This window comes from Sciurus vulgaris (assembly GCF_902686455.1).
Source record: "Sciurus vulgaris genome assembly, chromosome: 6".
NCBI lineage: Eukaryota > Metazoa > Chordata > Mammalia > Rodentia > Sciuridae > Sciurus > Sciurus vulgaris.
In genome coordinates this window covers 170,368,466-170,440,554 of record NC_136466.1, presented here as the reverse complement: position 1 = coordinate 170,440,554, position 72,089 = coordinate 170,368,466, and positions in this window count along the sequence as shown.

Below are 72,089 nucleotides of genomic sequence, written 5' to 3'. Positions count from 1 at the left end.
CTTTCCCTCCCTTCACTCCCCTCTACCTAATCTAAAGTAACTCTATTCTTCCCTAAAGGCCCCCCCCCCATCCATTGTGAATTAGCATCCGCATATCAGAGAAAACATTCGGCCTTTGGTTTTTTGGGATTGGCTTATTTCTCTTAGCCTGATATTCTCCAACTCCATCCATTTACCTGCAAATGCCATAATTTCATTCTTCTTTAAAGCTGAGCAATGTTCCATCATATATATGTATATATATGATGTATATATCATATTTTCTTTATCCATTCATCTGTGCAAGATACCTAGGTAGTTTCCATAGTTTTGCTATTGTGAGTTGATCTGCTATAAACATGGATGTGGCTACGTCACTGCAGTATGTTGCTTTTAAGTCCTTTGGGTATAAACTGGGGAGTGGGATAGCTGGATCAAATGGTGATTGCATTTCAAATTTTCTGAGGAATCTCCATACTGTTTTCCATAATGGTTGCACTGATTTTCAGTGCCACCAGCAACATATGAGTGTACCTTTGTCCCCACATCCTCACCAACATTGATTGTTGCTTGTATTCTTAGTCATTGCCATTCTGATTGGAGTGAGATGAAATCTTAGAGTAGTTTTGATTTACATTTCTCTAATTGATAGAGATGTTGTACATTTTTCATATATTTGTTGATTAATTGTATACCTTCAAAAGAGAATTAACACTGATATTCCTCAAATTATTCCATGAAATAGAAAAGGAGAGAACCCTTCCAAATTCATTCTATGAGGCTAATATTACCATGATACCAAGCAGACAAGACACATCAAGGAAAGAAAACTTCAGACCAATATCCCTTATGAAATAAATGCAAAATTGCTCAATAAAATTATGGCAAATCACATACAAAAACACAGTAAAAAGACAGTATACCATGATCAAGTGGGGTTCACATGACATGTTATTATGTGAGAGCCATCAGTCATTTTTTAAAATTTGTCAGCAACTTGTTATAAAGGTGATATTGAATAAAAATAATTTTATAATAGCATTATATATCCCCAAAATAGTTAAAATTTGTTTAATTCTTCCTTCCCCAAATTGTAAAGCATTACTTTATAGAAAAAATTTTAAAATACCTAGGCAAATCAAAAGGCAAGCGTGTTTATTGGCCAGAGGACTCAATAGTACAATTATGTCAGTTATGTTCAAATTGATCAAACTGAGAGCACACTCCTAATAAAAATGTCAGCATATTTTTTGTGTAATTTGGCAAGTTTGAATGATTCATTCATATTCACAAGTTAAATTACAGTGGTTTATGAATATACAAATATAAGTCAAAACAAGAATTATCTAAGAGATGATATAGAAGTAAGAATTCATGAATTTAGGGTACATAAAGACTTTTTAGACAGGAAAATCTATAAAAGAGAAGACTGATAAAAATTACAGTACACTGAAAATTTTTAGTTCATCCAAAGAAAGTGTTCAGTAATTAAAAAAAAGAAGAAGAAGAAGAAGCCAGAGAGAGAAAGCATGAGACAGAAGAGACCGAGGGAAAGTGGCAGCAGAAACATCTTCCGAAGTCCTGTACGCAGAATGTGCACATAAAACTCTACCAATTAAATAGGAAGGGGCGAACAAATAGCCAGCGAGGACAGAGGCAAAAGACACCGGACAAAGACAACTGTAAAATGGCCCATAAAGCGTTTAAAAAGACACTTCATCTTATTTGTCATCTGGAGATTGAGACATAAAACCGCGAGTTAACAGAACGCCTATCCACGGCTCAGATTTGAAAAACCCGACAGCCTGAAGGACGTGGAGGATGTGGCGTAACTGAGTACGTCCGAGCTGCTGGCAGGACGTCGGGGCCAGCAGGGCTGAGCAGGCCTGCTGGTGACCACGGGCTCCCTCCAGGTCTGCAGGGAGCGCAGTGGAAGTGCGCACCGCCAGAGGAGTGTGCAAGAGCATTCATCACAGGGTTCACGACGAGCAAACCTGAAAGCCACCCACGTCACCCAGCAATGCCCATAACTAACTAAGGACCCAAGACAATCACTAATGAGGAGAAAAATCCACCTGCCTCCTGTTTTGGAGTTTCCAGTCTAAGAAGAAGTGGCCCTGTGGCTCTGGGCCTCTGGAAAGTGGCACATCCTGCCAAGAGAATGCAGCCGGCCAAAACTGCCCACCTGTAAACAGGAAGCAGAGGAAAGAGAACAAGACTGGGGTCCCACAGATCCTCAGCCACATAAACACCCCCTGCTAGGGCCCAACTCCTACAAACTCCGCCTGCTCCCCAGAGTGCCACCTTGGGGACCAAGCCTTTGACACATGACCTTTGAGAACAAGCCCAAATGCACCCAAGCAATGGACTTGATGAGTAGCGGTATGCTCAGCTACAGAGTAAGGGCACAAGGTGGACCACCTGCTGCTGGGCACAATGTGGACGAATCTCCGACACGTCTCATCACACGGGAAGCCAGACCAGAGCATGTGCCCCCTGGTTCCAGGGGCAGCACGTCCCGTCTCCTAGAATGGACAACAAGTCTCGTCCTCAGTGGCTGCATCGTATCTCTGTGCCCTTCCAGCTCTGCCCACCTGACACCAGCTGCTTCTGCTCCTGGAGCTGGCAGAAGGGCCTGGGAGAAGGTCTGCACCCTCTCCTGCAGCCCTCCCACCCCAGGGGTCTGCCACAGCCTCCTCCCGACCTCCACCTGGTCTTCCTTTCCCGGTGCCTCTCTTCCCTGCCTACGTGCTGGGCGTAGGCGTACCTGTGTCCTCATCTCTGACCATAGAATACACCCCCGTGCGGGCAGGGTCGTGTCTGTTCAAGATACTATTGCATTTTCAGACTCTGGAAGGGCACATGAAAATACCTGGTGCTCAATACATGCCTGCCAAGTCCACAGATGGACACTCTCATGCAGGAGTCTCTCTGCTGGCCAGGACTTGGAGCACTTGCTTTCCTCTTGTGGGGTGGCCTGCTCAGGTCTGTCCCTCTTGGTGTCTCGCTTCTCCTCTCAGCTCCGTGAACGTCCCCCTGCACCCGGAGCACATCCCGAGACACACAGACCCTTCTCATCAGCATACTTGCTTTGTCCTGCCCAGCAGGGAGGGGTCTCCCTTGCAGTCCTTGCAGCTCCTGTTCTGGTGGACACGGCGAAGGTGGTGTGATTTCAGGCTTATCACTCGCCCAGACGTATCCATGCACTAAAGCTAGACTGTGTCTCCGACTGCCTCGATCTGTCCCGGAAGATCTGGCGTGCGTGCTGAGGGCATGAGGCCTGCATCCAGCCTGTTGGGTCAGAGGCGGGAGGTGCCGCAGACCCGTCTCAGGGCGGGCGTCACCTGATTTCTCCTTCTGTTCAGCAGCCACAGGTGACAGCAAAGCCTTTCAGGGTTGGGTGCGAGGTGTCCGCCAAAGCCCCTGAATGCAAGAGAGTTCTGAGGCCAGGGACTGGGCAACGAGCGCTGTCACCGCATCAGTCCATCCGAGCTGAGTGGACTAGGGTGGTGACTGTGGACAGCAGGCTGGGCTGTGGCTGAAGGAGGCCGGCTACGGCAGGCATCTCCCGACCTCCACCTGGTCTTCCTTTTCCCCGGCAGGCATCTCCCGTTAGTGTACTTCCGCCCTGGGGCCTGGTCCCTGTTGCTTCTCTCTGGTTCCGTACCCTGCAGTGAGCCGAGCATGCCCCCCCGTGCTGTGCTGCCTCACTGGGACCCAGAGCAATGGCAGTGGCCATCTGCAGACTGAGACCTCTGAAACCAGGAACCCCAGGAAACTAACCTTCTCCGACTTGTTCCTGTCAGGTGTTTTGGTGACAGTGGCAAAAACACTGATGAGAACAGGCCCCTAGCAGAGGGCTGTTGATGACTTATTCCGGGGAGTTAGTCAATTTGGCTCACATACGCATTGGACCATGTTTTTGCACGTTTCATGAATAATTAAAAATGAAAGTCTAAACATTTCACATGGCAGGTTCCGTTGATTCCTATGATGGAGACAGGCTCCTCTGGGTCAGTCTGGAACCTGACCCACCACACAGGGTGGCCCGGCAACAGCTCATCATGGCCTCAACTACACATGCAATATTCAAACTCCCCTTTGAGAAAACTAATTTATGGGAGAGAAGTTCTCAAGGATGGTGGAGAAAGGTGAGTTTTCACAAAAAGGCAAAGATTACTTGCACATACTAAAACTGAAGATGTCATGTAGCCTCCACTGAGCTCACAGCACATTCTAGTGAATATTCTGTTTTCCATGCCCAATGCTCCCCACGTCCATCTGTCAATACTAACATGTTTCTACGTAGAGACGCTCCACATTTTAAGGCAAGGACCTCACCTCTCTGTCAGGAAACAGTGGGAGCAAAGTCCATGGCTTCACTGAGACGTCCCGCCCTGAGGAGTCTGGCCCGGGCTCCTAGGACCTTGCACAGAGTGGATCTATGCTGCAGTCCCTCTGGGCACAGGCCTGCTCAGGACCTTGGGACCTCTGCAGAGGACCTAGATGCTTCTGGCAATAGTCCCTGGTTCTCTTCCTTTCTCAGAAAACCCAGCTGTCACTCCCTGACCACCCTCTGCTCCAATCGGGGTCACCTTCGCAGGGCAGGCACCTCACCTCCCAGTCAGAGAGGAGAACACCCATCGCCTGCCCCTGGTCCCTCTGCTCCTGATGCTGGCACTGCCTTCTGTGGAATGACCACAGGGACCCATACCAGGAGACAGTTAGCCCACTGACCACTGCCCTCCCCAGCACTAATGCGGAACTGCACAGGGTGCTCCACATACCTCTGTGCAATGTCATAGGGTTTTTGTGGCCCCCATGCTGCAGACGAGGTCGCCCTCTGGCCATCCTCTTCCCACACTATCCAGGCCATCCGAGGCCCTGGGGGTGTGGGGACATGCCCTCCATGCAGAGGCAGCGCCCCTGGCACCCCTGCTGTTGAGCTTCCCTGAGAAGCTTGCAGAGATGGAAGTGGACATTTCCCTTGGGGGTGCCCTTCCCTGCTCTCCCCCCGAGGACCTCTCTCCAGGACAGGGGCTGACCCATGGCTGACCCACAGCGAGGGTCTCAGATGTCTGAGTTGATACTGGAAACCACTGGCAGTGAAAGAAAGGGGAGAAAGAAGGGAGGGAGGGAGGGACCAGGAGCAGGCAGGAGGGAAGCTGAAAGAAAGCAAGGAGAGGGAAGAAGGGAAGGGAGAGGCTGTTCCAACGGGGATTCAATATGTTTCTTTCTTCCTGTTCTAATAGTAAACAGAGCAAAGATCCATGACAGTTGTTCCTTTTCAAATGAAATTATCAGGGTGTGAATTGCAAAGGCTGGAGAGCAAATAAAGCAAACAAACAAAAGATTATTTCCATTTCCTTGCTGGAAGGTCTGTCTGAACCGATGACTCCATTTGGTGGCAGGACCTGTAAGGCAGCCGACTGCGGAGCAGGACGCGAGGCCATCCTGTGTGTGTACAGAAGACTGAACGCCAGAGTGGAAGCGGGTCCATCTTCATGGAAGAGCGTAACCGCAACCCGGGGGCACAAGGGAGGTGCCTTTGTGGTCACATGAGGACAGGAGGACCAGCGGCCCCCAGGGTCTCTGCAGCAACCCGGGGCGTCAGCAGCACAGCACTGGGCTCCAGCCCGACGCCTGCAGGCCAGACCTCTCCTCTCCCGCTCCTCCATGTCACTGTGGTTCCCTTTCCCTGGTTGCCCCAGGCCCCTCCTTCCCTCTGGGGACCGCTGCTCCAGCCAGGCTGGAATGTGCTTGTTCTCAGTGTTTGCTCCGTAATCATCTCTGTCTCCCACAAAGGCCGCAGAGTGAATGAGATGTGACACGGCTGCAGCGAGGCAGCCTTCAGATCCAAGTCTCCTTGGAAGGGCAGCGCACGGCGGGCCTTTGATGCAGCAGCCCTGGCTAGGGCTGGCCAATGGGAGCCATCGTCCCCTGCACCCAGCCCCTGGGTACCTCTGGGAGCCAGGAGGGAGCAGAGGTCAGTACACGCGAGTCCAACAGGGGTGCAAGGGGGCCGTGCTCCAAGGAGCTGGCCTTTGCTGTTGCTTATCTCTGCCTAGGAGGCCCGGGCGGCCTGCCCAATATCCAACGTGATTTAAAAGACATTCATACGCAGCAGGCACATGACAATAATTTTTTTGCTAGGAAAACAGACACATCAACAATAACCATGAATGAAATGAACAAATCAATTACACCAGTAAAAAATTTTGTGATGACACCAATTGCTCTACAATGGAGGAGCACCAGCAGGACGGAACCGCACACGCAGGAGCGCGTGACCCACGAGGAACTGCTAGCGCCCCGCTACTTACTTTAAAACTGGCAGAAGATTTCTTGTAATAAATAACTGTTCATAACTCTAAGAATAGAGTAGCTTGAAGTTGATATACTTTTGTACGTAGAAAACCTAAAGATTCCATGCAAATATCTGTCAGAACTAATGAACGTATTCTGTCAAGTTGCAGGAGTCAAAGTCAACACAGAAAAAATGCTCTGGTTTTGTGCAGTAGCTATGAATCATCTGAAAAGAAAATAGTTTCTTGTGCAATATCTTCACAAAGAATAAAAATGCTTAGTGATAAACCTAACCAAGATACAGATACTGTTGAAACAAACTTTAAAAAATACAAACAAACGGAGAGACATCCTATGCTCATGGACCAGAAAACTTATGTTAACACATCTTGAAAGTGGTCTCAGATTCAAAACAATCTTTATCAAAATACTAACAAGGACTTTTGCAGATATATAAAAATTCATCCTAAAAATTTTTATGAAATCTCAAGGGACCATAAAGATCCAAAACAGTCTTGAAAAGGTGAATGAATTTGAAGGTCTCACACTTCCTGATTTCAAAATTCACTACAACGCTTCAGGGCTTAAATGCTGTGAGATGCTGTCTCCTAAAGACATATACAAATCAGAGAAATAGAACAGAGATCCCACAAATGAATCCTCATATGTCCAGTCAAACAATTTTTTGGAAAGGAGGTTAACGCTATTCAACTGGGAATAGAGAATCTTTTCCACAAAGTGCATTAGGGGACTGGATATCCGCTTGGAAAAAGAAGTAAACAAATAAAATTGGTCCTTCAACTTACACCATATGCAAAAGCAACTCAAGATGAATCAAAGACTAAGCATTTGAATAAAAACTGTAAAACTCTTGGAGAAACAGGTGGAAAGTTTCCTGGTGTTTTAGACAGCTGTTTCACTGCTGTGACCAAAAGCCCTGGCAAGAACTATGTACAGGAGGAAAAGTTTACTTGTGGCTCAGGGTTTCAGAGGTCTCAGTCCACAGATGATGAGTTATATTGCTCTGGGCTCACGGTGAGGCAGAATATCACGAAAGAAGAAAGCAGCTCAGAACACGGCCAAGAGGAAGCAGGGAGACAAAATGTAAACCCTAAAGGCTCACCCCTTGGGACCCACCTCTTCCTGCCCCACCCACCTGCCCACAGTTACTACCCAGTTAATCCATTTAAATGAATTGATGCATTGATTAGGTTAAAGCTCTCATAATCCACTCATTTCACCTCTTAACTTCCTTGCATTATCTCACACATAGCTTTTGGGGGACAACTCATATCTAAACCATAATACTGACATTGAATTTAGTGGTAATTTCTTGGCTATGATACTCAAAATCATGTGTAACAAAAGAAAGAAAATTAAACTTCAGGAACTTGGCCAACAAAATTAAACACAGTCATGCATCAAAGGTCACAACATATAGGGTGAAAGGGAGACCCATGGAATTGAAAAAAATATTATTTGAGAATCCTATGTTAATAAGGGGTTAATATCTTTAATATATAAAGTGTATCTACAATTCAATAACAAAAAATTCAAAAATGGACAAAGAATTTGGAGAGGTATTTCTCCAAATAAGTTATACAAATGACCAATAACTGCATGAAAAATTGACCCATGTCACTAATCATTATGGAAACACAAGTGAAACCACAATGGGATACTACTTAATACGCTGGGGGACAGTCATTTGAGAGAGTGTTGAGGAGGAACCTCATGCAATGTGCTGGTAATGTAAAGTTGTGCAGCTACTCTGGGTATCATTTAGTGGTTCCTCAAAACAGCAAAACAGGGCCAGCATGTGATCCAGAGATTGCACTGCTGGGTATGTACCCAAAAGAAAGAACCAGGAGAGAATGCAGAGGTGTGTACGCTGTGTGCAGGATCCGTCGCCTGTGCAGCCTACAGCTGGCCATTTCTCCAGACATTGTCTCACAACTGGCTAGAATATTGGTCTATTTTTCATAGAAATGAATGAGTTTGAATAAGTTGAATTACCTGTGTGTGTGTGTGTATAATTTTACTATTTTAAAAGTAGAGCTTAAAACAAAGCAACTCCTGTCCTGCAGCTGCTAACTGCAGTGACATCAAACAAGCAGTAGGCCAAGGCACTGGTTTTCAGCCCTGCCGCTCCTGCCTGTTGCTGCCTTAATTGCCAAGAAAAAAGGAAAAGAGGCTAGTTACAGCAACCTCCACATTTCGCTGGGGTGCTTTAAATGTGAAATGAGATGATGAACATGCAAACACTTTAAAGTTTAAAGTGATGCACAATGGGTTATTAATTTTATTACTAAATAACATAACAGGTCCTGGAGGCTAGCTGCCCAGGTGTTCTACTATCTCCTGAATTCAACCTACAATAAAAGGAAAGAAACATAAAGCTGTTGGGGGTAAGGTGGACACTGTTCCTTGAGACCACTGCTATTCCACACCATGCCATAGCCTGTGAACTGACTTCTGCAGCCCTGTGCACGGCTGGGTGGGGTAGATAGAAATGTGGGGGACGTGGTGGACATATTTGCCACCCGTGATATTCTTGTTTGGAGGCCCCTGTGCATCCTGCCCTGTGACCGAGGCTGCGCTCGACATGATGTTAGTGACCCAGAGGACCTTCTCCTATCCCTGTCTGGCTCAGCTCCCCTGAGTCATGCTGCCCATGAGGGCTGTTAGCAGGAGTCAGGGCTTCGCCCTGCAACTGAACTCTGCCCCACCCACCAGCAGCTTCCCTGCAAGGGAAGAGGGTAGGAGCTGAGGCTGCCCCACCTGGCCTCCCACACAATCCCAGCCTTTTGCTCTTGTATCCACTGGGCTTCTAATTAAGGCATTTTAAAGTGGGCTACATTGCCTCCTGGGGAAAAAACGTGGAAAGAGAGACTCAGATGTAGTTGCTCTACTAATATCAATTGTTTACTTCGGTGGTCACTAGAAAAGTCATCTTATGAGCAACAGACTGTGAAAAAAGATAATTAAGTCCATGAAATAAATCTAACAGAAGCTGAGATTCCCCTTATGTGCTACCAGGCTGCTCCCTTTATACCTAGCACTCATTTAAATAAATCAAATTTGAACTTGTTTCAAGTAACTTTTCTTTTCTGATTTACTAAAACATGAGGTTTCCTTGTTTTGGCTTCTTAGGACCTGGGGAGAGAAATATTATCTTTCCAAGAAGATGATTATTTCCATTTCTAGGAAAATTCATCACCTATTTGCAAATCATTTCAAATATGCATAATATCCCATTTTTTAATTTTTCCAAATGTTTTGCCAATTATTGCAACCATTTGTGGATGTTCGGTATAAAATCCATGTTATCCGAGAAACATGACTTAGGGAGGCCAGGAATGCCAGTTCACGCTGGACTGAGGAAATTTGGGGGACACAGGACAGTCATTGCTTAAACTGGACAGTTCCAAACAACCCAGGACCACTGGTCACCTATGTGCTTGGGCCTTCAGTTCATCCTAAATGCTGCAGTAGGATGTTGGTCATTCATTCCTAAGAACTCAGTGAGGGCCTCTTGAGGACCGAGTGGGCCCCAGGGTGGCCATGATATGGCTTTTGCCTGTGGAACGTACTATCTAGAATAGCTGCAAAGCTGGTGGAGATCCCTGCAGGGCCTACGGTCCACAGACCTGGGAGTTCTGCAGGAAGTAACTACTACCAAGCAGTAGCAGTAGCCGGGCAGGGGCATTTGTCCAAACTGGAGCAGTTGCAGGCAGGCAGGGAGCAGGCGTCCCCACAGAGGACGCGGAAGATGCAGGGCACCGAGGAAGCCCTGAGTTTTCACCCTCTGCCATATTCCAGCCTCCACACATGCTCCAGCACCAGTCTTGGAGGGAGTCCAGGCGCCCAGGCGCACTCCCCATGGGAATCCAGGGCTGTCAGAGGGCTCTCTAGGCAGGCACGTGCGACTTCCTTGATGGTGAATGCTGCTCGTTTTGAACGAGGCTGGGGGGACACAGTAGTAGAGACATGAAATCAAGTCTGTCCCTCCTGGAACTCATGATGTGGTGAATCCAAACCAGAAATAAACACTGAAGAAAATGTAGGAATGAGCAAATGTGGTCTCATCTGAGCTTTGAAGGCAAGCAAGACAGTGAGGGGTGGACAGGGCCACTTGAGAGGGAGAAGAAAGAACAGTTTTCTCTGGGGAGAGGATATGTGAAGGGAGTCCTGAGAAGAGAAGGCTCTAAAGACAAGTTAAAGGGAAGGGCGTCCAGCAAAGGCACCTGCAGGGCCAAGGCCCCAGTGTGGACATGGGCAAGAGTGTTGGCCATGAGGGCGGCTTCCGTGGATCAAGGTCAGGCATGACCCACGCAGAGGTCCAGGGGCCAGGGCGGAGCCAGGGCAGGACCAGGCAGGAAGTTTTGATTCTAGCCTATGCTCAGGAGGGTTTGAGCAGAGCAGTGACGTCATGTGACTGCCTTATTCAGATGACGGGCCCAAGGATGGCAGGAGGGAGTGGGAGAGGGAGGGTCAGCTGCACCAGCCCGAGTGTCCAGGTGTGAATGGGCTGCCATCTGGACAAAGGGGCAGGGACTCAGTGGGCAGCAAAGACAGGGTTGGAAGGACTGGCAGTGGTCAGAGAGGAGGAAAGAGGGGCAAATGGAGGCCATGTCCACAGCTTCTGAGGGAAGCACTGTGTTGACAGACAGGGATCTTCGGAGGAGCAGGATCCAGGGAGAAGCAGGATGGGAAGAGAAAGGGGTCAAGGGCTGTTCTTGAGTCATTCCATCAGAGACGCTGAGGGGCAGGCTGCTGTGTGTCTGGAGCTCAGCATGACCCTGACAGTGAGCTCATGGCTCTGTGAGGTCCGGAGGCCGACGGCTGCCAAGCAAGAGCCTGGTACTGAGCTCCAGACCAGGCCTGGGGAGACAGAGGTGGGCACAAAACAACCAGGAGAGAACAGCCGGTGCCATGGTGCGGGCCAGGAGGGGTTGTGTTGAGAAACCCAGGAGCGCAGACCCCGGCTCCTGGGGACACGGTTGTGTGATCTCCAGAGAGATCTATCGGGCTCGGTTACTCGCATGTTCCTGCTTTAACAACTCGTGGGGAGTGAGGGCGAGAAGCCCAGTGCACGTCTCCCTGGGAGCCCCAGGACAGGGGCAGGTGAACGGAAGATGGAGTCCAGGGCCTTGCCCTCCTGCTTGCAGAGGACACCTCCTTCCTTGACCTGTGGCCTCCCCTGACTTGTAAGTAGCAGTGGCCAGCTGAGTCCTGCTCCAGTGGCACTGCTCTGAACTGCCTCCCTTGTCATACCTCTTACTGAATTTCTTCTGTCTCCTCCCACTTTTAAGGACCCTGGCGATTGCACTGGGCCTCTCAGGTGATCCAATCACCTCCCCCTTTCCAGCTCAGCTGAGCAGCAACTCTGGCCCATCTGTAGCCTTTGCCGCACATACCCAGGCACTGAGCACACTCAGCGATGCTGCTTCAGATGCCAGCGCCGTCTGGCGGGCCATCCCTCCACCTGCCATCATTGTGGAATTGTGTACAAATGGAGTAGTAAGAGGATCCAAAGGTCTTCTTCAAGGTGCGGGGTGGGACCAATATCTTCTCTTACACTCTCAAGGTGCTAGCAAAAGTCAGCGCCAATCTTTGAGCAATCACCGAAGGACACCTATCCACAGCGAAGCAAGGTGGGCATCTTGTAATCGGTCCTGCTCTTGAGCTATAGACTCATCCTCCATCAAGCATCAGTCCCCAAACAGCTCCCCCTCCCCACCCGGGGCATCTGGTAAGGTTCTGTCTCTCCCCAGGGCCAGGCTGTCTTGCCATGGTATGGCTCCTCATGTCATTTTCTTTGGCACATTTTTGTAATTGCTAAGATTAAAATTATGAATAAGTAAATAACCCAGTTCACACTGGGCCCAACCTTGCTGTGAAGCAAGAAAGAAGTCAGATGACAAGCAACCCTTTCTCCCTGTTTCTGCATAGATCGCCTTTGTACATGCTTGTCCCTGGCTCCTGTGAACACCAGACTTATTCATAAGATGCCTGACGCTTATCTTTAGACTGCCGAAGGGTGTAATTGAGAGTGGAAGGTGCTAATTTCGACAATTCTCTGGGTAAATATTTGCGCTGGTCAGAGACAATAGAATCCTGTTGCTCACCCAGTGGCTCTCCTCATGTTCTTCCTCCTATCAGCATCTTATCTAGGCAGAGATAAAAATGATTCAGATAAAAGTTGAGCAGGAAGAATGCCTGGGTTAGAGGCTATTGTATTTTCTAAATCAGGCGACTTGTGCGCTGTTCAATGGAGAGGAATACATGACGGCCGTGGCTTCACACTGGGCCAATGCAGAGGACCCCCCCAGGGCCAGACCCCTCTCCTTGTGAGAAGCAAATGTGGATACCCGCAGAAATGCAGGAAGGAGCAGGGCTGAGGAAGACTGTGTAAAGCACTCCCAGGTCTGCCACTGTGTAAAGTCCAGCAATGGCTCTTCCCAGGAGACACCCAACCTCGCCTGCTGCTCCACCATGTGAGATTTGATCCACGACCTCCTGTCTGTGTACCGACAAACCCACAAGGGTCGGAGGCACACGATCCACTTTCAATTGAAAGAGAAGTAAGTGAGAAACTGTCCCTATCTAGGACCTGTGCTCGCAGGGGCCTCGGATCTTATCATCTCATTCATGACACAGAGCCTAACACCGCTCTTGATGTATACAGATAATTCGCTCTGAAGGAAGAAGAAGGAAAAAAGGCAATTCCTCTCGAGCCCCAGAACACAAATACATGGACTCTGATAGAAATCTCCAAATTTGCAATTGGGGAGATTAGGCGTCTATTGATCACCGTGTTCCAAAAGTGTGTAGCGGACGAAGGGCCGGCCGTTCAGAGTTTTACGATGGAAGTTAACGTGCTTGAGATAATCAGCCTCCACTGTGTGCGGGCTTCGTAATTCTGCTGCTGTCACCAAAGGAGCCTCGTGGGGTGGATGGCAGCCCGCGCCCATAATGAAGCACTCGGTGCCCGACCAGCTGTCGCCTCACCTGTTTCCAGCCCATCCGAAGGCCAGAGAAATTCTCCAATTTAGCAAGCAAACTTAAGTCATTATTAGAAATGACAGGGAAACCTGATGAAATTGTACTTTCAATTGGAAAACAAAATTGCAATCAGACCAACACGATTTCCTCATGGCCTGACCATGCTAATGCCAGTCGAGACACGGGCAAATGTATTTAAAAGTCATAATGGAGCATTACCATGCGATCTCCTTTCACTGGCCCTTATTAATATAAAACTTCAATTTGCATGTAAATGCGGTCAACTTTCATATCATCAAAATACATGAGGCCTGGGAAAGTAATGAATTGAAGTTGGATGCAGCAATTACTGACGTTTATAAAGAATTTTAAAGAGGTCAGTCCAGTCTTGGCTGAGAAAATGAGGAAATCAACAGGGAATATTGTCAATATAGCAGTCGGGGGAGTTGGAGTCAGTCCCAGGTGCTGGGCGCGAGATGATGATTAATAGAGAGGGAGCAGGTCGCCTCTCACCCACCAGGGCTGGCCAGGCCCAGGCCCAGCAGTGGCTCGGCATGAAAGGTCCCCGCCGGTCCTCTGCAGAGCAGCCTGGCGGTGCGTTCCAGGGGGACAGCAGCAGCAAGTGTTCAAGAGCGAGGGCAGAGCTGCAGGTTTAATTGGGCTGCACGTCCTCTCAGCTCCCCTCAGTAGTTGATATGCAGTTTAACCTTTTTTCCCAACTCAGACACACCAGAGCCACTGGGATTCTAATAAGGCGCACGCCTGATGGCTTGGCTAAACATTGACTTAGTTGCTAAATCGAGTTAAACCACCTTATTGTGCTGTAATGGCAATTTATACGTTGCCTGATTTTTTTTAAACAGGAAATATTTATCTGGGCTGTGTGTTTCATAAATCCTCAACCACATGGAATGATTTGGGGGATTTTCTTTGACTATTTGGACAAACAAGTTAGCAGGCAACATAATTTTAAACATACCTGGAAAAATCAATGCAGAGGGAGAGATCCTGTCCTAATTCAGGAGCATTTAATTGCAGGTGAACAGGGTCAGACAGCCTGCTCAGGACTAGCCAGCCACATCTTCTCAGTGCCGCGGGAGGTAGTGGCCCTCGAGCACAGGGTTTCACGGGGCAGGAGAGCTGCCAGATTTGCAGAGGGGACCCAGCCGAGGTGCACCCAGGCCTGCTGCTCCTGCTGTCCTCTCTTCTTTAGGGGCCACTTCACACCCCACCTGCCCTTTGTGATCCCCTTTAGGCATCCAGTGCGAATGGATGCGAAGGCAGAGGCCGCTTCAGAATGGCACAGACCTTTTGAAACAAATGTGTGTTTCGTCTGCTTCTGTTGATTGTGTGATTCAAGGGAAGCCTCTCCACTTGGGTGGGACGTCGCCCCGCTGGCCAGGCACCACGGTCTCGCACAACCAGAGTCCTGGACCAACACGAGGTTCCCTCCATATCCGTTTCCCATTGGGGCCTTTTATTGTTTTTCTTTACTGGTCCGCATGCCCGCATGTGGGCGCTCAGCCACCCTGCAGCTCTACGCAGGACATTTGCATATGATTTGCGACCTTCCAACCCCCAATTCTAACCCCTGGTTCTAGATTCTAACACAGGTCATAAGTGCCTCCAGTGGGGAGCTGGGGACTTGGGGTTTCAAGTAAAGAGTGCCTTTGGTGGCAGCCCATCTAACACCATTTGCACCCGTTAACTGACACTAGTACTTTCAATACTTTATAGAAAGATCTTTTACTCCTGTTCATAAGCAAACAGAGGAGCACAGGCAGCTCTCCTAGTGCCCTCAGACAGCAGGACCAGAGCCAGGGCGGAGCCACAGACTCCAGGCTGACCCAAAGGTGGCCTCCCAGAAGTCCAGGAGCTGTAGCAAAGGGATGAGGCAAGAGATACTTACTGAGCAGGGCGGAGATTAGGCAGGTCCTGTGTACCTCCTTCCAAGCCTGGATTTGAACACATGTGTCTGTGAGAGTCAGCATTTTCCCAGGGCTGTAGAATTTAGCATGCTTTTCAGTATGTCATCTCCTCATGAGCATCACCCGAATGCATTTGATCTAGAGCTTTACAAGTAAATGGGTGACTTGAGAGGGCATTTGCCCTGGAAAGACTCTGTTCCAGGGGACGTGCAGGTCACAGGCTGCGTGTGCTAGGACAGGGTGCTCAGCACTGATCTGCGGGCAGTGCAGGACTGGCTCAAGGCCTGGCAGCACCTGCTTGCTGGGTTGCACCGTTGGAGTGAGAGGCAGCCTCAGGACCGGTCTCGAGCACAGCAGAGGCACAGGCAGCTCTGCTTGTGCCCTCAGACAGCAGGCACAGAGCCCCGGTGGAGCCACAGACTCCAGGCTGACCCAAGGGTGGCCTCCCAGAGGTCCAGCACAGGATCCAGCCTCTCCTGGAAAGAGTGAGCACACCCATTCTGTCAATCTGTCAGTCCACAAGAAGCAAACTTGGCCTAGTTCTTTTTTGTGCGTGGACAGGGAGAGGTTCTATTTTAGGTCTAACAAGATACCTGAGATACCTACCGGGCAACTTATAAAGAATAAAGGCGATTTAGCTACATTCTGGAGGCCTGCATTCTGAGAACAGGGCCCTGCTCAGCCTCTGGCAAGGAACTCAGGCTACAGCACATGGTGAGAGAGTAAGCACGCCAGCTCAGCCTCTGCCTCCCTATGGAGGCCACTAACAGCACTAAGGGTCTCCACCTTGGGATTCCTTCTAATCCTGAACATCTCCCCAAGGTCTCGCCCCCAAATGCCATTGACGTGTGGTGAGAGGATTTAGTTTCAGTACATCGACTTCACAGGACCCACTCAGACCACAGCGAGGTGGGTGACCACTCAGGTCACAGCCTGAGGGCAACCCTCCACGCTGTCCCACGGTGGCATCCCTGGGCAGCCTGAGTGCTCGCTGTCCCTGCGCCTCCTTCCTATTGTCGTCAGTGTGTGTCGTGCTGCTACCTCTGCCTCTTGTAGCAGGGGTGTCTCTTCCCGCATTCAGACACTGGCCCAGCTGTTCACACCCGCTGCCTGATCCTGCCACCTTCTGCTCCCATTTCTGTTTTGTCCCTGGTGACAAAGCAAGTCACCAATAGACAGGCCTGCATACAGTTGGTGCTCAGTGAGGACCAATTACATGCCTCCCTGTTCCTGCAAACCCCCGTTCTTGCCCATCACAGCCGCTACCATGGCTTGTCCCTGCTCAGGAATCCCACCCTTGCGGGTGAACTTACTCTGCAGTTAATGATGCTTTTCACAAGCAACAAAGTATCGCAGTTGGCTACTTCGAGTCCCTGCCTGCTGGAGGGAGGCTCTGCTGCCTCCACCTGCTGATGTTGTTGCTAGCTTGCTTTTTCTAACTCATGCTCACAACCGTCCTGATTACCTGGGACTCTTAAAATCACTTCTGTTACACAGAAGGATCCATGACTGATGTTCAAGATCAAATAAAGGAATACTGCAGGAAATCAAATCATCAGGAGAATAAGATCAATTTGGAAGATCATTGGATTTCTGTAATTCTTTGTATTTTGTTCTCTTTAAAAAAAAAAAAAAAAAAAAAAAAGAACCTAATCATTAGTACCATTAACTCAAATAAATCACTCAATAGGTTGTACTGTTTTAAGGAATTAAAAAGACATTCATCCTGCTTTAAAATTTTTCTTTACACTTTTAAATTATATACAGTTACAAATTTTAAAACACTGGCCACACTTGCAATGCCGACTATAGCTCCTATTCCTCAGTATATCTCCAGTGCACCAATACGTCTACACTATCTAAATCACCGGGGTTCTACATGCAAAAAATGATAGCCTTGAAACTTGGTGGATAGAGTGCAGCAGGAATCAACAGCCACAACTGGGCCTTCTCTGCTGCTTCTATTAGGTCCACGGCACTGAGTGCACTGTTTAAAACAGTGGCTTCTGCCCACTGCTCCCCAGCAACCAGCTGGCCTGCCCTCTGGGGACAGGAAGACCCACATCATGTTCACCTCCCTTCCACCTGACTCTGCACCTCAAGAAACTAACCCCAACTATGCTGCTCACTAGAAAGCACAGTGCACATCCAACTCTTATTTTTTCTAAATGTCATTTTTTTGATTCATTGTACAAGTGAATGAGTGAACTATCAACCTTTATCCAAAGCCAAATTGAACTTTGGCACAGCAATCCGAGCATTAAAATCTTAAAGTAAGATAACATAAATTACTTGTTAGTTCAGCATTCCTTAATCAATGTTCCTATAAATATACAATTAAAGAAGTTTGTTTCCTCTAAAATGGTTCTAAAGATAGTATTTTAATCATGCGCTAGGACTTAGTATGGGTGTATTTGTGTAACTGGTGCTCATTCTGATCATTATCTTACATATCTGGTTTCTGGCTTCTCCGACCTCCTTTCCCACAGATCTCCCTTAGTTCCTACCGGGCAGAAGAGTTGGCATGCCTGCCCTGGTGTTTCACTGTCTCGGAACCACCTCTGCTCACAGTTGGAATAGAAGCTGGGTCATTACCTGCATGAGAGCAGGGAGAGGCGCCATGCTCCCGGCACTGAGCAGGTTGTTACCTGGAAGGTGTGGGATTCAGGATGGGGATGGGCAGGAGGCGTGGAAGTGGGTCCTCAAGGGCGTGTCCAGTTCCTGGGTGGTGGCTCTTCTATCCTCTGATTTTCTGAAGCTCCCACAATGGGGCAAAGGAATAGCGGGCTGATCGCAGGGTTCCGGGGGGGTCTGGCAGGAATCAGCAGTGCTCTGTTCTGGGACCATAGCCCCTCTGCTTGCTGTGCCCTCCTGGGGTGCTGGCACTGTTTCCTGGGGTGCTGATGCTTTGTCTGTATGCCAGGATCTCCTCGTAGGTGGCAACCAGCTCTGAGGGAGACACTCCCAGGGATTGCTGGATCTTCTCCAGTGCCCTGATGCTTCCCTAGAGCTGCTATTCCATTAGAAATGGTCTGATTTTCATTTTACATACCAATGAACATGGTTTTACCTCGTTTGTCATTTAATCATTTGTTGTGTTATCAGATGGAGCAACAGGTTTACCGAAGTACTCATCAGATTATAACCACTGCAGTGTTAGAACGAGAGGGATTTTGCTAATCCAGGCAAAGCATGGAGTGGATACCAATGATTTAGCTGACCCACAAGTTGGCCAACATGAAATTAAAGATTGTACTCTTCTCCCTCCTTCTTGGCTGAAGAACTTAAGCTGGTTTTGAATCATGGCGTAACTGGTGACTGGTTAGTGAGATGAGCCAAAGTGAAAGACAACGTGTTTATATCCACTGAGAGCCCTGCAGGTCCTGTGGGGAGTCACTGTTTCCAGCCTGACACTAGTTATACACACAGGGCCACCTTCGGCTCTGGAGACTGCTGGAGGAGACTTAATCCACTGAGGGGTCAGAGTCCTGCACTTGAGATGATCTGTTAGGGCCACAGAAAATGTCCAAGAATCCTTTAAATTGCTTGTGCTAGCAGCTGCTTGAGAGTCGAATGGGTAGCAATTATCCCTGGGAACATCAAATTCTCAGCAGGATGTTTAAAGCAGGAGGAAGCATGTTCGCTGAGGACAGTAGGGAATGCAAGTGAGCCCCTGGGGTGGGAAACTGTGGCAGAAGCAGAAACAGCAGAGCTCTGCTGGGGATCAGCCCCCAAGGCCTCGAGGAAGCGGGAACATTGGAGTGACTTGGGCCTCTTCATCAGTACCCTGTCTCTGCTATACAACCTGACTACAATGTCAGTGGCTTAAAACAACACTTCTGGAATCTCTCTGAGCTAAACTGAGCAGTGGGTGGGCTGCATTCCTTCCTGGGGCTCCAGAGGAGAACCCTCCCTGCCTTTTTGCAGCTTGGAGAAGACACCCTGGCTCCACTCAAGGGCACCTCCTGGCCTTCACAGCAGCCGTGGCTCCAACCTCTGCTGCTGGCATCCCATCAACTTCTCTGACCTGGCTCCTCCTGCTCTTCTTTCATTTTTTCAGGACCCCTGTGAAGCTATTGGGCCCACTGGGCAAACTATCCCATGTTTGGGTGACAAGCAACTCAAACTCCAAATGCTGCCTCAGCTCCCCTTGCCATGAGACGCCATGTATTCCCAGGTTCTGGGAATTAGGACACAGAGGGGCCTGCTTGAAAGCCACCTTTCTGTCTGCCACATTCACGGAGCTGGGTGCATCTTCCTGATCTGCTCATCTGCTTCCTGAGCAATCAGAGAGATGGAATCAGGTGAACATTCTTGCAAGGAGAGATGAGCTCTTTGGGACCATTAAATTCTTCTTTTATAGGGTCCTAGATGTTCACAAAGATTTGGTCAAGTAGGCAAAGGAACACTTGAAAATGAAGTCGTGACACTGATCAGTACCCTAACTGCAACTTGGTTTCGAAACCTGCGCTTTACCCTTGGTTTAGGTGCCCACCTCCATGACTAGGGTGAAGCCCTGGCACGGGCAGTCTGCCCTCCACACCACATCGAGGCAGAGGGCACTGTTGCCAAGACCTCAGAAGACCCCAGGCCTTATGAGCCAGCGTGTCGTGGTCATTGAGCACTCTGTCTGGCCCACTGCAGAATTTCAGCCAACACTGGTCCACTTGAGGAAGGGCTGGGTGCTGGATGCAGAAGTCTAGATTTGATGTCAACTCTACAATCACACGGAAGTTACTGACCTCTATGAGCCAGTGTCTCATCTTAAGACAGGGTCACAAAAGGGCGCTTGCTTAAGTGAGTTAGTTCACATGGCATCCTCGGTGAGACGGAACCGCCCTGCGAGTTCTACTCTGAGAGGTCCCTCATGTGAGCGCAAGCCCCAGTGGACAGGAGGACTGTGACTCCTGTCCACTGCCTCATCCCTAGCACCTATGTCCAGGTCAAACACACTGTAGACCATCCATTAAAATCTGTGGAATAAATGAAATACTTATTATTAAAATACTTTTATAACTAAAGATTTCTTAATTACTTAGTAATTATAAAATGTTATCAATGTCCTTTACAAATAGTCCATTTTTTCAAGGAGAAAGCTAGTTTTCTCCTCCCAAAAAGTCTGGGTCCATTATTTGTTCAGGAAATACCATTTTCTTACATTTGTCTCTTTCTGATGTCTTCTACACAAATGATGTACACTGTCCCCCAAAGGATGATTTATGTAGAAAATAAAATTAAAAACTTTGCAAATGCTGCTCCCTGTTTTCTAATCCTGATGTATAGACTTACATTGAAATATGTCAGCGTGTTTTTAAAAGACTAGTTTATACATACTTCCTTAAAAGTGGGCTTAACCTTAAGAATTCTCATTATCCTACCACAAATGGTTGTCATGAATAAGCTCCATCCAGTGCGACTGGTGTGAATCTGGGGTGGCCTTTCCTGGGACTCTATCCTTGGACTAACAGAACCAAAGGGTACAGCAGGCCAGAGCCTCCAATGACTACGTCACGAACCAGCAAGGCAGTGCTGCTGTGGTCTTCTGTGGGTGTTGTCTCTTCTGGTGTCTAGAATTCTAGTCTCTCTCTCCTGTTTAGGGCTGATCACCCCTCAAGCAAGAACTTGTCACTTTATGCAGAAGAATTTAAGGACATCTCCCACGGGAAGGATGTACCTACTTATGGAGACCCTACTAGAACAGGTATGTGTGACCTATGTGAGCTCCACAGGAATTCACTTAAGGTCTTGTGGATTTCAACAATACTGGGCACCAATGGAACACAGTCCATGTTAAAGCGAGCACTCAGACTTCAAGCTTCTGAGCACAAGGGGCCTTGCACGCCTCCTTGGAGCTTCAGGGACTCCGTCTTCATTGCCCTCGCAGCTACTGTGATTGCATGCCTATTCCATGTGCAGTCATTCAACAACTCTTAGCAAGGAATTGCTAATTACTTATCAAGTTCCAGTCCCTGTGTGAATACTTGAGTGTTTGCTAGTATTTACAATAGGCAGGCTGTGCCCCTGGCAAACTTAGAATCTGGGGAGAGACAGAGAACACGCATGGGGAGCAGCCAACCAAGATATTCACATGCCCCACGAAGTCCTGACGATGACACACACAGGGAACCATAGAGGCGGGACAGGGGTCTAGCTAAGTCATCAACAGAAGCAACCCTGGGAACCACGCAGAGGCTGGGTGCTGAGCTCCAGAATGACTCCACCTTCTCAAGAGGGGGGAAGAGTGACGGGGTAATAGAGAGAAGATGGTGACAGGAGACTTTCCCAAAGAGGAGGAAGCTGTGCAGGGTCTGCAGTCCTTGGCATCACAGGGGAGGCTGTGAGGTGGGCAGGGGCCAGAGCTTGTGTATGCTGCCAGTCACAGCTGAGAAAGGAACTTAATCCCAAATGCAAGGTTGGAAGGCACTGCAGAGCACAGGAGAAGTGTGATGGGTCCCAAGTTTTCAAGTGTGGAGGCAATCCCTGGGGTGTCATGGAAACAGAAATATGTGCAGAGGTGATTCCCACAACTTAAAAGAGAACGTGGTGCCTCGAACTATGGAGGCAGCAGTATCATACAAAGGCTGTGGACTGATGAAGTGGTGTTGAGAGAAGTCGTATGGAGAGCAGTGCAAGAGCATGGTGGTGAGGGACACTATGGAGAGAAGAGGAGGATCTGCTGGACACGGTGCTGAGGGACACTATGGTGAGAAGGAGGAGGATCTGCTGGACATGGCCGTGAGTGAGACTATGGAGAGAAGAGGGGGGTCTGCTGGACCTGGTGGTGAGGGACACTATGGAGAGAAGGAGGATCCGCTGGACCTGGTGCTGAGGGACACTATGGAGAGAAGGAGGATCTGCTGAATCAGTGGTGAGGGACACTATGGATAGAAGAGGATGATCTGCTGGACCTGGTGCTGAGGGACACTATGGAGCGAAAAGGAGAATCTGCTGGACATGGCGGTGTGGGAGACTATGGAGAGAAGAGGAGGATCTGTTGGGCCTGGTGTTGAGAAGACACTATGGAGAGAAGGAGGATCTGCAGAACATGGCAGTGAGGGACACTATGGAGAGAAGGAGGATCTGCTGGACCTGGTGGTGGTGAGGGAGGTCGTGGAGAGAGGAGGAGGACTGTGTAGCCACAGTGGTGAAGGAGATGAGGTAGAAAGGCTGTGGGTTGTAGGAATGAGAATGAAAAAGAAGACAGACTATGTCCAGCACCCACAGTTTCCATTTGAGTCCCAGAGGGTCAGAGGTGCCCTTTCCTGGACGGGATATGAAAGTTGTCACTGTCACTATGAACTTACTGCAATGGGTGAAGACAATTATGCATAAGTTTACTTGAATTGAAATGTTTTCTTGAAATTTCCAAAGTCTGTTTTTATGATGTAAATAGTTGATTTTATCATTGTAAAATTTATTTAAATCTATTTTATATTTCATAATTTGAACAGTCAACTCTATTTAAAGCTGTTTATTATAAGCCAAAAATGAGAGACTCATTTTTGAGCATCAGAAGACATCGAGATAGCCCTGTCCAGATGAACTATGTGTACATATCCAGAAAGCGACCGCTGTTTTCTCTAGATAGAAGACAAGTCATTAAGTACAATACTCTCAGCTTATCAAGTGTGTTGAATTATTTGCAGTTTATGATACAATTAGTTATCCAGTTCTCTAATATTAATGGGGCGGTGGACAGGTGGACAGTGAACAGGTGTGCACTTCTTCTAGGAGGGAGCTTGGAAACATGTGCATAACGAGCACGTTTGGCCTACTGTATGCCGAGCACTTTGCCGTCAGGGGTGTTGAGTGGGTTTTCCCCCTTGCATGAGCAAGGTGCAGAGGTTTGGAAATGCAAAGTCTCACTGTGAGTCTCTCTGGACTGTGCCGCGAGATTGCTTGTGACGGCACCCCAACTCCACTTTTCCAACAGTGGATAACATCCCCACTACCGGAAGCCCAGCAGGGTGACAGCCAGTGTGGAGGGCGGGCACAGTGCAGGGACCGCATGCGTAGGCTGGCATCCCAGCAGCAGACACCTCTGGGGAAAGCACAGCGATCCACACCCAGGAACAGCCTGCTGACCCGTTTCCTCATTCTCAGTGTGGATTTAAATACAGCATGTTTGGGCTTTGGGTTTTCTATTTATTTCTAGCAATCTGTTTTTAAATCTGATAGCTAAAGGAGAGAGATGATAAACTCTGTGTGTGTTTCAGATGTTTCCAAGAGCTTTAAAGTGGAGGACACCTGAGGACCCCCACATTCTGAGTTTCTCCTTCTGCAGATGGGAAACAGCTGTGCTATGTACATTTCTGTTCTTTATGAATATCTGGCTACCGATGATGGGCATTGCGAGGTTGTCTCCATGCACGTCAGTGGGGTTCTTTGTGTGGACCACAGAGGACCAGCCTCCTCGCCTGGGGTCATCTTATCAAGCTGGTGTGTCCCACTGCATCCACATAGATCACCTGGGATGGGGATGTACTTACCCCCAGCCTGGGGGCAGAATTTGGCAGTTCTGCTTTGTTGTTGCGCTGTCCGGTGTTATGAAGAGGACAGCTGCTTCCTTACCCAGCGTGTCTGCTTTGTGCATCCTGAATCCGCGCCTCAGGGCCCTGGCCAGTTCTTATTGCATGCAGCTGCATCTGTAGGCCACAAACGGGAGGTTGTGCAGAGCAGTGAGAGGGTGACCCTCACCAACACAGGGGGCGTCTGCATGGTCAGTCCCACATCTTCCAGGGCCAGCGTCACAGTCACCAGCACCATAATGCAGGCCAGGCACTCAGGGTGCAGGTGAGAGCATCAGACACCCCACCCACCAAACTGGCCACCGCAGAGGAACTGGTCTTCACTCTCACCTGCCCGCTCACACTGACTCTCCTCCAAAGCCCGTCTACTAGTTTCCTGGGAGGAGTGGCTTTTAAGACAATGCTAAATGTTCTTTCCTCCTGTCTTCCATCGCTCCTGCCAGTGAGCTCTGGTGACCCCACCGTTGAGAGCAGAAAAGCTGATCAAGGGACAAGACTACAACTCATTATTTAAAGGGGTGTGAAGGGAAGAAGGAGTAGACTTACTCTATGTCCGATAAAACAAACCATGTCTTTACAGCGCCCCCCATACTGATGTCAGAAGTAGGCAAAATTATCAAAAGTCATATTTATAAACAACTTGCATAGGGGCTGGGAGTTTCAAGTGACAGTTGGGAGATAGTGTGTCAGAGTGTGGCACAGGGGACTCCCTCATGGGACAGGCTACGCAGCTGGATGAGCTGCAGTGTTCCCGTGGGGCAGGGCTGAGTCCAAGGAACACTGCCTGCTGACAGCCCATGGTGGCAGGGGATGGGCAACGACTTGGCGATGAAAGCAGACCACCCCAGCCTCGGTGGGCTCTGAGGCTCACACTGGCACGGACAGAGCAGCAGCAACACAGGTCACCCTCCGGTCGGCCCCGCCTGCTCACAAAGGCAGCTTCCAGCTCTCCTCAGCAACTGGCCTGTGCACTGTCTCCAGGAGCCCCATCTGAGGAGCCCGGACTGAGGCAATTTCTTATGCTTGGAGGGTTTATAACCCCGCTGTTGGTCTTCCTGCATGTCAGGGGCACTGCTGTCAATCAGTCTCTACTCTTGTCCCATAGCTGGCTGCTTCAGGACATGTCAATCGGAGCATGTGTTGCTCACGGTGACCTCCTCTTTCCTAGCACCATCTGGATGTCCTGGTTCTGGGCACCCTGTGGGAAGGTACAGAGACTCCTGAGACTGAAGCCCCAGAGGTAAGGCACTCAAACTGCTGAGGACCTGTAGACATGACAGGAAACCAAGACCGCAGAGCATCTGCACGTGATCCACAAACACGTGCTCTCGAGCCAGCCGGCTCAGCTCCCGGGCCTGGCCTCTAACTACTGCACCCCTCCCTGGGCTCTGTCCAGCACCACAAGCTGGGAACACACGGAGGGAGTGGATGAATGAAGGAGTTTCCATCCATGGCCACTTTCCAGATTAATCCAAGCAAATCTGTCTCCTTCTCCACTGGGCCTGGCTCTACGTCGGCACTCCAGGTAGGCGTCTGTGGAAGTGGATTTCTGCCTCCGGACAGGCTCTGTGGAGCCAGCCTGCAGCATCTTGCCTCAGCTCGTGGTTCCATATACACATCGTATCAACCGAACGCTCTCCAGTTATGTTTTTTACTTGCCATACATCTTCCTATGCAGGAGTCACGGTCGTATCATAAAAGCTCATCATGCTCAATTGGAAGCAACTTTAGAAGTTCCCAGCACATTCCCCCCAGAATAAGTGCCCCTCCACTTCCCTCAATCGCAATGTGGATCCTCATTGGAGGTGAACACCACAGCTGACTTTCATCTTGCCATTTGATAAAGATGATAGCTCTGGACATGGGTCAGTTGGGCCACTTAGTTAAATTTGGTACTAATGAGACCAGGATGCAGACCTGAGCCCCTTATGACCAATTACTTCTGTGCCAAGAGAAAACCTTGGTTCTGTGGTCAAAACTACCCTACTCAACACAGTCAGCTATTCCATGAGTGTGTGATGCTGACCCAAAGGGCTGGGGTGGAAGAGGAGAGGGGGAGCAGCGCAGGGCACCCCCACAGTGCAGAGAGCCACTGGCTGCTTGCGAAGAGCCATCTGCAGGTGAGGGGACTGCTGGCTGTTTTGGAATGACAGAAATGTCTGCTGAGCTGCAGGTGGACATTTTGTCTGGGTGAGTCTGGGCGCCTCACCAAGAATCGGCTTTGGAGATTTCCCTGCTTTGAACTCGACATTGCTGTCCTCCCCATCATCATTTGACAGAATCATGGTGCCCCAGGTTTAGAAGGGACCATGGAGGGCCCCTCTTTGCCACTAGCCAGTCCGAACCTGATTTGCCTGTGAGGAGCCACTGCAGACCAGGACTCACAGCCTCTGGGACGGGCAAGCAGGTCCCCAGAGCAGGTCATCACAGGGCACTCCCACAGAAAGCTCTGACTAAGTCAGGACCTGGCTTCACCGCAGATATGTGTGTCCCTTTGAGGGATTGATTCTACGTGTAAAAACTCATATTTACAAAAAAAAAAATGTCACTGCACAAAAGCCACCGGAGAGGCTGTGCTGGAGAGGCTGTGGAGCATCTTGCTCCAGGGATGCTTTCCTCAGCCCTCGGCCCGCCCACTCCCAGGAAGAGAACAGCCAACCTCAGCTCCAGTTGGTGCCTGGCCCTCCCCCTCAGTATGGTCCATCCATGGCTACAGGCCCCCCAGGCCTTCTGCTTCCTCCTCAGTGAGTCTGCAATGGCATAGCGGGGCACAAACAAGGTCAGGATAGGGAGCAAACTGGCCCTCCTGAATGTGGATGCTGCCATCTCCTCCAGAGTCCCACAACGGTGGTCTGAGGGTCCAGCTGCATATTCGGCACAGGTCAGCGTTGGCTTAGACAGGTGCAGTTTGATCTCCAAGACTTGCTCTCATGGTCGTTTACCCGAAGTTCTTACCCTGCAAGCCAAGGGTTGGCAGCCGTTTGGGGGAGGAGGGACGTATGTTATAAACAATAAGCAATTTATATATAAACTTTTAAGCAACAAACCTTGATAATATTCAATAAACTCAAAGCAAGTCTATTAAGCTCATTATCTCTGAGCCTTTAAGTCTTCAACAGGCCTAAATATGGGTAGGAGGAATTGTTAAAATTCAGTATGTCCTCACCCTGAAGATCTCAGAAGTCAGAATTTGTAACCAACTCAGCACTTGAATCGGGTTGTGTTGGTCAACAGCACTTTGTCTCACATTCATATATTTCTTTGACTTAAAAAATCACTCTATAATAGGTATTTAAATATTGAATGGAAAAATCCTAAAATAATTATTTCCTTTGAATATGTCTGAATTCCAGAGCTCAAGATAGAAACAGATTCACAATTCTGGCACGAGACGCTAAGGAAAGCAGCGTTTCCTGGAAACACGCGTGCGTGTCAGGAGCACCGCTAGCCACACACGTGTGCATCGAGCACCATTGACGACCTCAGATGTGAGCTGGAGCCCAGCCACCCAGCAGGACGGAGCTGCCCACGCTGTAAAGGGCATGGCACGCACAGCTGCCGGGCCCCAACCCCAGAGCCACAGGACCACCAGGGACCAATGAGGCACCATCTGGTCCCACCTGCTGGGTCTGAGGTCGCGATTTCGTTTTTTATTTCTGTTGTTGTTTTGTTTTGTTTTATACTGGTGACTGAACCCAGGGGCACTCTACCACAGAGCTATAACCCCAGTACTTTTATAAATTTTTATTTTGAGACAGAATCTCCCTAAGTTGCTGAGGTTGGCCTCAAACTTGCAATCCTCCTGCTTCAGCCTCCCTCCCAGGAACTAAAGTAGACTTGAGAAGGACCAGAGCACCATGCCAGCCCTGGAGGACCACCATGAATCTCTGCCCGGTCACCTCCTCACCTGTCCCAGCATCCCTACACCCATGTGGGAATTGCCAGGGATTCTTACGGAGCTTCTCCCATGGAACTGGAATTCCTACAGCCAGGCAAACTGAAAAAAATCAGTCTTTCCCTTTACTTTAGAACAAAGAAGACTTCTGCCTGGCTTCTGTGCAACCAGGGGAACTTCCCAAGTTAGGAACTTGGGGTGGGAGGCAAAGCTTTGTGGTCACTACACCTGGGCAGGGGAGTGAACGCACTTGGAGACACTCCTCAGGGCAGGTGTCTCCATCCCATCAGATTCCTGTTCTGAAAGCCAAGAACATCCATCTCCATGTCTCCCCCTCAGAAATGAGGCAATATATGTAGCTTTCAATAAATATTTTTGAATGAATTAACCAGTAGGTGAACTCCTCATTTTCTCAGTCTAAGCTTATAAAATTACACCAGACAAGAAGTAATTACCACATAAAAGTAATGAACACCCACTTTAAAAGGAGTGATTATCTTCTATCCTGATCTGGAGTTCCCTCTACAACACAGCCATTAGCAGGGCCAGGATTTAAGCCTTCCCTCCAGGATTTCCAGAGGAATTCCCCAGAGGGGCCAGGAAGTCCTCAGAGAAACACATGGGGTCCTCTTTTCTGGAAGGGAATCTGTTTCTTCCCCTACAGAACCAAGGTACACCACCCAGTCTTACCCCATTAAGATGCAGAGGCGTCTGGGTCCCTCTGTGGGGGAGCCATGCTTCCAGAGCCTTTGAGAAGAAGTAAGAGGCAAGTGATCTTGGGCCACGTGTTCATCCGTTATGAAATGAGGCAAAATGAGGCGAACGATTATGGACTCAGCCAGGGAGGGAATTCAGACTTACAACAAAACCGCTCGAGTTGCAGATAGTATGAATCATAAGTAATTAAGGGAAGGACTTTCCGCTTGCTCGGTAAGTGTGGAGGACGGTCAGTTCAGCTCACAGAGAGGGCACCAGCCTGCCCCATTACCCATCCCTCGCCTCCCCTGTGAGCCAGAGGTATGGAATCCACTGGTCTGACATCAGGAACCGAAAGCTCAGGTTTTAAGTGCAATGAATGTTTCTTAAATGAATGAATAAATAAGAAGTGTGAGAGCTGTATAAATATTGTCTCAAAGCCTCATACATATTTCATTCCAATGAGTCAAAATGAAGCATTTGACCTCCGCCCCCCAAATTTCAACCCATAGCTTTCTACTTTTAAGAATAAAAGGGGAAAGTGCTCACGTGATGAAGCGTTTAAAGACGAATGGTGTCTGCTGCACAGCGCTCGCTTTGACCAACGCTGAATTATCACGACGGTTTTCTCACCAGTGTGGATATTAAAACAGCTTTCTCAAGCTTTCACAAGGTAGTCAATGGATAAAAGTCTGCATTCTTTGTTTAAGTTAAGAGTCACAGAGCCCCTCTCTGAACAGGAGGTGGCCAATCAATCTGAACCCAGTGTGCAATAGCCACCTACATATCCCTACCCCAGCCTCTCCCCGAGCGTCCACTTCCTGTGATCTTGCACAGGAAGAGGGGGACGCATACTGGCACCTCACCCTACACGAGGGTCTCTCAGCCAAGGCCAGGGACAGCTCACGGGCCCAGGGCTTGATGAGCCACTGCGGGACAGCCCTGTCATAGCACACCAGCACACCAATACGTTTGCTAAGCTGATCAATAGTAAGATTGATAAGTCTTCTGCATGGTTAAGTTAATCTTCTTATTGATCAGCCCTGCAAACATATTGCTTTTCTCAGGCAGCCTTCCTCAGTGGTTTTTCTCCCCTGCCTGATGCTCTGGTGGTCTGGTGCTATCAAGAAGAGAAATAGAACAAGGCTTTCCACGTTAAATGCTTCCATTACATCAGGATCATCTTCACCAGCAATGGATATCTCCTCGAGTGGAGGATTTATGGCTGGTAGGTGGCTGACTAATTTTTCTGTGGGTGTTAGAGAGCTGATAAGGATCTGGGCCTTTCCTGACTCACATTCAGCATGTAGATTTCAAATTAATAATAGTTATAAATTGAACAGAGCAAGCGCCTTTTCAACCACAGTGCCCAGAGCAAAGAGCTTAAAAAATAAGACTACAGACAAAGCTGAAATGAGGCCTTCGCCAGTCTGTCCCTGTTGTACTCAAAACAGGGTAAAAGCAGGAGAAAGCAGGCCCTTGGGAGGGGCAGGTAGGAGAGGCTGGAGGACACTGAAACTTGGAGGACCACCCGCCTCCGGGAGGGCACGTCAACCCCACCGCCACACTTGCCCGTGACCTCAGGAAGGTCGCTTCATCCCTGGCCTGGTGACACTGCCTCTGTGACTTCAGGCAACTTTGGTGACCTGTACCCAGGCTGTGTGCTGAGACTAAATGACGTCATGCCCCCAGGTGTTCACAGGAAAGAGGCGCAGAGGTTGGAAAACAGAGGGCACTGGCGTCAGGGAAGGGCGGGTTAGTGCCTGCTGCAGCCAGAGCCCAGACGTGCTGGCCACGGCAGCCTCAGACGAGGGAAGAGGCTCCAGAGACCAGAGTGCAGCCTTTGACAAGCAGTCTGGGGATCTTGAGAACCCAGCTGCCAGGCAGGCCCGAGCCTGGTGGCCACCTGGGGTGAGCAGCGCGGTCTGGGGAGAGAAGGGCACGGGATGCAACGGCAGGCCAGCCCCGGCACCCACCTGCAGGGGAGAGGAACCCGGGCCTCATGAAACAGCTGAGAGCTGGGCTGGGTGCTGGGAGGTGACCAGCTGACCAAGGGAAAGGACACCAAGGCGCCCTTGTGGTCAGAAGTTCTCAGGTCCTCCCAGGGCAGTCCACTTGCGGACGCTCTCCCATTTCAAACACCTTCTTTCTGCATGGCAAGGAAGCCGCAGCGGGGAGTTCATGGACAGGACCTCACCGTCACGCGCCGCTGGACTGTTCCTGCCTGGATGTCTGCCCTGTCCCCTTCCGCACCCCTCTGCTGGACACCTACCAGGCAGGGAGGTGCCCGTCAAATACGGAGCTCTACTGTTCAACCCCTTCAGAAACCACTCGGTCGGTGAAGGAGAGCCAGGTCTGGGCCACCTGCTCCACCCCGGACTCTACCCCAGGGTGTGTTCCCCGCCGTGAGTCCCAGCAACGAGCTGGCCTTTCCTTCGAGAGTGCCTGGCTGAGCTGCGAGAGCGTGGGCAGCGAAGGCTCAGGGCAGGTGGCTCCAGGCCGGGTGTGCAGGCCCAGGCCCAGGCTGTCTGTTAGATGCTCCTTCAGCTTCCTCACCTGCGTGTGGTAGCCAGTGTTCTCTGTGGTTTGGATAAAGGTGGCCAGGCTCAACCCAGATGTGCTCCACGCGACCCCTGAGCAGGAAACGAGTTCAGCTCCGAGACTGTCATGGTTCAGGTCTGAAGCGTCCCCGTCCACAACGTGCTGAAGGCTCCATCTCCATGAGCTGGTGCTGAGGGTCAGGGTGGAAACTGCAGGGGGTTAGCTAACGGAAGGAGGTTGGGTCACTGTGACTGTGGCCGTGCCCTTGCAGGGGTCCAGGGACCCGCCCCTCCCTGCCTCTGCTTCCCAACTGTGAAGAGGACAGCCACGCTGGCTCTGGTCAGGACATCCACTCTCACCACGGTCCAGAGCGATGGGGCCCGCGACCAGGGACCGAAGCCTCTGAGACAATGAGATGTGATAAATACTCCCTTTTTTGAGCTGTTATACTCAGATCTTTGTCACAGCACTAGAAAGCTGACCAAGAGGGTGACTATTTTCATGGTGGTCACAGTGACTTGGGATGGTTTCATAATCCAGCCCAGCACGTGCTGCCGAATCGGATCGTCACCACGGCACAGACCTGTGAGGATGGTGGCCACCGCTGTGTGGAAGGGGCGAGGGACCAGAGTGCAGAGAGCAGTGCCCAAGATGCCCAGATTTGCGGCAGTGAATTAGGGGAGCGCTGGGTTCTCTGCACATGGCCCACGCCAGGGAGAGGGCAAACCCCCAGCTCCAGGGCACCCTCTGTGGTTGGCGTCTCAGCAGCAAGACACAACTAGCACTTCCGAATCAGAAGCTTCTGGCATGGCACAGCCATAGCTGGTCCTTGGGCTCCATGTCAAGCAGTGACACTGGCACTGTGGCTCCCAACCCAGCAAGGAAGCTCGGTTGCAGGTCTCTATGCCAGGATGACATCACAGCTGTCCTGCAGCTGGAGAAGGGCTACCCGGGGGTTCCAGTAAGCTCGGCTCTGGTCCTCCTCCTTTCTAAGTGGTGAATACGACTTCAAGCAGAAGAAATGGTTCACAGCCTCAGGTTGGAGGCCAATGCCAGTGGTTTAGGGAAAGAGCTTCTGGGAATTGCTGCATGGGGCTCAAAGGCCCAGGCAGATTGGGACACTCAGTGCAGGAGGAGCTTGCCAGCTTTCCATCCAGAAAATTCCATCCACTTCCCTTAGCCTGCACGCAGCGATCCTTTCCTCATCTGGGAATCTGAACAGGAACGTCTCTGAGAAGAGTCCTCGGCCACCTGCTTAGGGCAGGTGAGGCAAGTCCTCAGGGAGTTCCACGGTGGAGGCACCACAGGCCCAGTCCCTCACGACATGGTCTCAGCTTGGAGTGGCCACTGCCCAGCAGGCTTTTATTCTCTGCCTGTCACAGCAGACCCCCAGCTGCTTCTTTCAGGGGAATGTGTCCAAGCCAAGTGGAGCAGAGTGAGTTATTTAAAGCCACTTCTGCTGATAGATTCCTGTTTCTTGCAACTATTTTTGAGTGACAGGCAGGTCCCCACATTTCTTTTATTTTTGTGAGTTAACTGAGGTTTCTGCACTTTTTGCTAAAAAGAAAAAAGTTCCTCTTCTTGGCACTCTGGGAAATCTTTCTGCACAACATTTGCAACTGAGAGCTGAGCATTAGTCCTTTTTACTTGTCTTTTGTGGAATATCAATACTTTATTCTGAATCTGAGATATCCCTGGTGGACCAAAGTGAAAAAAAAATTAAAAACGAAGAAAAAAATATCCTCCCCTACTGTCAAGAGAATAAGAATTCTAAATCTTTCCAGGGCAAATGCTGGATGTGATCCTCTCATTCCACCTTTGGATAAATTCTTACTTCAAGCAAAACTATTTTCCTTTGAAACGGCTGTTATGCAGACACATACCAAAATCACTCAAAAGGAATGTCGTGCCTAAGAATAACTGAGGCACTTAATGTATTCTGGCAGTTGTCAACATGCTGGGCTCTGAGCTCCTTCTATTTCCTCGCACTCCTTGTTCTATACGTTGGCATTGGACCCCTGTCCTTAGTTAATACCTACTCTTGGGTGAGTCATTCTAAGCCAGACGTGATCTTGTCACTGTATTTTCCCTCTTATGGGGACTCCCAGCAATGTCTGGAAACATGCGGGTGGTTATACTTGGAGCAAGAGGATGCTCAGACATCCAAGGGACAGGGACCAGAGATCTGACATCTTGCATTAAATATTGAAGACATTCGGGCCAGGAAGCTTCATGAACATCTGATGTCATCAATTAACTCTAAGATGAACACGAAACTTTGGAATACAGGATGAATGCCATGCATCTGCACACCGTGTACTGTGTTCTTTAATTTATCCACACTGATGATAATGATCTAGTGCCCGTTCTTCCTGAGATGGACAAGATGGGGACACCTGGGAACCACTAGTCTAAGAGAAAGTCAATGCAGACAACTGGGAAATATCTGTAGTAAGGTGCTCAGTCGTGAAGAATGAAATGATGGCGTTTCCAGGTAGAGGGATAAAGCTGGAGACCATCATGCTAAGCAAAATAAGCCAATCTCAAAGAACCAAAGGTTGAATGGTTTCTCTGATATGCGGATGCTGATTCACTATAAGGGGTGGGGCTAGGGAAGAATAGAGTTACTTTAGATCACCTAGAGGGGAGTGAAGGGTGGGAAAGGGGCACGGGGGTGGAAGGAGAGTAGAGTGAGTTGGGCATTATTATCCTGTGTGAATGTATGACTGCAGACCAGTGGGATTCTACATCATGTACAACCAGAAGAGTGAGAAGCTGTACCTCAGTTATGTATGATGTGTCAAAGTGCATTCTACGGTCATGTGTAACTCATTAGAACAAATAAAAGAATGTGAAAAGACATTATCAAAAATTAAGAAATAGGAGAGAGTTGGCCAGATTTGGAAAAAATGTTTGGAGTACTCAACACGCATATAAATGTGATAGAAGATCATTCCCCAAATTGTCCAGCAGAACAAAATCCATGGGAATGGGAGTTGGAAATGGTATTACTGGGGAAAATCAAAAGCAAAAAACAAAAACAAAACCCAAAACTGGTGCTCTTGGGAAAGATTCACTGTCAATGTGCTGGTTAGAAACAAAATTAATAAGGGGATGATACTAGAGAAGAGGAAATGTGCTCAAGAGGAATTTGCATGATTGTTGAAGTTAATGAGCCAGAAAATAAAACAAAGGTGTGACTTCATTCTATTTAGAGGAAGTGCTGGAAAAAACATGGACTTCAGTGTGTTTGGCTTGAAGTCCTGCCTTTCCACGAAGCACACCTGCCAGGGGAAGGCAGGCAAGGGCCCGCTCTGCAGGCTCCGAGGGGAATCTGCTACCCACAGGATGGATATCCAAATGGTCTGTAACTGCGCCCATGCACCTGGGGTATGAAGGCAGGCGCGTTGGCAGAGGCTGCTGAGCCGTTAGAAGGCTTCTATTTCTCACAAATAAACACACTGAATGAAGGAAACTACACCTGGAACTTCCAAGCTCTGGTCCTCGAGTGCTCTGGAAGTAAAGGTCAAAGTCCTCAGACAGGGAGTGAGACAGGTTAGCAGCTCAGCACTGCAGAACGACTCCCGTTCCTTCTCAAACTGTACAGCAAGAAAATCTACAGGGTGCAGACCCAAGTCTCCAGCAATGCCTGCGCCCCTGTGCCCGCAGTCCTCACTGTCAAGGTCCTTGGCCTTCATCTCACTCTTTGCCTAGGAGGCCTAACTCAGGGCTCTGGAGAAGCGTGGATGCTGCTATCTGGTGCTCCGCCTTCTGTGGGGCCGTTGGTTCTGCCTGCCTATGTTCTCAGCTCTGAAATACTCAGGTAACAGTCGACCGTGCTCTCGGGGGAAAGCGAATATGTGCCTCCATTGAGGGCAGTCGAGTTGTGAGTGTGGCGGAGTTCCTGGGAGAACGGAGGGGGCCAGGCCCCAGCAGGGTGCAGCCTGGTGGAGCAGACAATGAGAACGCAGGAGGTCAGGGCCTGGGGGCAGGCCGCAGGCTGGAGTGCAGAGCCAGCAGACTTCTGGAGGCAAGCAGCACGTATGCATGCGGCCCAAGCATGGACTGAGCGCACAGATGCCCTGGGAGGTCGCTGGTGACCACGTCAGGTCTCGGGATGCAATCCCCACATAAGTGTCTCTGCTCCATCCCATGGGCACTGGGAGCCACAGGTGAGAGAGCCGCGGTCAACGCTGAGCCCTGGAACTGGACTTGGGGAGGCTCTGCTTCCAGACCCCTCTGAAGGGGACGGTTGGTGGGGCTTGAGGGCTTCTCAGTTGAGAAGGCCCTAAGAGGTCCCATGACCGGTGACGGATGCTGAACATTGGGGAAGGGAAGGGTGTTCAGATGCCGGTGACGGAAGCTGAACATTGGGGAAGGGAAGGGTCTGTCAGCAGACGGCTGCCTGGCCACGTCCGTGAGCTGAGAAGCACGAACATACAGCGGGTGAAGGAGGGGTGACCTCCCAGTCACTCAAGATAGAGGACACAGGGTGGAGTAGGTGGGCCGCGGGAAGTGGGGATGGTGCGGCGCTTGTCTTGCGATCTGCAGGCTACGTCGCTGTGCCATTGAGTGCAGAGACGAAGATCACCAGCAAGTTGCTGACCACGGAAAGCACCCGGGCCACCCTGCCAGCTCCGGGTGTCACCCATGTCCCTGTGCTATGTGTCATGAACAGTCCTCCTCAGAGGCCTGTGGCCGTTGGTCTTGGTCCTACTCGTAGTTTTAGTGAGATTGAAAGTCAGTGCAAAGCAGCGGCCTGAAAGCAGAAAAATCCCTCCCAATTTTTCCTGATGTCGATGAATAGTGTAACACACCTGCAGTCCTCACATCTCCATGCAGGCATCTGGACCGCTGCCCTGATGTTGTGCTAGGCCTGAGTTGAGCAAACACCATCACCTTTAGTATCAGCTCCAGGACTGAGGTGGGATTACCTAACCTGTTTGCACACGCCTTGGTCGCACAGCTTGGATAGGGCACTGTCATTGTTTGGATCTGGAATGTCCCCCAAAGACTCGTGTGTTGAAAGTCAACGCAGCACCATTCGGAGAGGGGGTCATTAGGAAGGTGACAGGCTGCCATGCTCATAGAAAACTAAGAGCGCCTCACAAAATCCAGAAGAGTGGAGCTGAAGAAACTTTCATTCAACTGCGAGTATGCACAGATCCTGCCATACAAGTCCTGAGTGCAGCTGCTCTTATTGGCATGAGTGGAGGAAGCTCCTGGTTCTCAGAAACCACCCTGTCCCCACCAGGGAAATCCGGGGCTCCATATCCATAGAGTTCAAAGCTGGCCTGCATCAATCTGGTTTTAGGAATGAGAAAGATGAGGCCTACTGCATGCTGGCAATGTCTCCACAACCCCCCCCCCCCACTTTGTCCATGCCACAGCAAATAAGGGCATCCTTTAAATGCACGTGGAAAACTTCCTCAATGAGTTTCATTCACAGACAACTGAGAGGGCAGCCCAGCATTCCACTCCCAGGGTCCCATGTCTACCGTGTAACTTGGTTCAGCAGAGCAGATGTATTATAATATTGACTGGTATCAAATAATAAGCAGCATTACAGAAATAATACAGTCATAATAAATGAGACTAGAGTTAAACCAGGGGAGACTTGGGAAATGAATACTTCAGTAATTACAGACCTTTCTATAAATATAATGGGTATGGTAGAGAAGCAATTTCTGATTTATGATATTGTTATGATTTATACATGGAACCACAAGCAATAAATCCAAGGGAATTATGTAAGCTATGAAGTCTTACTCATAATATGGTGTTATTTTTGCATTAAAACACTATAAAAATAAATTGTGCAACTTTCAAGGAAAAAAAGAAATAATTAGGTAAAGTGTGGCATGGTTTTTAATGAATTACTTTTATATAATGAGATATTGAAAAGTAGTCATTGTGTAAATGAAACACTACATTATTCTCTTTGCCATTCCTATTAAATACAATTGAAATTATGATTTGTCTTCTTGAGAGACTAAACTCTAATACCTTCTGCTTAAGTCCAGTGTTGGTTGGTTTTCAGATCTGGTAGTCCATAATATGGTGGACATTTAGAAAACAATCAGTTAATGTTCAACAAATAAAAGAATACTTGTCACCAGTCCTATGGATGGCCTTGGCATCATGCTGATATACTCATTCCAGAGACACCCCAGAGATTTGGGGGTGATAAGGACCAGGTAAGATCATGCTTAGCTAGGTCACAACCACCCCAACCAGAGCACCCACTGAGGACCAAGAGGCCAGATGCTGTCACTGGGTGAGGAGAGACTGTGGTCTGAGTCATAACTGCCCTGATCTACATAATGCAATTTCAATGGTCCAGGACAAGAGAGCAGAGTCCATTCACAGGCTCGCCTGAACCATAAACCCATTTATTAATCTCTAGCTAAGTCCTACTCATGTTCCAGACCTGACATGCAGACCGCTCTCCGTCCACCTATCCCACCCTCCCTGTACCGGCCCGTGTGGGTCTGTCCAACAGGCTTCTCCAGCTCCACACACAGGATGATTCTGACACAGCAGCCCTCTCTCGGTCCACGGAACGTGGCTCCTGCATGGGTGACGTTCCATCGACCTTCCTGTCATGCAAGCCACTTGCTCCACCTCAGTCACTGTGAACACTCCGGGCACTCAAACCAACTAACTGGTCACACGCCTCAAAAGGTCTGTGCCAAGAGCTAAATTTCAGACACTTCTCACCTGGAGGTCGTAAGAATCTCCTCTGGACCTCACCAATCACAGGGTCTGCACCACAACTCAAATCAGCAAATCCCAAGGAAACCATGATTTGCATGCAATTAATGTGTGAATTGTATCAAATTACTTCATGTGTGATTTCTACTAGAAGTCCAAGTAGAGTGAATTAATCTAGTTACTAGCTATGAATTTTGCCTACAATGTGACTTCCACTTGTAAGGCTTCATCTCATTCTGAAATACAGCAGTGCTGAGGGGAAGTGACTTTGGTGGACTTTTGAAGAAATAGCGTTTTACTATATTATGCTTTGCGGCAGAATGGAGAGTTTTCGAGGATAATTTCTGTGGTGCACAAGTCACCAGCCCACACAGCGTTCAGGCATACATAGCTCACCTTTGTCCACAGAGACACCATCATGGACTTAGCTAAGCACAGACTTCCACGTTTTCTGGCCCAGAGCAGTCAAGGTACGAGGCGAGAAGCACTCAGGCTTCTTCTGGGTCATCAATGTCCTTCCTAAAGGGACAATCTCCCTACTCCCTGCTTGATTTTCCACACTGGTATGGTATTGTCCCATGACTGCTCACTCTGTCCCTCCATACTGAACACAGAGCTCGCCTGAGGCAGAACTTCCACTCACCTGCAGTGAGTGCTCCCTGTAGTGCTCCCTGTCTCCGTGTGATTCTGCATTTCTCCAAATTATCATGTTCCACCTCATCACGAGCATTTCTGTTCAATTTCCACATCCGAGTAAGGAAACCCAGGGGAATGAGCAGGTGAAGGGACGCTGGGCTGGGAATGGTGGGGGGTCCTTACATTTCAGGGGTCAAGAGCCTTTGGAATGGAGTCTCCAACTCATTCCCCTGTTCACGTGGTACCACTAACATGCCAATTCATTAGAATCAACAGAGCAACCATACCTTGTTAAATACATAGTCTTGAGAATATATCTATTGATTGAGTATAGTTTTTTGCCTACAGATGTGTAAGAAATATTCTAGTTTAGGAAGATTATAGTAGGTTATGAAAGCTAATATTTTGCTAAAAAGCTAGAAATAAGAATTGGTGAATCATATTTTAAAGGTATTGAAAATTTTGTCTGCACTAAGAATAAGATGAACTCTATCCTAAGAGAGCCACAGGTGTGAATGCACTTTTACTGTCTTCTGAGCCAATTCAAAGGACTCGGATGGGTTGAGGAGAAACCTGCATCCATTTGGCATCCACTCAGAAGGAGCAGGTTAAGCACTCTTGGACTTTCCAGGGCTGAGTCCTCACAGTGCTGTCTCCTGTCGGCAGTGGGGCTAAGAGGCCTGGAGCAGAAGCTTCTGGAAACACCATGGTGAGACTGGGGAATAGGCCCCAAGAAGACCCAACGGATGCCAGGGACCTAAACATGCTTCAGAGGCAAATTTAATACTATTTCAAGGAATACAACAGAATCCAACAAGAAGAATGAAATAATTCACAACATATAATAATCACACTCAATAAATAACTGCCACATGATCAAAGAACCAGGAACACATTACCAACTAGGAGAATAATCAGTCAATGTGAGAAAAGACAGACATGACAGAAGGAGAAAACAAAGGGCTTAAAACACCTGCTAGAATGTTTCCTATGCTCACAAGAATTAAAAAAAAAAAAAAAAAAAAAACTATAGCATTATATAGAGATAAAAGGCATATGGCAAAAGGTTTCTAAAAGGCATATGGGACCATAATAAATAGTAAATATCTAAAATAAAAACACTAGATTGGGACTCCAGCAAAAAAGCACAGAAGGAATTACCATAAATTTGAAGACATAGTGTTAGAATCCAACATGCAGAGCAGAAACCAAAGAGACTGGAATAATATGCAGACAGTACTGGTAATGCATGGGCCAATATCAAGCAGTCTAACATACGTGGAAAGAAGGGGAGGAAGGAGACAGGAAGAAGGAGCAAAAGGGAAGGGAGGGCGGGAGAAAAGGAAGGGAAGAAGATTAACTGAAAAGTCTTAACCTAGTAAAAATGACTTTCATAAATAAAAGAGAAATAAGGACTTTCTAAAAAAAACAGAAACTGGAGACTTTAGGAAGGGCAGACACACAAGGAGAGATGCCAGGCACAGGCAGAAGAAAAATGATTCCAATGAAGAATGTGAACCTATGTGAAGTAATGAAGAGAACCAGAAATGAGAAACATGGATATATTCACACAGCACTTCTTCTGATAGGTACGAAAATTTAAAACATAATCGTTTCATACAAAAACACACCACAATGAATGTCATAGGGTTTATAAATGTGACGATTAAAACGTGACCAAAGCAGCAGGAGGGACGGAGGGTAAGTGTACTCGCTCAGGTGGGTCACCCAGGTGAAGCTGTGAACTCGCAGAGATGAAGCGGAATCACAAAATGATAACCAACACAGAAGAGGCTAAGAAATGGGGAAAGGCACCAAGGTCAGATGAGCAAAAAGGGAGGCATGAGTGCCACAGCACAGGTCCACTGAACGCAAATGCTCCTACATCACAAATAAAGGTACAGTTTTTTTCAGAATGCTCAGATAATGAAGACTTTAATGCAAGTGGCCCCAAGGATTGCACTTTCAACGTGAGTGTAAGACGGGTGGCAAGTTAAAGGGAGAGTCAAAACAATACATTAATGTAAGACAAAGTCTATTTTAGAACAGGACAGCATTAGCAGGAATAAAGAAGGAATTTTCATAAAGATAAAGGCATCTGTTCATCAAGAGGCCACACAAGTCCTGAAGGCACAGGCGACAAAGAGCAGAACTTCAACTGAGGTGGAACAAGAACTGGCAGAGCTTACAGGAAGCTGAAAAGTCAGAAATAACTACTACAAACTTCAACCCACCCTCAGTAAATTTAGAGATGATCAGCAGATATACAAGACTCTAGCAAAACAGTCCCCAACTTGAGTGAGACGGTTTTATCATGCACTTCACCAAGCAGTGGCAGAACTTAGTCAGTCCTTCCAAGCCTCCATTTCTCACTCACTGCGGTAGACCACGTGGTCAGGAAAAAGTCTCAGTGGCTTTGAGAGGACTTAATGAAGCATGTGTCCTCTGACCACAGTGAAATTCAACTGAAAACAAGCAATGGAAAGACCTCTGGGAGATTTTGCAAACATTTAGAAATTAAACAATTCAGAACAGCATCGATATGGGTGGAAGAAGAAATCAGGGGTGAAAGGAAACATTTTGAACTTACTAAAACTAAGAGAGCAACATATCAAATGTGAGGGACAGGATTAAAACAATGAGTGGACTGAATTTTACAGTAGCAAATGGGTGTACAAGGAAATAAGAAACATCTACAATCAGTGACCTCAGCTTGCACCCTAAGGTCTTAGGAACAAAAGTACAAATGAAAACAAAATAAACAAAAGAGAGAAAAGAATTCCAGCAGAAAAGAGAACAAAAAAAATGAAAGTAGGAAAACCCAGTAGAATAAAAATCGGTCATTTGAAAGATCCATAGAATTTTCCATAAACCTTGCCCCAAAGTGGAATAGAAAATCAGAGCACACAACACTAACATCATAAACAAAAGAGCACAGCACTTCAGATCACATGGAGAAACCCAACGGCATAAAGGAATATGGGCCACTCATTGAGAGCATGTATTGGACAATTAAGATTAAACGGATACATTTCTTGAATAACTTTTTATTCCAAAGATCACTCAGGAAAAAATCGATTACATTAACAGTATTATAATGATTATAGACGTTGAACGTGTGTTTTGAAACTTCCCATAAAGGACATCCATGCTGGGGTGACTGCAAAGAAGAAGAGTATCGGAAATGAACCGGGAAGTCCCCTCAGTCCTGCACCACTCTTCCCGGAAAAAACACACTTGAGGATTGTCCAGTCCATTCTGTGAAACTCACCTGACGCTGACACCAAATTCAGACACACAGTTCGAGAAAATAAATTCTAGTCCCAGGTGTTAGATAACTGACTCTAGGAATGGATGCAAAAGACCACAGTTCATAGCACCCTGGCCCACGGCGGGGAGACCACGTGGTTCTGCGTTTGGAAGTCAGTAGAGGTCGACGGGGATATTAAATAAGAACAGCCACGCTATACTATCACCCCGAAGGTGCAGAATTCAGCATTCAGTGGCCACTGACATTCTTTTTAAAAACCATAACGAGATAGAAATAGGAAAGAACGTTTTCTAAAACTGATAAAAACAGCAAATAATGGAGAATAATGGAGTCTCTTAGTCCAGTCAGGAGCATCCAGGGAACCCTGAACCAGGGCGCCAGCCCTCACCAGCCCTTAGGCAGCTTTACGGGGTTCATCCAGAGCACGGAGATAAAAAGAGGAGCAGGAAGATTGGGAAAGAAGAAATAAAACTGTCCTTATTCACAGATACAATCATTCCTGTAAGTATTCTGAGGATTCACAAAACCTTACTAGAATTAATATGTGAGTTCACGGAGATGTTGGGACAAAAGATCAAATACTAGAGTCAATTATATTTTTATTTACAAGCAATAAACATTTAGACATTAAATGCTTTTAAATTACCTCTTATGATAGCCTAAAAACATAAAATATTCAAATAGAATTAAAAAAATAGGTGCCAGATTAAATATTGTTGATACAGCTATTTTTTTCCGATTAATCCATAAATTTAATGTAATCCCCCCCAAAATCCCAGCCAACTCCTCTGTAGAAATCAACAACTTGAATTTAAAGTTTATATGGAAACAGAAGAACCACAATAATGAAATAAATGTTAGAAATTAAGAACAAGTTTAGAGTATTTGTGATACATAAGTTCCGGCATCATCATGAAGCTGGGAGTTAGTGCTGTGCACTGTTACACAAGGACTGGGGTCTGAATCAGCGGAACACCAGGGAGAGGAGGAAAGCCAGCAAGAGGGCCCGAGGAGGGCGTGGGCCGGGTGCTGGGCCGCTAGGTCCCGAGGAGCCAGGCGCAGGTGTGGGAACAAGCACCCCGGGAACAGAGGACTGGCACTGAAGAGGACGGGCACGTGCAGGACACAGCAGAGACTGAGGCAGCGCCACCAACAGACAGAGGCAGTTTCAGGAAAGGAAGTGTTTCGAGAGTCAGATAGACCTCAGGGGCTGATGGGTGAGGTCCGCTGAGCAACGGCCTTGACCGCCGAGCTCCTGGACAGCTTCAAACCAGGTGTGTAAAAATGAAGAAAACTGAAGGGAGAAAAAGGGAAGCCCGCCACGCTGGGAAGAACTCAGCACACGTCCTCGTTGCTTGATGCGGCAAGGACAGGAAGCCCATTCAACGTTAGTCACACACTGCAGCCTACCAGCTGCAGAGACCCTCTTCACTGCATTCGAGGGGCTTCAGGATCGACCACACGGGCAGCAAACGGCAAGGAGAGCGTGTTGGAGGAGGAGCACACAGGGCTGGGCTGTTGGAAAGAAGCTTAGAGCAGAAATCAACAACCAGGCAGAACAGGCCCAGGGCCTCGTCCAAGTTAAGAAACGTTCTTCTGACTGACCCACGTAAAAAGAAGAAATTACACATGATGGAATATTACTCAGCTTTAAAGAAGAATGAGCTTCTGGCATTCACTGGTAAACGGATAGAGTTGGAGAATATCATGCTAAGTGAAATAAGCCAAAAAACCAAAGGCCAAATGTTTTCTCTGATGTGTGGAAGAACAGAGTCACTTTATATGAGGTAGAGGGGAGTGAAGGGAGGGGAAGGGGCATGGGGTAGGAAGGACAGTAGAGTGGAACAGACATTACCACCCCATGTACGACTGCATGACCCATGTGATCCTGCAACATGTACAATCAGAAAAATGAGATTACACTCCATTTATGTATGATCTATCAAAATGTATAAATGCATTCTACCATCATGTGCAACTAATTAGAACAAATTTAAAAAATTAAGATTCCCAAAATACCAAAGGTCAAATGTTTTCCCTGATAAGTGGATGATGATATATAATGGGGGAGGGGCATGGGGGTGAGAGAAGAATGGAGGAACTTTATGTAATATTTTTAAAAATTAAAAACCCCTATTAAGTTAAAGAAAGAAGAAATAAGAAGGGGAAATTGAACATATTTTGACCTTAAATATATTGAATATACGCATTAGTAAATGTTTTTGGATGTACTGAGCTAGCACATAGAGAGACACTAATAACTTCTTGAAGTCTATATTGACAAAGAAAAAGTTCATAAAATAATGGTGTGGGATATCAACTCAAAAAAATATGGAGAATATAGATAACTAAATTCGAGATAAAAGCAGAGGCCCAGGAGATAGAAAATTGTCATTCAGGGCCGAGCATGGGGGCACACGATTGTAATCCCAGTGGCTTGGGAGGCTGAGATAGGAGGATTGCAAGTTCAAGGCCAACTCAGTGAGACCCTGTCTCTAAATAAAATACAAAATAGGGCTGGGGGTGTGGCTCAATGGTCAAGTGCCCAGAGTTCAGTCCCTGGTATCACCCCCACAAATAAAAATGAAAGAAAACTGCATTCAGGAGAGACTACCATCAGGGTGTAAAAGGGCATCTTTAAACAGATTAATAAAATTAATAACTGCTACCAAGAGAGATTTGAAATAAACAGATGATCAGCCAAAGGAATGAAGACAGATATCACAATGAAACCCTTAGGCACTGGAAAAATGTCACAGTAATAAAAAGACATGGAACTAATTTGGGCTGGATTTCACAACTTAGAGGAAATGAACAAACTCCTTAAAAACATCTTATCAAAATGAACACAGAAATTAGACAAAAATTAGTCCTATATTTATTTGTTTTAATGACATGTGGTTTTTAATCTCCATGAAAAAGACCACAGGTTCAGAAGTTCTCTGTGCTGAGCTCTTCCACTTGTCCAAGAATGAAATGAGTTGAAATCCACACTTTTCAGCAAACAGAGAAGGCAGGAGCACCTGGGAATTTACTTCTGAGGCCAGCATAACCAACACCAAAACTCGCCAAGGCCACTAAAGGGAAGGGGAACCAGAAGCTCTTATGAGCACAGAGATAATAATTCAGACAGGATGCTAGCAAGTTGAATCTGATGAGGTGTAAAATGAATAAAATAACCATGTGAAGCATATTCCAAGAACGTAAGATCCATTTAAATTAAAGATCAAATAAAGTAATTTATCTGGTTATCAAAAAGAAAAACAAAGACTGACTATCTGCAAACAGCTATGAGACAGACTTCAACATCCTGGAATACAGAACTCCTCCTCAACCTAATACAAAGAATCCATAAAACATGATCAGCTAACTAATTCTGAATGGCAAATATTAAACATTTCTCCTCTGAGATTTGAAAAAGACAAGAATGTCCTCTGTCATGTTTTTTATTCATATTATGGAACTCACAGCTCAGTAATGAAACAATAATAATAAAAACAGAAAGTTGGGACCAGAATAGATAAATCTGTCATTTTTGTGAAAGAGTCAATTGTGTGTACATAAAATACAAAGGGATTCACAACAAACTGCTGAAATAAACAAGTGAATTTTACAAGGTTGCTGGATACAAGGTTCATATACAAAACACATTATTTTTTAAGCTGCAGAATAATAAAGCTTCATGAAGAAACAGTACACTATCTGCACATCCTTGAGTGAGTCAAGTTATCTTAGACAAGGACATGAAAGATGATAATAACAACACCGCTAATTTCTGTTCTTCAAAATATTCCACTACAGAGACTAAAAGGCAAGCCCAGGATAAGGCATTTGCACAACAGCACAGGATTCTTGTCCTTGAGTGTGTGCATACAGAAAGAAAGACAGAACCCAAAATTCATCAAATAATAAGACTAAATAAGACTTTTTAAGGATAAAAGACTAGCGCCCCAGCAAGGGGCAAGTTCTTATTTTCAGGAGATCTTCTGAGGTTTGGCGACTTCCCAGTTCTTGGTGTGGCTGCTGAATCCACCCTGGTGAGTTTGCAGTTGAGGCGCACACTGTACTTGCACACAAAGCCACTGTGTGTGTCTGAGCGTGTGCCTGCACGTGTGCGCGTCTCTGTGGGGGTGTGCTTTGGTGTGCACGTGTAAGTTAACACATTTGCCTCCTGGCTTTTGGCAAGGCACATGTGTTTCAGAGACTGTTTCACTGGAATGAAGAAGCCTGCACCTTCTGACTCCTGGGACTCTGCCCCGTCCCTGGTTCCTGGGAAGCCCCACTCTGACTAGGACTTGCGGGGACAGGCAGGTGGCCTTCCCTGAACAAGGTCCTCTTCAGTAGCAACCTGCTATTTGCTGAACCACGTGGTCCCCAGGAGCAGCTGGCTTGTCTGCTTCAGCTTGTTCCTGGAAGCTCCTGTCCAGAGCTCAGGTTCCGGTGACTGGCGTGTTCCCTCTCCCCAGGCCCCAGGGCCATCTGCCTCTGCCCTCTGCTCAGGGTGCAGAAGTGTGTTCCCAGCTGTCTAGTGCTGGGGACTTCACAGACTCCTTTCCTGCCTTGCAAGCAAAGTCTGCCTGGACATCCAGCGCGTGCACACACACGACAGAGACCCACACGCACGGAGGACACCGGAGACAGAGCACTGCACCTGGCGCCTTCTCTCTTCCTGCCGTCCACCCAACAGACGGAGCTGTAGTGTGGAACGGAACGTGTGTGCTTCCAACAGCGGCGTTCAGGTAGCTAGGAGAGGAGACGCAGAGGAGAAGCTCGGCACCGTCCACTGCGCAGAGGGGCCTGCGGAGGCGGGGCAGAGGTCCCCCGTGGCTGCCCTCCACCTGCTCTTCTCCCTCTCTCAGGTGCACTCTGCTTTCAGCTGTGGGGCCTCTCACGTGGTGGCAGCCCGCCCAGGACCCAGGGCCCCTTGGAGGGCCAGCAGAGAGGGCAGGCGCCCAGGGGAGCGCCGACAGCTGCAGGTCCAGCCAGTCCTCCCCAGGAGCAGCAGGGCCCTGGGGCTTCACTGCTGGCCACGAATCCTGACTCCTGCTCCCCATGTCTGTTTCAACTGGCACTTATTGACCTGGAAAGTCTGCCCAGGCCCCGTTGTGTCCTCCTGCCTGGAGCTTTACTTCAGGAACACCGTCCCTGTCGAACAGCATCTTGCCTGCACCTGGCACACTCCATGGCCTCCCGGAGGTGAGTCCAGGGCTTCATGGGGAAGTAGTATCTGCTCTCTTATGAAAGTCTTTGTCATGTTTTGGGGATACACTTTGCTATGGATTAGATGTGAGGTGTCCCCCAAAAGCTCATGTGAGACGATGCAAGGTTTAGAAGTGAAATGACTGGGTTACGAGCGCCTTGAGCTGATCTTCGCATTGATCCCTTGACAGGGATTAACTGGGTGGTGGCTGTAGGCAGCATATGGTGTGGCCGGAGGGGGTGGGTCCCTAGGGGGCATGACTTTGGGGTTCATGTTCTTCCTTGGCTTGCAGAGCTGTCTCTCCGCTTCCTGGTGCCACGTCCCGAGCTGCTTTCCTCCACCACACTCTTCTGCCATAATGTCCTGCCTCATCTCGGCCCTGAGGAATGGAGTTGGCCGTCTGAAGACTGAGGCCTCTGAAACTGTGAGCCCCAAAATAAACTGTTCCTACTCTAATTGTGCTTCTCAGGTCTTGGGGTCACAGCAGTGAAAAAGTTGACTAAACTAGACTTTTTAATGTGAAAAGTTTTCTCCAAAATCATTTATTTTTCAATCCTCCATTTTCTGTTTCTAGTTAGCTTCCAGGATCATCGGTTCTTTTACTCCACTGGACAACTGAACAAACACCCCAGAGCACCCAGCTCTGCCCTCAGGAGAAGGGGAGACAGACTGCGTCCCAGCTGCGGGAGCAGGAGAGCAGTCCGTGGGTGTAGATCAGCAGGCACCCCTAGGCCTGCAGGAGCACGCGGTGTGGTTGGCTTCATGCTCTTTGATAAAAACGGGGAGTGTGGGGCGGTGGTCCCAGGCCCGTCTGCCTTGCCTCAGGTGGCTACTGATGTATTTAAACACAAGACTTCGATGGGTTCACATAAACGTCATCTAGATCAAGGATTTGGTCCCCAGATCCAGAAACAAGGTGAGCCCCAGGGCCAGCACCACTGCCTCCACTCCTGGAAAGCCTGCCGTGTGGGCCTGAGAAGCTGAAAGATGGCGGATGGGCATTCCATCTGGAACATGCTGTTAGTGACTGTTGTTCCAGGTTGTTTCCCCCACAAAAATTTATTTTGTTATAACAAAAACCCATTCTTTGGAAGACTCAAAATCACCTAGCAACATAGTGGTGTTAAATGAAGGTCATACAGCTTCACAAGCCCAGGCCCAAGTGGCATGCTTAGTCTTCATGTATTGCTCCTGGGCTGAATTGAATCTGAGTTCCTCTTCTTTATGTTCCATATGTGATGTGTGGGTTGCCAACAGATACCACACTTCACGGTGGGACCCCATCCGTAACTGATTTTCCCTGCACCTCCAATTATTGAGCCCCTTCGTCCATAGGGTCTTCTTCAAAACAAGATTGTCAACATGCAAGTTTAATAATCGTCATGGAAAATAGGGCGAAGAGAGTTTCCTGCTTTTGAGTGTGCAATGAAATGGTTGTGCTGGGTGGTGCTCCTGGGGCTATGTGTGGCCTTCGTGTGCACGCAGCTTGCACACGCAGGAGGAGAAAACAGGGTCCTGCCGCTCAAACCAGCTGGGGCCAGGCAGCACTCCGAGGTCACAGCCCGTCCTTCCCCTCTGTGCTGATGCTCACATGCACTGAGGGTCTCGGGGCTATCCTGCTCCCCAGTGGCCCCCATCTTTCATGTGAAACAGAAGACCCTGCACCAGTGCAGCGAGGCCGAAGGTCCAGGGAGCGCCTCCTCCCGTGCCCGTGGACCCCCACTGAAGCATCTGTGTTCAGTTGGAACCGCAGCACATCTTTCCCTTTTCTCTGCCTTTTGTTCCTGAATCCAGAATTCCTTGGTGCTCTAGGCTAAATGTGGAGAATGCCCTCTCTCCCCCAGGGTCCTTCAGGTATGCTGGACAGCTTCCAAAGTCCCCCACCCGCCTCCTCTCCTTGGCCCAGCTCTTCTCATCCTTCAGTTTATCATGCAATGGCTCTGCCAGTTGAGACGTGATGGTGCCCCGCACCGCCCCGAGCGAGGCAGAGCTCCCTGGGGCCCCCGGGCCGCTCCAGCCCAGCTGACTCCTTCTCCCTGACCTGCTCAAGGCTCTGTTGTCAGCAGGCCTCGTGCTCACTCACTCAGGTGCCTCTCCCAGTTGAACCTCACGTCTTGCACCGCTGCGCTTTGGTCAGATGCACAAATGTCCCCCAGAACACGTGCACCCTGACCCCGCAGCTAAGTTGAAGCTTGTCCTCGTATCAAAACGTTGCTGCTAAGCTGACGCACATCCACTGCTGGGAATAAATACATCATTAGGCAACAACAAGGACCAGTTTGATTAGAATTTAAATGAATTAATAGAAGAGCTGTCCACAAGGGTACAACCTTCTGCAGCAGCTCTCTGTGAGCTGTGGGTAGGAATCAGCCACAGAGCTACACGTTAGCTGGGGCCACAGGGATGGGGAGCCCAAGTCTGCACAGCCTGTGGGGAGGAGAGACCTCAGCAGAGGGGAGACCTGGTCCTTACTCATCCCAACTAGGCAGCACACTTAGTTTTGCTGTAGGTTTCTCGTCTATTAAAATAAGAATACGGGGCATAACCTCACCTGAAGGGCTGTCCAACTCTGCCCACCCTCCTGCATTATGAATCAACACCCAGGCTCCTGTGCAGCAGCGGGACACTCACTGGGACTAGAGATATTCACTCGGTATTGATAAACAGTGCCAGGGCTTCCAGGGGCCACCTCTGACCTCTGCCCGTGGCCTGCACCTCATCTTCACATGACAGGTCTTCACGGTGCAGAGAGGGCAAGGTGGCCTTTGCAGCGTGTTGTGTGAGGACAACTACAGGCTAACGCCAGGACTCGGGAGCCGCTTGTCGCAGGGGCCAGGAGCCGGAGCCCTGCCGGGACGCCTGGAGAGTGTCACTCCCGAGGCACAGGGTGACTCATCTGCAGTCTGCCCTGAGGACACCCTGGCAAGCCGTGGCAGTCACTGGAGACACCAGGTCTGCTACGAGGGGGACGGACTGAGTCCACAGGACCTCCATAAGACAAGGCCACACGGGGTGGTTTGCTTCTCATTGCTGTGGGACTCCAAGTCACGGTCAAGGTTGCAGCTGGGTTAGGTTCTGGCTAGGCCACTTTTCTTGTCTTGCACTTGGCCACCTTCTCATGTGGCACAGACGAGACTCCCATGCCTCTGTTCTTAGAGGACATGATAGCCATCTGATCAGGGCTCCTTCGCCTTCGTTACCTGTCCAGGCAAAGTCCCTGGGGAAGGGAGCTTCAGCCCGCCCATTGGGTCCACAGCAGTGACCTGTGTTGGTGTTCAGACTGAACTATGAGTCTCCCTGAATCACTCATTATTCACACTCATTGGTCAACAATGGCTTTACATTGTGCGGTGCCCACTCAAAAATAAATAAATGAAAGGAAGATCAGTAGAGTAGAGGGAGAAGCCAGCGTGAGGGAGGCGGGGACAGGAGGCGGGTGGAACCGCGACTGAAGAGGACTTAACGGAACTCCAGGCCTGTGACTCTCAAAGTGAGCTCGGCTACTGTAGGGCTACAGTGCTGCACGAGGAACGGGCACATGCACGCTGTGCAGCACACCTGGGCTCCCAGGTGCACCCGCCCCTGTGCAAGGGCTGCTCCGCTTTCCCTGTGCCGTGACCCCTCTGCCCTGAAGTCACTGCAGGTGTCCACACGGGACTGTGGGTCTAGGAGCCGGGGTTCCGCTCAGGCTCTGGGTGCATGTCTGCATCAGCACCAAACCCTCTGCGTGAGACCAGGGAGGGAGGCAGCAGCACAGCCCTGCCGTTTCCATCTCGTTCTCGTTTCCTCCATGTCTTCATTTGACAGCATGAGTTACAAAGGTTAGGACTGACGTACAGCTTTTCCCCAAAAGGCCCACGACGATCCTGTCAGGAGGCAGAGGCGGAGCATCTGCGCAGGAACACTTCCTGTCTCCATGCTCCTTTATTCCGGTGGCCGGTGTCTATGACGCACCTTTTCAGCTCCTTTGAGACGGATCTCAGTGTGGACTTTCACAGGTGAGGGGGTTCACCGAGGGGAGCAAACACCCCCGAAACCACAGCCCGTGGACATGGGATTGTCCCCGCTACGTGGGATTGGTGTGCGGCTTCTCGTGAAGGCTGAGCCTGTTGGAGGAGGGGACTCGGGAGCTCTGTCCCTCTGGATGCTCATGGTGGTGATAATGGTGACCAGTGTTGCTGTACTGGCATTTCTTGGTACTGGGGATAGAGCCCAGGGGCGCTATGCCAGGAGCTTCCGCAGCATCTCACTTTGTCGCACAGGCGGCCTTGATCTCACCATTCCCTGCCTCAGCCTCCCGAACTGCTGAGATTACAAGCATGCGCCCCTGCTTCAGGCTGGACTCTTTAAAATAGAAAAAATACTAAATTAAATAAAGATAAGCCAGCTCTGTATTTTAAGCTTAAATTTCTTATCCTACAGCTGAATCTGAAGTCACATTCTCTAAAGCCGCTGGTTGGCGTGCGGGCCAGCGTGCCTCGGCTCCTGGCTCAGCCTGAGGATGACCCCTATCTGCACACAGCTGCATCCCCTGGCCAGTTCAGCTGTGGAGAAAGGCACCTGCGGCTATTGTCGCTGCGTGGTGTTAAGCTCACGTTTATCTCCACGCTTGTTCGCTTGTTCACTCAATTGGTTCTTATTGACCCGCTTCTGTGGACCAGGCCCCTTGGTGCTGGAGCCGAAGGCGCAGCACTTGTGGTGCCTCGTGAACCCATATCTTCCCGATGATGATGTTCAGAAGGTGATGCTGGGTCACTGTGTCCAGGAGGGAGCTGCAGGAACCTAGAGCCATGAACTTACCCCTCCTACACACACACACACACCCCTGCGTGTACACATACACACGTACACAATAGTTGGAAAGATTTGAAAATATTCTCAATGGACAAATACTGGTCAACACCAGCTTTATCCCACATGACATGCTGTGGAATTGAGGGTGCTCCCAAGAGGCCGCAGTGGGGCATTTATACCAAAGCGAGGCAGAAACTGCCACGCGCCGTCAGGGAGGCACAGCACAGCTTTGGAAGCAGAGGTCCAACTTGTTGGTTGAAAATCCCCTTCGAGCTATGTCTCCAGCCTGCGTGCAGCCTCTCACTTGCTCTCCGTGTATGAAGTGCAGGCAGCAGTCTCCGCAGGGCACAGCCTGAACACGCCCGGCATGCCCTCCTCGTGGCTGTAAGAGCAGGGTCCCACTCGGTAGAACGGCTAAGCATGATGGTTTAATCCTCCACACTCAAAGGCATGAGAGTTTGAATTTTACAGATACCTGTTAAAATCTAATCACAGCGTGAAAAATTAAATTGGCTAGAGTTGTGATTTTTATGATAAATAATGCTATAATTCTATCCATCAGTGGAAAATCAACTAAATAATCCACTATACAAGATCCTTCAGATTGTGGGAATTTTCAAATGACTTAAAAACCACAGTGCAATAACGCTATGTCAGTCTAGTGAGCCAATGCCCTGCTGGGCCAAGACGCTCAGTCCTGCCTTACTCTCTCTGCACTGGTCCTTCTTGACTGCAGAACAGGTGGGTTCACTCTGAGTTTCCTGGAAGCTCTGGTTCCACAGCCTCTCAAGCACAGCCACCCAGCCCCAGATCCTGCCCATGAGCTCCTGCTTGACCTCTCAGAACAACTGGTAAAGCAGGTGACCATGCACTGCCCAGGCACCTACCTGGTTCTAGCCCAGGTGAACCAGGAAACCCAGAGCTGATGCTGATGCAAAATTGAACCAAACCATCTTGCATGGGCTGCTGGCAGTGCCCATGGACAGGATCTTCTTCTACCTGAGCTTCAAGAGCAACACTGGAGCAAATTCTGTTTAACCAGCGCTGCAGAGGGGGAGGCTACCATTGCTGTTCCAGGTCCCCCAAAGAGCAGAGCACAGAACCAAGTGACTCAAGAGTTCTGCTCAGGCATTCTCCAAGAATCAGAAGCAGGTGCTGGGACTGACACCCACAGGGCGCTCAGAGCATCATTCACAGCATTCAGGAGGACTGAGCCACCTGCGTGTCCACCAGGCGTGAGTGCATAAACAAAATGTGTCGCATCCATACCCGGAGCAGGGTCCCGACACAAAAGGAACAAAGTACTGACACATGGGTACCTGGAAGAGTGTCAAAAATAAGACAGTGTGAAAGGTGACCAGACACGAAGGTCCTCAGATCAGGTGACACTGGTGTGCTCACCCATGGGGACGAAAGCCATCAGCAGGCACTGGGCACCTGGGGTGGGGCCGTTTCCCAACTCCGTTGGAAGAGGGCGAACTTCTGGGTGGTGGAAGCCGTCCGGCAACTTGACATGGGTGGTCCTCAGATAACACTGCCTGTTAAACGCACTCAACTGTTCACGGTAAAGGGATGTGTTTTACCTTGACTTTTGGAGCAGGTTCTTCCTCCAACCCTGAGGACAGGGTGGGGGAGGATGGCCAGTCCTCCAGCCCAGGAGCTCCACTCCTGGAGTTGTGCCAGCTGGTGGCTCCATCCTGGCACCAACCTGGCTGCTGTTGCTCCTTTATCTCTGTTTGAGTGTTTGAGTTTATGAAATCCACAGCCCCCCGCCCCCAAACATCAGCACTGGCTTCCTACATCTTCCTGGGATGCTCTCCCTGGGTGGCACTCAATGGCAGGTCCCTGCGTGGCAGTGGTGGCCAGCAGGGGCCAGGCCCATCACAGAGGAGCTGGACTCTGGACTCAGGACCGAGGGGGATGGCAGGGCACAGCAGTGGACACCCTCTGAGGACCTACAGACTCCAACTCGAGCTCAGGAGCTCAGGACACGGCGAAGCCCGGAGGCAGGTGAGGTGTGGTGCCACCTTTGGCCACACAGACCCTGGCTGAGTCCTGGGGACTGCAACCTCCCCACTGCACTAGGACAAAGGGCACGCAGCCTTCAAATCCAAGACCAGCCGTCCAGGGAGACCTGCGAGTGGTCACTCAGAACCAGAGCAGCCCAACAGCAGGCTTCAGCAGAACCCAGGCTTCCTGGACAGGACTGCAGAGCCCGCTCTCCACAGAGACGGCGCCAAGGGTAGAAGGAAGGGAAGAACGAGATGGAGGCCAGTGTGTGGGCAGCTGCCATGACCCTTTGTCCTGAACTGCGACAGCCGGGCGTCAGGGACAGGGTTTCCCATGGCACGGTGCAGATCACGCTGCACTGAGCGGGGCAGGAGTGTGAGGCCAGCCCCCCTCTCGGCAGAGGGACTTGGGACCTGGCCTGGGTGCGGGGCAGGAGTATGAGGCGCCCCCTCTCAGCAGAGGGACTTGGGACCTGGCCTGGGTGATGAGCAGGAGTGTGAGGCGCCCCCTCTCAGCAGAGGGACTTGGGACCTGGCCTGGGTGATGAGCAGGAGTGTGAGGCCGGCCCCCCTCTCAGCAGACGGACTGTGGGACCTGGCCTGGGTACGGGGCAGGAGTGTGAGGCTGGCACCCCTCTCGGCAGAGGGACTTGGGGCCTGGCCTGGGTGAGGGGCAGGAGTGTGAGGCTGGCACCCCTCTCAGCAGAGGGACTTGGGACCTGGCCTGGGTGATGAGCAGGAGTGTGAGGCCAGCCCCCCTCTCAGCAGACGGACTGTGGGACCTGGCCTGGGTGAGGGGCAGGAGTGTGAGGCCAGCCCCCCTCTCGGCAGAGGGACTTGGGGCCTGGCCTGGGTGAGGGGCAGGAGTGTGAGGCGCCCCCTCTCAGCAGAGGGACTTGGGACCTGGCCTGGGTGCCTTCTCTGCTTTCCCCTTTCCTCTTCTGGGTGAGCCTGTCCCTGGGATTCCTGGGGGCTCTGCTCCCTGCTGCCCCCACTGGTTCGTACACAGGGCTCTCCACAGGGAAGGACTCACCAGGATGCTCTCGCTGCTGCCTGCCCGCCCGCCAGGCCCTGTCCCTCTCTGCCCACACCCCTCTGTCTCTGCCTCTCTCTCCTTCTCTGTCCTCTCAGAGTGGCCGGCCCTGTCGCTCCCTCTGCTTTATCTTTGTTGGGCCTCTGGGCCCCTGGACTGTCCAGCGATCAATGTGTTTGTTCAGGGGAGGAGACCCTGGGCAGCCGCGCAGATGGAGCCCTCTGGGGAGCACTGCATGATTAAGTGGAGATGAGCCTCCGCCTCCCGCGGCACTGGGCCTCGTGAAGACCAGGGAGCCCTCTCATCACCTGCGAAAGAGAGCCATGACTAGTGGCTCCGGTCAGGCCTCTGGGGCCCCCTTTGTCACCTCTGAGGAAGGAGTGCACTTTCTGCCCGAGCTGGCTTCGCCAAATGCTATCGTTTTAAAAAAGCCGTGAAGGAGGGAGCTGGGCCTAGGGGTGCACACAGCCCCACGTAGCAACAGTGAGGCAAGCGTAATGCAGACGCCCGAGTGACACCGAAGATGGCTCCTGCCGGAACACCAGGAGCTGCGGGATTCGCAGGACAGGCTGTCACGCGAGGAAATTCCCAGGAATCTGCTCACCCCAGCTAAGCAGTGACCATGCTGTTGCTCAACATGGAGGAAAAGTATGTTCGTTAGCCACAGAAAGATGTGATGAGAGAGCGAGCAGATGAAGGGGAGGCGAGCCGGCCTGCGGATGCCCTGCGGGGTATTGCAGAGAGGCTGTGAGCAGGGCCCCAGGCTCACACCAGGGCAGAGTCCAGAGAGGAGGCGGGGCGTCTGGCCCAGACTGGACAGAGCGCTTCCAGCCACTCCTGGTGCCCTGGTCACCGGTTCTGTCCTGAGGATGCTCAGCAGCATGGCCACACACTCTCGGAAAGGCCGTACGCTTCCAGAGATGGGCCAGGTGATGCTGGACAGCCACTGGACATGTTTCCTTTAGAGAAGGAAAACCACACTGGACTCTGATCATTTTTAATCCTAATATGAAGAAAGACAGCTTTTATTTTGGAGGAAAATGAGGTACGATCTAGAATCACAGACTCTGAGAGAACCAGCAGCCCCTGCCTGAGTGAGGTGAGCCCAGAAGGACCCCAATGCCAGGTCACAAGAATGGCTGGCTAAGAGGTCTCTGAGCTCCTTAGCTGGCAGGCGACTGGGGATAATTGTCACAGGAGGAACCCGGGAAGGGTTTCCAGTGCATCTCACAGAAAGGCAGTGCTCCAGGGGAGGAGGGGCCCTCAGAGACACCCAGCAGAGCAGTGTGCAAGCAGGAGGGAGCAGGGCCCTGGCAGAGAGCCAGGAGAGGTCCACACAGCCTGTCTCCCACCCAGATTCAGCTCTCTCCTCTCTTGCACTGGGGAAGCTGAGTCAAGAGGTGACAAAGTTCCCTGGGTTCCCAGAGGACTTTGTAGACAGAGACCCTGGGGTGCAGATCATCCCAAGGAGAGACCCACAGTCCCTCCAGGACCTGCGCACATTGAACCCCTCCAGCAGGTTTGAATGGATCCCGCCTTCCTTCCCAGGAGCATTCTACATCAATGCTCCTAGTTAATTTGACTGACTTTTTAAAAAATAAATAAACTTAACACTGGACACGGAGGGTCACAAAATCCCTGGTTTATTTAAACCAGCTCATTCATGCCCTCTCTGGCCACACAAACACACCCTCCTGCTCAGTCACAACAGGGAAGTGTAGCTGCTCTGCAAACCCCTGAGATGACGGAGATGGCATTTGCCCGACAATGTCACAGGGTCACAGAAAAAGCCGACACAATATGCTTCTTCAACCTGCCCCATCTGAACACAGGGCTCCCGGGGCAAGCGGAGCCCAGGGGGTAGGCAGCAGAACAAAAGCAGTCCTCTGCTAATTGACTGAAAAATTAGCCAGGTTGCCCCCTGGGAGGCACAGGAGGCTGCAGCAGATGGAGGCTGCTGGGCTCCGCCGCTCAAAAGCCCCTGGAAGCCTGCTGCGGATCTGCCGCAATTATGGGTCACAACACCGCTCTTGTTCAACAGAACACCAGCAAGACCGACGGGAAGACAGGGCTGGAAAGGTCACAAATGCCTTGTATCTCAGTAGCTGTCCTCCGCCTCCACACAAAGCTCCCCCAGATGCTCAAGCTCATGCTCTGGGGGCTGCACGTTTGTGGTTCAGGTTTGTTTTGTTTTGTTTTTATGGACTTAGCCTCTAGCCCACACAGATGCTTTTCTGTGCTTCTTTGATTCTGGAGATCGGAATTCATATTTATTTCTGTGTCTTGGTCTCAAGCTCTGGGTCTGTGATTTCCAGGTAGCAAAAGGGGTGTGCAGTTCTCAAGGTGTGGTGTCTGCGTGCTCGTGCCAGGCACACGCACACACATGCACGAGCACACACACAGCTCTCTAGGCACAGCTTCAGCTGCACTACCCAGGACTGAGTGCTCTTCCAATGAGCAGTGCAACCCTGTGGCCACTGCTGGCTTTGTGCTTAGAAAATGTTTCAATCACAGGCCTGCCCCTGAGGTCTCACCATGCAAGGTGCACTTTGACTAAGGCTAACTGAATCATCTCTCAAAGCCTGATGGGAAATTCTGAAATATAGGACTTTTTGAGGCTCTGTGGATGCTAAACTGATGAATAAATTATTGCAACTTGACATTACGCTGCCCCTTTGTCTTCTCCCAGGAGAAATAAATAGCCAATGAATAAACGTGAGCATGCACACTTCTCTAAAGTATGCTGATTTTATTATTTCCGAAAAACACCAAAGGGTTGTATAGCTGTGTCAGTAAACAGGTAAACGGATAAAGAAAATGTGCACATTGGAGTTTATTCAGGTACAAAAAAGAAAGAAACTGTCATCTGCAGAGAAATGGATGGAGTCAAAGAACACCATGTTAAGCAAAATAAGCCAGACTCAGAAAGTTGAGGGTTGCATGATTTCTCTCACATGTGGAAGTCAGAGGAGAAAAGAGCAAAAAGGGCAAAAAGGGAGGTCATGGATGTAGAAAGGAGATCACTAGGGGGTAGGAGGAGTGGGGAGGGGAGGGAAGGGGATTTAGGGTAGTGAAATTTACCAAATTAGGTTCTATTCATGATAAACAGGCCACCCGGAAACACTGTTTTGTATACTTAAGGTGTGCCAATTAAAAATTCCAATGGAATAAAGAAGCAATTTTATTCTTTCAATATCTATTTTGAAAAAATAACACAAAACCCATGGGTTTGGTTTTGACACACACTCCTTAGATTCAGAAATGTGGCTTCAGCTGGTCCAGATGTCACCTGTTTCTGTTACAGATGCCCATTTGTAGAATTACTAACCCAGAACCATAGGGCCACTGTGATCAGCCACCTCAGTGGTGAGCCTCAGTTCCATTACTGTGATTGACACCCCAGAAGGAGAAACCAGAAGGTTTGTAAAGTACAGGACACCCTTTATATCTTGGTGCATTTGTGCATGAGCTTTAGTATGCACGATGTGAATAACAGTAAAGTTTAACAATTTACATTTATCAAAAGACTTTGTACAGGATGATGTGACAGCCCATCACTAGCACCAGCCGGGAATTTGATGTAAGATGAAATGCAATCCACAACTATACAAATGACTGAGTTTGTGCAATACTATGACAACTTTGTTGGTCAGGCAGCCGCAGTCTTTACTTCGGTGTTCTGGGGAGCAGGCTATGGGCTCTGCCCAGCCGTTGCTAGCCATGTGAGCTTCCCCTTGACTCTCATGTTGAGATGACACAGGCAAGCAGGGCCTTGCTGGCACAGTCAGGTGAGACTGCGACATGGCCCCTTCACCACCCGGAGCGTACCATCTCCTGCCCTCTGGCCCCTGGAGCTGCTCCTCCTCTTCGCCTTGACCTGTGCACCCTCCACTACGCTGGTGTCTGGAGAGGGTATCATGCAGGTGTAAATGGAGTCATGGCCTGTGGGCCTTTCCAGGCTGGCTTCCCCGGCACCTTGGCTTTGAGAGCCTTCCACGCAGTGTGTCACGGCACCTCCCTTGCACTACTGAGTGGTGTTCTATGGAACAGGTGCTGCCCAGCTCACAAACTAGTCGCCTGGCCAAGGGACTGGGGCACACCCACTGTCAGGCGGTGACAGATGAAGCTACTGGTGTGAGCGAACGTTTTCACTTCTCGGGCATCAATACCTGAGGGTGCAGCTCCTGGAGAACTTGCGTGGCTTGATAAGACCCTGCAGCCCATCCTCCAGGGAAGCCTCGGGGGCCCTGAGGTACCGCACACCCTGGGCCCCTGTGTGCTGGAGCCACACAGGCGTGTGGGGTGGTGCACTGTGGTTTCTTTTTGTATTTCCTTGCTGACTAATGACAATGAGCACCTTTCCCATGTTCTCTTTGCTGAAATGTCTTTACAAACTTTTCCCGTATTTAATTGGAATTTTTGTTCTTTTGGGGTTCCATGTAACCTGGCCACAAGCCCATTGCCAGATAGCTGGGGTGCAGGTACTTTCTCTCCATCTGTACTCTAGGCCTTCTCTTGGCCTGGTCTCAGAGCAAGGTTTTTCATTTTCAAGCACTCAGATCAATCTTGGGAAGGAATTGAGGATCTTAGTGTCTTCTTGTGCCTGCGGGTTCTGTGAGGTGAAACCACCTCTTTCATTCTTGATTGACAATTGCATATTTTTTCTTTAATCATTCTAGCTGGAAGCTTATTAGTTTTGTTGATCATTTCAAAAACTCAGCCCTGGGAGTTTGTCATTTCCTCCACGGATTTTGTTTCCATTTTTGTGCATATCTGCAGTGTGTCCTGTTGTCTTTGTCATTGTGGATTGGTGTTTGCTGTGTTCGCCTTCCTCCAGAGTCTTAACAAGAACGCATGCATCTGTGCCACAAAGTCTCTTAACTTCTCACAAACACTGTGACTCTTCCCTCCAAGACCTGCTTCAAGCCCATCTCACAAGTTTGATGTGGCTTATTCTTATTTTGTTTTATTTAAAGTACATCCTATTTCCTTCGAAACTTCCTCTTCCGTACTGGTCATGTAGGATGGGTTGGTTCATTTTCATGAGTTGGGGGTCTCCTTGTCAGCCGGCTGCAGTCGCCTGCTGGTTTAGTTCTGTTGTTCTAAAACCATTCCATTCTCTTGTTCTAGGGCCTGTCCTGCGCCTAGGAAGATGGACTGTCCTGGTGGGAACTGCAGGTGCATCTGAGCAGCACGCGTGGGTTCCTCTGGCTGGAGAGCTGCCTCAAGGCCCTCAGGTCCCATGGTGGGGGTGCCATCTGGTTCTTCCATGTTCTGGATGGTTTTCTGCATACAAGCTTCACCTCCTCCAGAGGTGAATGTTGGCATGACCAACTGTAGCTGCACGTTCTCTCTCTCTGCTCTTCGTTCCATCAGCGTTTCCTTGATGTAGGGGCATTCATAGTTAACATTGCTCTCTGTTATCAGTGAGTTGACTTTTCTATGATTACACAAGATCTCTCACAGTCCACTTGGTGCAATACTTTGCCTTGACCATCTGGGCTCCTCCTTCTCTCTCCACATTCTGGTTGCTTTATCTGTGGTATCTGTGTCTGCCAGGAAGCCCATCAGAGAACAGCGGGAGCTCTGAAGAGCAGACGTATTTGGGAGAACTTGAGAGGGGAAGAGTGCCTTCACACACCCGCCAGCCACCCCAGGCCTCCTCCCTCATCTTAGCCTCCAGTGCTCCACCAAGTGTCCCCCCTTGTGGGGATCTTCCCTGCAAGGCTTTCAGGGAGAAGGGGGGTCCTGGAGCAGGATCTCAAGTGTCCCTATCCGGACGTCTTATGCTGCCTTATTCTGAGGACTTTCACTGGACCAGGAGTTGAGGGTGGCTGATTCTTTTCCTCAAGCACTTTAGACGTCTTCTGAGTCCCCCTCTGACCTCATGGCTTCTGCCAAGAAGCCAGTCTCTCCAGTCACCCCTGCTAGGGAAAGCATCCTTCTTTCCAGGCGTTTAAGACTTTCTCATCATGATGGATCTTGGCCTGGGTTTCTTTGGCAGAGGACTATTAGACCATCCCTCGATTTCTTCAGTCTGTGTGTTCATTAAGGTGGGGGATTTTGTGCTACACTCTCTCAAAGTACTTCTTCAACACCAGATTCTCTCCCTTGGGACTCTGATGACATAGGTGTCAGCACTTTATCATCGTCTGTTCCTGGTTCACAGTTGTTTTTTAAACTCGTCTTTGACCCATAAGTTTCTGTTATTGTATTTTTTTATTTTAACATTTTCAATTTGTATTGTGTCTTTCATTTATCTATTCAGATTTTCCAATCTTTCCTTTTGTTCCCTAGGGCCATGATGGACTCTGGTAGTGTGTGCAAAACTGCTACTTTAGAGACTCCGTCTGATAAGCCCAGCGCCCATGATGGCTTTGACATCTGCCGAGTGTCCCAACTTTGCTGTCTCTTTTCATGTCAAGTAATTTTGGATTGCATCCTGGAAATTTTGAATATTATGTCATAAAATTCTGCATCCTATTTAAATATCATGAACAATGCTGATAATTCTGCTTTATTTAGCACACAATCTCATTAGGTACAGGCTGCAAGCTTCAATGTGCCCGACTCAATGTTTTCAAAATATTTTTTAGATGTTGATAGACTTTTTCATTTTATTCATTTATTTATACATGGTTCTGAGAATTGAACCCAGTGCCTCACACATGCTAGGCAAGCGCTCTACCACTGAACCACGACCCGAGCTCCTGCTCTGCTTAATTTTAACAAGAAAATTGAACAAAATATATGACAGAAAAACTCTTCAAATGTTGGACTTGGGGTCTCACAGGTCCATGATCCTTGGAACACCAGGGAGGCGGACGATGATGTGAAATGTGTCACTGTCTCCACATCCCAGGAACAGCCAGACTGTAGAGAAGACAGGACGCCATGGGGGGGCCTGGAGCTTTGCTCAATGTTGGGGTGGCCACGCGAGGAGGGGCTGCACAGTGTGGCGAAGACCAGGCTGAGCAGCGAGTTCGGGCCTTGCAGCCACCCCAGCTCCTGCCAGCAGGAAGACTGGGAGTCCCTGCTGAGCAGTCAGCGCATGCTGCAAGGTCCAGGGAAACACTCCAGGAAGACTCATGAGCCAGAGCAGGAAAACCACGCGGAACACAGACAGTTCCTAACGGATGGAAGCTTGAGATGGAATCCGAGGCTAGATACGGAAGTCAACACTTGCCCATGAAGGCAGAGAACTCGAAGTGTTACGTTTTAATTGTCCAACAATAATAGTACGTACTTCCAGGGTACACCTTGATGCTTCACTTCATGGACGCAATGTAGAATGACCAGATCAGGCTAATTAGCATATCGATCGCCTCGAATCCTTATGGTGGATTCTTTATGGTGAGAATATTTAAGATCCACTCTCTTAAGTATGTTGAAATATAAGTACATGCTCATTAACGTAGTCACCAGGCTGTGCCATGGACCACTGAGCCTGCTTCTCGTGGAATCTGAAGGGGCCAAGCCCACAGAAGTGGAGAGGAGGACAGTGGTCACAGCACAGGTGCTGCCCAGGAAGCGGCTCATGTGCCTGCAGGGTGGCAGCCATCTGCAGAGTTCTACAACCAGCAAATGGAACTTACAAAACTGACGGGGAAATAACTTACTTTCAGCAGAACACTCACTGAGATAGAGCATATGCTGAACCATAAGAAGGGTCTCCAAAGAATTTTAAGAACTGTAAATTATGCAAAGTATTTTCTCTGACCATGACATGATAGTTCTGCTAAAATAGATGTGTAGATTCAATAAGATCCCAGGAAAGCTTCCAGCAAGTGGTTTTTGTAGAAAATGAGAAGCTGATTCAAAAATGCATGTAAGAATGCAAAGGACCTGGCACAGCTAAAATAATGTTTTAAAAAGCAGAACAAGGTCAAAGTGTTTATCATATTTGACTCGAGACTTACATAAAGTTACAGAAATTGAGATGACGTGTTACTGGCATATGAAGGGACCTATAGATCAATGAAACAGACGGCGTTCAAAAATACAGCCATGTACATGTAGTGAAATGATGTTCACAGAAGTGCATAGTGAGGCTCTGAGGACTCAGAGAGCCACCTCACACAGCAGGCCCTAGCCTGTCACACCACACGCAAAATAACTTCAAACCTGCATTGGCTCTAAAATAAAACCAAATTTTCTAGACAAAAACATAGGAAAAAAATAGTTTTTTTTTAACTTTATCATGATGCATCATTTAGATTTCTATCACTGCAACACATACCTGAGATAATCAACTTACAAGGGGGAAAAGTTTATTTTGGCAATTTTGGAAGCTTCTACCTCAAAATTTGGTTGTTTTACTCCTGCCCTGGGCCTGTGGTGATGTGGCAGTGTGGCAGTGCTCAATGGTGTCAAGTAAACAAAGAGGAGCAGGGTCAGGGTCCCCATCCCCTTCAAGGAAGCCCAGTGACCACACTTCCTCCCACTAGGCCCTGCCTCCTAAAGGTCTGGCCACCTGGTCACCACAGGCTGGCGCTCAAGCCCTCAACAGCTGGGTCTGTAGGGACTTTGAAGACTTAAACTATAGTACATGGTCAAAAGTCCTTAGGACACAAAACATCAAAGAAAACTAAGTGATAAAATCAGCTTCTTTGAATATCACTTTATATCTGTAGTCTTCATCCCAAACCCACAATGACAGTCCAGTTAGTTGCAAGTAAAGCATTAAATTGATCACACTGAGGACATTTTGTAAGATACCTGCTTGTCTGTCCTCAATACTGTTGAAGTCACCCAAAGCAAGATTAGCTTGAGAAGATGTCACCAGCAGGAGGACTCCAGGGAGCAGGAGGACTAACCCTGGAGTGGCATCCTGACTGGGTCCTGCACAGAAGAAAGACAACTGGGGAAACCAAGGAGGACTGCATGGAGTAGGAGACTGATTGGTGAAAGCCCACCCAGAGCGGTGCCTTGGTGTGACTGCTGTGTCACACCGAGGCAACACCAGAATTGGGAAAACAGGTGTGATTGATCAAACCTTCACAACTTTCCTATAAATCTAGATTTCTTCTTAAATAAGACACTTGTTTAAAAAGTAAAAAAAAAAAAAAAGGTAAAACTCATCATAATTAAATTTTCTACTCTTCAAAGTACATAAGATTAAATGCAAAAGGCCAGGGGAGTGCACAGGTGTCTTGAGCTGAGGGATGAGGACCGGCCAGCGGGTCCATGTCAGCTCCTGAGCATTATCAGGTCAACAACTGGGAAATTCTTCATAATAAATGGCTTCTCTCCAGGTAGATAGAAACATTCACAAGACAACAAGGAAAAAGAAGCTCAACCTTAAACAAATAAATACAGGGAGGGCTGAAGAGTGGACAGACACTCCACCAAAGATCTGAGAACCAATATCCCCATGAAAAGATACTCAGCATCATTAGTTACCGGGGAAATGCAAATTAAAACCACAACCAGTTGAAAGGCTGAAATTGGAAAATACTGACAGCACTAAGTTTTGGTGAAAATGGAGCTACTAACTACCTGATAGGTGTGAAGTTGAAGAACACCGTCCAGCAGTTTCTCACAAAGCTAAACACTCACTACACATCCCAGCAATTCTACTCCTAGGTGTTTACCCAAAGTCTTGTGTGTGAATATTCATGGTCAGCTGTACCACGACCAGCCTTGGAACCAAACTGAATGTCCCCAGCAGGTGATTCGACATTGGGACAGAATGCCCCTGGTAGGAGATGCACTTCTGACCCACGCAACGCAGACAAATAGGAAAAGCACCGTTGGCACCAAAGCGTCACACACAAAACTGCAGTGCTGTTCGTGCAGAGCAGGAAAGAAGACGTGATCTCAGGGACAGAGAGTCCTTGTGGTTGCTTTGGGACTGAAGGGCAGTCCCTGGCTGGGAAGGCAGAAGGATCCCTGGGGAGGATGTGGAGGTGTGCTCACCCGCGTGCAGGCTGCAAGCCTCATGGAAGTGAGCACGCATGTCACCTGAGCTTGCGATTGTCTATATGTCATGCCTCCATGAAGAGGTCTTTGAAAAATCAAGGATCCAACAGCATCAGGCAAGAAGAGAGTGCTCTCCAACAGAGACTGGGACCAGGGACCAGCCAAGGCGGTGAGAGGGAGGAGAGCGAAGGCTGTGCAGTGCTGGGCGGGGACACGAGCGCAGACGAGTCAGCTTCTCTGGGCTGCTGTTCTCAGCCACTGTGTCTGGGGCTTGGAAAGGATGGGGTGGTGCACGGGGAGCTTTGGGCACACACAGGTGGGGACAGAATGGGCGAGCAAGACCGTGACATCTCCTAAGCACTATCCTCAGGGGGTTCCCCAAAGTGATGTCCTCCACTCTTGGGACAGGAGAACTCGATCTGCCCAAAATGTGTTGCAAACTGGGAAACACTGAGCTGTCAGGCGTGTTCAATCTCTGACTTCTGGTCAAGGTTACTATGAGCTGAGTTGCTTCAGGAAACCCCAGATGAAACCGTAGAGGCAGCAGCAGAATACTGCCGCTGGCGCTGGAGAAGCACCCTCCTGCCCCTCTCTCCTCAGAGCCCTGGAGGCCTCAGCACAAGCGTTGCTGACGCGAACGTGCACACAGGCGCACCTCCCAACCGTGTGCCGCTGCCCCGTGCCTCTCCTTCAGGGGAAACGGCCTCTCTGTTCTGCCTTCCTGGACCTTTCCTCCCTCAAGGCCCAGCTGTTCTGCACATTCCCTGACGCGCTGGCCGGTCCTCAGCCACCTCTTGGGTTAGGACTCCAGTGGGTGCTGGCCCTGCCTTCGGTGGCGCCTCCTTCCTGTGGCTGCCCCGCTCTGCTCTCCTCTGCCTTTCCTCAAGGCCTTGCCAGCCACTCCTCTCTGGCTCTGCCTGAAAGGCAGGCATCCTCCAGAGGCCCTGACCTGCCTTGCTGCCCTCTGCCTCCCGAGCCTGGCGCCTCACCTGTGTCCCGGGCTGCAGTGCTCTCCCCACCTGCAGAGGCACACAAGCCCTCTGCACAGGTGCTTGTAAATATCCCTGTTCCATGACTTCTGCTCGAAGTCCTGGCCATGACTCAAGGTGGACATGCCATGCACTGCCCCTTGCCTTCCTTTCAGGATGCATCTGTCTTGACCCAGGGTCCTGATCATGCACACTGGAGAGAGAAGCGACTCCCAGGCACTCTCCTCACAGCCTTCCCTGGCTCCATGGCTGTGAGCACTCACTGTGGCCCAGGCCCCACAGCCAGGCAGGGCCGCTGGACTGGCATGGCCAGAGCTTCTCAGTGGCAGACTCTACCTTTCACTTGATGGCTTTTGCTTCTCCCATATAAACATTTATTGGATAAATCAGCAAATCCAGGCATCAGCTTGGCCCTGTGCAGGCAGGTTCCAGGTCCTCCAGGATGGTGGAGCGCAGCTGGAAGCCGAGCACCACGCTCTCAGCTGCTGCGGGCCTGGCCTCTGTCTGCCTGCCTCTCAGTCTTGCTCTCTCCTCTTCCTTGCAGCTGTACATCACATCCCTCCATAGCCATAGGGATTCCTTGGCTTCTCCTGTGCTCACCACCATGTGCTAGGATTCCCATGTACTAAGTGGTGCACATGTAAGTCCACTACAGGAGCACACGGTGCGGATTCCACCTTCAAATTTAATGTTCTGAGCCATCCATCTGAAAGTGACAGTGCTCTTACAACTACAGCTATTTTTAGCCAGACAACTTAGTCATACAAATGATATATGTATATCAATCATATTGTTGGAGACAGCCCAGACTCATTAATTGGAAAACAGTAGTTGAGTCTCTCCAATGAACATACAAAACTGCACACGTGGAGGGCTGCGGGGGACAGAGTCCTCCTTAAGAGACTCAACCCCTGCTTTTCAGTGTTAGGCTGCAAGAGCCTCTGTGGCTGCCCATCCAGTCCTGAGGCCGCTGGAGGGCTGAGGCCACTAGACAGCATGTGTGCAGTGTCTCCCACATTGTCTGAATTTGAAAAAAGGAATCACACAAGAATCATGATCACCATCTTTTCTTGAAAACTCACTGAGTTCAGCTACGTTGGGCCGTTTCTGCACAGCAACTGTGGACTAGAGTGAATGGAGCTGGTTGGTCTCTGGGGTCCATGCTGGACTCCTCAGCCTTTGCACATGTTTAAATTCATGGCCCCACATACACTAGGTCAAGCACTGCTGGCTTATCTGTTTTGCAATGGGCCACACAGTAGATATCTGAGGCCTCAGTGTCATTCTGTCTCCGTCACAACTGTACCGTTTGCATTTCTAGTGCAAAGAAATTGCAGATGGCACATTTCTGAATACATGTTGCTAGGTTCCAACAAAATTTTTCTGGTGGACAATGGAAACAGAATGTCAGAGAACTTTCACTGTTCCATAGCAAATAGTAGTTTTCATTTGTTGTTGCTCAGCAATCCAACACGTTTTAACTTTTGTTAGTTCCAAATTTGTCCTGCAAAGTGTAGTTTGTTGACTGGTAGACTAAGGTGAAGCCTGAGAAATTAGACAAAATTTCATTCAAATCACCCACCTGCATAAACATCCAGGTGCATGGGACAGCTCTATGAAGTCTGCTCGTCATACTCCATCCCTTGCTGAAAAAACTTTTATTCCCAGGCTCAGATCAACCCACTCGAGACCCCAGGAGGAAAGCATAAGATGAACATATGGATCTGGTGGCTTTGGAGGACCAGCGCCCCCGCAGGAGAGTTCTCAGGAGGATGGCGGGACTGGTGCGCGCAGGGCGTGGGCCAGCATCCTGCAGCCGCCCGGCCCGAGAGCATGCTGGCGGGTCCTGGTTGAGGGTGAGGGGGCAGACTCCTGACCTCAGCCAGCACCTCTCTGCAGTGCTAGGAAAATGGGACATTCAAGATGAACTGGGGAATGGTGGCAACCCCATCCGTTCTGGTCTCCTGCAGCAAGATAGCAATTAAAAGGCAATCCTTAACGAGCAGTTCTCAAGGAGGGTCCGTTAATTATGGTTCCAGGCCTTGGCAAGTTTAATCATACGCACCTCTCGCTCCTGCTAACCTTAAACGTGATGCAGCACCGAGCCCCAGGGCCCTGTCTACTCTCCATGAGACCTTGTGTTTCCAGCACCTGTGGCCCTGGAATGTCCAACAAGAGCTCTAAGCCTTGCAGGGTTGGGGTTGTTAGCATTATTCTGAAAATTAAAGTAGAGGACAGATTCTGAATTTAGGAACTAGCCTCCAGGGTGGACTTGCCAGCTCTGTTAGACTGCACCATAGGACATTTCCCTGCTGGGGCCTCAGGGGTCACCTCTGACCTTTCACTGGTCTTTAATGTGTTCAAACCCAGGGTTCGCAGACTTTTTATTGTTATCGTTATTATTGTCAATTTTTTTTTCCAAGAGTTTGAGCACTGCACATGAGACAAATGTTTAAGTTTAGAAGCAAAATAACAGTACTCTCTTATTTTAGCCAGTTTATTGGTTGCTGTGACAAAGAGACCTGACAAGAATAATTTTGAGGAGGAAAAGTTTATTTGGGGGCTCACAGTTTCAGAGGTCTCAGTCCGTAGACATCCAATTCAAGGTGAGGCAGAACATCATGGTGAAAGAGTGTGGCAGAGGAAGGTGGCTGAGCAACTGATCAGGAAGCAGAAAAAGAGAGAGAGAGGGAGAGAGAGAAGGAGAGAGAGAGAGAGGGAGAGAGAGAGAGAGGGAGGGAGAGAGGGACAGAGAGAGAGAGAGAGGTAGGGAAAGAAAGAGGGAGATAAAGAAAGAGAGAGAGATGCTCCTCCCCAGCAACAAAATAAAAATCCCAAAGGTACGCGCCCTGGGACCCACCTCCTCCAGCCACACTACCTGCCTACAAGTACCATCCAGTTAATCCCTATTGGGGGAATGATCCACTGATGAGATTCAGGGTCTCATAACCCAGTCATTTCTCCTCTAAGCCTTCTTGTGTTGCCTCACACATGAGCTCTTGGGGGCACTTTACATCCAAACCATAACTCCTCTTCCAATGGAAAACAGCTTGGATGCAGCAACAGCCTTGGCTCCATATCTTCACCTGTGAGATGCAGGCAGCTGTCAGCCACAACACTGCCATGAGGAAAGCCACTGGTGCCCTCCAAACGACTTTGACATCTACCTCAAGAATGATGGATCTATATGAATTTAAGCTACAAGAGTATTACATTGGAATTTTAAATGAAAACAAGGGTTAAATTCTCATACCAATTTTTTTTTTTTGTTCAGAAAGCCGGAGGCAAGTTCCATATCAGTGTCATCTCTTTGGGACATCAGAGGGAAGGCTCAGTTGTTCTATTTTATGTACGTATGAATGTATATACATCACCTTGAGGGAGAAAAGGTGTGGAGTGCAGTATTTTTTTCTCGACTTAGTGAATGCAAATCAACCCAATGAACTTCACTGGGTACCAGTGATTCAAATGCCATAAAACAATTAGAGCGGATGAGTGAGAAGTGGCGGAAGGGATAACTGCTGAGTATCACTTTATCCGCTGACTTGGAAATGGGAAGGGGTGCGTCCAAGGTCATCTTTCCAGGACAAAGTCTCTGGCACATGCTTCATGAGTCAGAGACCTGTGGACCCCGTTTCCTGGGTCAGGGCAGAGATGGCTCAAGTCACGGTGCAGCAGGCCAGCTCTGGGAAGTCCCTGGGCCGATGTTAGCTTTCATCTCACAGATCCAACTGGGAGTCTGCAGGGACCTTTCCAAAAACGCACCCAGCTTTCTTTAGCAATCTGTTGCCTCATCTTGTATCTCTTCATTTAACAAGTTCTTCTTGTCGGTTGGTTGGAAATGAGTGATTAGATCTTGACAAAGTTTCTAAAACAGAAGACATTTGCACCATTGTCTCACAATAACATACAGCTCACAGAGATTCATCCTATGGCTACTCAGCATCTATGAAACTCGTGAAAGGATAAAGAGACTTCTTTTCTCCCACATGATTTACACTCTACATCATAATAGGACCTCTTATTGATTATTTGAACAAGCACCATTTTCAGTTGGAAGCCAACTATAAAAGTCCAGCCACATTTTTCTGTAGGGAATATCCAGTTTTATTGAAAGTGTATATCAAAACATAAAATTAGACCAGCAAATACATTTAAACCTGTTCAAATATTGTATAATAAACTGGTAAGATGGCATGTTAATCTAAAACACACCAACTCCATCGACAGTTACGTCTGTCAATATTGTACAGATTAAGTGTTCCTAAGAACGAATTTTGACACAAAAGCAGTGCTGAATGACTCTCTGAAGCAGCCTGAGCGGGTGCTCTGTGCAGAGAGGCTACTCATAAACGCTTCTGCCATTTTTGCGTCCTAACACCCGAAATGCCTCACTGGAGTGAAACAGCTTCCGAGTTCTGGGTTGAAAGTGTGTCGTGTCCTCTGCCATCAGAAGGTTGGGAGAACCAGCTCAGCCGCAGAGGGGGCTGGGGTTCGCTCAGAACGGGTCAGCGGGCCCTTCAGACAATGTCAGCAGAAGCCCGTGTGCCTAAAAGATGAACTTCACCCTTGGCTTTGGACAAGGTAGGGCCCCCGCGGCATTTCTTTTTTCTTTATATATTTTTAAATTTTTTATTCTAATTAGTTGTACATGACAGTAGAATGCATTTATACATTTTGTTCAATTATACATAAATGGAGCATAATTTCTCATTTTTCTGATTGTGTATATTGTAGGATCACATTGCTCATGCATTCATATATGTACATAGGGTAATAATGTCTGTTTCACTTTACCATCCTTCCTACCCCTATGCACCCTCCCCTCCATTCTCTCCCCTCTACCTAATATGAAGTAACTTATTCTTCCCTAACCTCCCTATTGTGAATTAGCATCTGCATATCAGATCTTTGCTTTTTATTCTGGATAGAAATGATACCAACTTCGCAAAATGAATCTTCATCCCATGATTTACAGTTGTTGGAGAAATGTCTCTCATTAACTGATGGCAGTGTAGAATTTGCCTTCTGACTCAAAGAATGCTCTGGGAAACATCTGGTAGTTGGCAGACCGTCAATTAATGTGGGATATACAGTGGGAAAAGAACCAGAACCAGTGGTAGTATGACTCAAATCTCAATTTCTTTTTTTAGGTTATTTTGAATAAGTCACTTATCTTTCTTAAAATTTAAATTCTTCTTCTTTAGAATGGGTATATTACATATCTTTCAGAGTTGTTGAGAAATTTAAATAAATTGACTTGTATAATGTATCTAGCACTATATTCATTAAATGAGTATTGATACCTTCTTTTATCATCTTGTTTAAGTTACTTTTAATTATCTATTGACCTGTTTCTTATAATCAAAGACTCTGCTCTCAGGATTAAATGATGACTTTATAACTGTTTTCTGATAATATTATTTCAGGAAATTTCTTATGCAAAGCTTTCATGCTAATGTCTGATCAAGGAAGAAACTGTCTAAGTTTTATCTCAAGGTACAAGAAGTTAACTGAACACCTTTAGGACCTAGGGTGGGTGTCTGCAGAGACCTGGCATCTTACATTTGTTGGCTCTTTTCCCACGGCAAAGTTCTGAGGCCCCAGCTGTGCACACTCCTGTCTTCAAGACTCCTTCAATCCAGCAGAAACCACAGTGTCCTCAGGTGATGGGACACAGGTCCAAGCCTACTTCGCCACTTCGTCTCCCTGACCTGTTTCCTTCTTTATGTGTATTAACATATATTGTTTTGAAGAGACGTTTCCGGGTCTGATTATTAACAACTACATTATTAATAGCACAGAATTAATGTCTATGTATTATACTCTGGCAAAACTTTCAAGTTCACTCAATCTTTACAACACCAAGAGTGGTATGTGTCCTTATCCCATTTTGAAGACCAAGCAGCAGATGTACAGAGAGATGAAGGAGCTCACTTCTGTATGGAAACTTACCTTCTTAACCAGAGCTGAGCCAACACCTGCCTCCCGAAGCACTGCGCCACAGAACCCAAGCAGAAGCAGGGGTGGGCCTTCGCGCCCAGACTCCACGGCGCCGGGGCCCAGGTGTGGGCCTGTGAGGCTGCCTTCCCTCTGCCATCTCCACTGGACAGTAGCACAGCATCAAGCCAGGTTCAGGTCAAAGACGGCTTGATGCTGTGCGATTAGATCTTGACAAAGATTCTAAAATAGAAGACATTTGCACCATTGTCTCACAATGACATACAGCTCACAGAGGCTCATACTGTGGCTACTCAGCTTGTATAAAACTCCTGAAAGGATAAAGAAATTTCTTTTCTCCCACATGATTTACACTCTACATCATAATAGGACCTCTTATTGATTATTTGAACAGTCAAAGACGGCTCTTATCATGGTGGGCACGGTGGCTTGTCCACCCCAAGCATTCTGGGGATGGCTGCTGGTGGTGGCCACAGCCACCTGCGGATCTGCAGGCACTATCAAAACTTCCACTTCATGCAAAAGGCACCAAGGACTGTAGATGAAGGACGGACCACCCAGCCTTCACCCGAGCTGAGCAGTGACCACATATGACCCCACGCTGGGCGAAGAACTGTGCCCTGGGCTGCGTGAGCCTGCCTCGCCACCCTCCCTCTCAGAGTGCTGCTCCCAAGGTCAAG